Below are 72,089 nucleotides of genomic sequence, written 5' to 3'. Positions count from 1 at the left end.
CATTGGAGTTTCAGCTTCAACATCAGTCCTTCCAACGAACACACAGGACTGATCTTTAGGATGAACCAGGTGGATCTTATTGCAGTCCAAGGGACTCTCAAGAGTCTTCTCCAACACCACCGCTCAAAAGCATTAATTCTTTGGTGCTCAGCTTTCTCCACCATCCAACTCTCACATTCGTACATGACTACTGGAAAAACCTACTACCCTGTTCAAAATCTGTCTTCTTTTTAATATTCAGATTGAGTAACAAATCCAAGAAATTGTTAATATAAATGAAGCAAAATGTCTCTACCCGTTTATTTAAATGAGAAATAGAGCAGAATCATGGATTGGGCTTTTCCCCTCCACTCTAAGCATGGAGGAAAAGAAATAAATATTAGTAATCTCCTAGTTTAATAATAAAACATGACTTTATAGTTTCAGAAAATGGAAATGTCAATTTAGATATTACCAGGGCAACAGATTATTAGGTTACAACCAATCAGAATCACGGCTATTACTGGGGTTAAAGCTTAATTTCAGAGGACACATCAGAAATTTCTATAGCCTGAGATTCTTGCATGCTGTGTGCTAAGTTGCTTCAGCGGTATCTGACTCTTTGCAACCTTTTTGACTGTAGTCCACCAACCTCCTCTGTCCATGGGATTCTCCAGGCGAGAATACTGTAGTAAATTGCCATGTCCTCCTCCAGGGGATCTTCTTGACACAGGGATTGAACCTGCATCTCTTGTCTCCTGCACTGACAGGTGAGTTCTTTACTGCTAGTGCCACCTGACGTCTTACAATAACTCACAATATCAGTGTATTAAGCAGAATTGTATGTGTTTTCCTACAGTTGTAAGGGAGGAGGGAATATTTTCTCCTTATCTTACTGAGAGCACTTTCACTGTAGTTTGTAGTTTTCAAGACAAGGGCTAAAATTCCATTAATTAGAAAAGCAGAGTTAAGAAGCTCAGAACTCATATCATGTAGAGAAAATGCTACAGAACAAGACTATTAAAAAATAGAATATAGGCAAAGTCATGTTTTGCATCTAAAAGTCTTCCCTCCAATATTTTAGTTATACAACTTTTGTTCCTTTTTCTGATTATCTTGATTATACCTCCTTATGCCACTATTTAATATTTGATTTTATACTATCTACTAGTTCATTTTCCATGCTTCCTGCTGTAGGAATTACATGAGTTTTCTAGGCCAAGAGCCATGAGGACTATTACACAATGGCTTCTCACAGCATACATAATATTGCTCTGTAGGCATGATCTATCATATTATCTCTTTACACAGGAAAAAAAGAGTCAAATATTAAAAATAGGGTAATTTGATTAATAATAGTGGTTCAGGAAAAAATAATTCTTATAAAATACATCTAACTCTTGTGCTCTCTTTTAAAGGAAACTTCCTATTATTTGATAGGTAAGATGTGCCACTATTGGACCCAATAAAAATTATTATATATCCTATGACCTACTTCAGAGCTTTTTCAAAGTGCTTGAAAATGCAAAATTTTTCATCATGGAGGTTATCCCCTAAGAAACACTGTTTACACATGATATATATTAAAAATTGCCTATGTAATGAAAGAACAGGGACTGATTAATAAAAATATCAGCAATGAGATAATTCTGACTATTCCTTTTCTTTTAAACTGAGCTGTAATATATAGTCTTTCCAAAGAGACAGCAGAATGAAAAGAAAATCACCTCTGGATTGACACAAATTTGACTTCAAATATATATATATATATATATATATATATATAAATCTGCTTACTTGGTAACCTTTGGTAAGCCATAAGCCTTTTCAACTGTTAGACAGAGGGAAACATTTCTTGCTTTTCTTAGTCAAAATCAAAAATGTCTTCCAATAAGAGCTTTTAATCAGCATGAATAATTTTACAGATTTCAAGCTTGGTGCAAAGAAAATTCAGATTTATCAATTCTTGAAATCTTTCTATGGATAACTGTGCAAAACTTTATGAATTTTATAATAGTCAGGAGTACATCAAATAGTTCTGTGGTTTTATGGAACACGCATTGAGACAAAGAAAACTTTATACTATTAAAAATTTTGCTGGACTAGACTTGATATACAATGCTGCGTTATTAATACTTTCAGGTCTACCGCAAAGTGAATCAGTTAGACTTACACGTGCATCCACTCTTTTTTAGTTTCCCATATAGGCCATTACAAAGTATTGAGTAGAGTTCTCTGCGCTCTACAGTAGGGTCTTGTGTGTGTGTGCTCAGTCACTCAGTTGTATTCTGTTCTTTGTGACCCCAAGGACTGCAGCCTACCAGGTTCCTCTTTCCATGGGAATTTTCTCAGCAAGAATACTGGAGTAGATTGCCATTTCCTACTCCAGGAGATCTTCCCAATTCAGGGATCGAACTTGCATCTCCTACATTCCCAGGTAGATTCTTTGCCACTAAGGCACTGTGGAAGCCCACAGTATGTTCTTATTAGTTACCTATTTTTAGATATCATAGTATGGAGACAAAACTAGGTCAACTAAAAGGATATTACATGACACTAAAGATAGGCAAGAACTTTTATTGAAAAACAAAAGTTTAGCCCAAACAGATATATTACAAAGATCAGACTAATAAAAATCAAATTTAGTTTCTTCTTTCTTTTTCCTCATCCTCTTCCTTACCCATATCTTCCTTCCCTCCTCCTCCATCACCTCTTCCTCCTCCTTCTTCTTCTCTATCATCAAGTGACAGAAGCTGGGTTGCAGGGCCCGACCTTAGATATGAAGGCCTATTTTTCTCTTGGCAGTGAATCCCAGAATAAGAAAGAATTGCCCACTTTGAAGGACTCACCATTGTTAAAATAAAATGGAGACCAGGCTGAAAAATGCTGCAGGCAGACAAAATCCTTTAAGCCACGTCAGGGGGAAAAAAAAAAATCTAGCTTTTTTTATAAACATTAACAAATCTTAGGTTATTTCTTGTGACTACCTCTGATAATCATAAAAGAAATTTAAGTAATCTTTCTACAGTGTTTTAAGATAATCACTTTTTTGAATTCCCTGCCATTTGGAAACTCCCACTATATTAACTAGTCATTGTAAAGGTTAAAAAAATTCTTCGTTTTCACTTTATAAGTCACCATGTAACAGCATGCTTCTGGACGTCATACCAGTTTGGGGTTTGCAGAATCCTTCTTTGCAGTTTGTTTGCTCAATTAAATATTCATATTGAGTAAAGTTCTCTGAATTTTCTGCTAACATCAAGTACAAAATAAACTATGCCAGCAGAAAGGAGTAGCTGAGGTAAGCATGTTTAATTTTCCCTTTCCAAAAAGAAAAGACCTTCCAACTTTCCTGCAAAAAGTGACCAAAGAGGTGAAAAGAGGAGAGGACCTACAATAATTGTGCACCATCTTCTTGAAAGCACACAGGGAGTGGGAAAACTATAATTGTCCATGTTATTTTTATTCAAATGAATATTCTCTTCTATATGTGTAATGATGGACAAACCACAAGACAGAAAGACTTTTATGACACTATTGTGCTATTACTAATGCAAAATTATCTCTAACTACATTTATAGAAATGGAAATAATCTTTATAACCTGAGAATTGACATGACTTAATTCAGTTTTGTTTAACATTCTCTTTATTTTGAAATTTGTTAATGTATTAAGAAATATGCTTAGGATGGATTCAATTTCCTTACAGTTATTCACTTCTATTTCAACTAAATAAATTTTTTAAAGTGGAAGCTTTACTCAAGTACTATAATAAGTCTGCCTGAATTTTAATTGTAGGGTAAATATGCACATTATTTCATAAGAATTGATTTCCTTCAAAGTAATACAACTCGAGAAACAAAGTTGGGGCATTTTGTGAACCAAAAACAATCGATTATTCAGAATATTTATAGGATTAAGTTATTTTTCTCTTTGCATTTTGGTTTACTAAATCTTATGAATTAATAAATAAAATACAAATGAATAAAATATGAATACATTTATGACATGTTAGAATAAAATAAAATTCACTTGACACAAAATATTGCTGAATATAGGTTAAAAATCATTAAATGATTCCAGGTGAATTTAAAATATGTGTTTTGTCTTTTACAACCACATTTAATGTCATTTTTCATTTTACTGGTAAAAGAGAAAGTTTAAGTAGCATAAAATGTGTTAATTCAGTGCTACATAAAAGAATTTATTGGGTTTTTTAAAAAACTTTACTGGAAAAGAAATGGAAACAAATTAAGTAATTAAGTAAATCTTTATAAAACTGAAGTCAGAGCTGAGAATGGATTTGAATTTACCTTATATATTTTTAGTATATGATTTCAGTGAAACATGCAGCATTCATTATCTTTAAAATAATATAATTGAGGACAACGGTGCAAAAAACTGGGACTGACCATGGGACTGGCAGAATGAAAAACAAAGTCTTGAGAAACTTTTATTGTTGTTTAGTTGCTAGCTCATGTCAGATTCTTCTGGGATGCCATGGAATGTAGCTTTCCATGCTCCTCTGTCCATGAGATTTCCCAGGCAAGAATACTGGAGTGGGTTGCCATCCAGGGGATCTTCCCAACCTAGAGACTGAATCCAGGTCTCATGCATTGGCAGGCAGGAATCTTTACCTCTGAGCCACCAGGGAAGGTTTTGGGTGCTTATAAAGAGATGATCAGTAATTTTAAATTAAAATGTATTTCAAAAGGGTCCTATCCATTTTTTTTTTTTTTCAAAGTTCTTACATAAAAGCTAGTAACACACATTCTCTTTCTGGCACTGATCAATTATTCAAGCTTTATTCATGTCCAGAACATTTCTGTAAAACAACAACAATAAAAAGGGAAATCTTTTTCCCAGTTTAATTCACTCCATCCATATTGGTTATCAACACCAACTATAAAGTCTCAGTCAGATCACCTCTACTTCCATGAATACATGAGGAGTTTGAGTTTTCTGTAAAGAATAAACAGGAAATCAAGAATGTTGGCTTTCATTTTCACTCCCAGTATGCCTGGAAGATTATGAAGGTCAGAATACTACAATTGTTTTCATGTAAAGTCAAAAAGTGCATGACACCAGAAGAATAAGTTTCTGGGCAAATGTATTTTCTGGGCAGAGAACGCAGTGGGTAGAAGAAGTTTGCAGTCTGTATACACTCCTGTAGGAATTATGCACCAAATTGAATCATGAGGGGAACAGATCTTGAACAATCTAAACCCCTGTAGACTCAAAACACATTTTCTTAAATACATAACTCAAATGCTTATTCTCTTATGATTTTATAGTTTACCTGGGGAAAAAATCTTGGAGAAACTCCCCATTCTTTTTTCCAAATTAAAACTAGATAATCTATATAACTCCACCTACAATTACATCTTTTTCTGCAAGTGATTTTTATCAATGTGAAATGATTAACAAGGTCAGATGACAATGATTCAGCTTTAATCAAAATGTGTTTATATTTGATCAAACTCTCACTTTGCTCTTGATTTGCCTCAGGTTCACAACCTTTGGTAGTTTAGTCGCTAAGTTGTATCTAACCCTTGTGACCCAATGGTCTGTAGCCTACCAGGCTCTTCTCTCCGTAGGACTCCCCAGGCAAGATTACTGGAGTGGGTTGCTATTCCCTTCTCAGGGGATCTTCCTGACCCTAGGATCGAACCCACATCTCCTGCATTGGCAGGCAGATTCTTTACCAACTGAGCCATCACGGGAGCTCACTGCAACCCTAACTATGCACAGTACTCTATATTTCTCTTACCTTTCATATTTTTCCTTCTACTTACATAAGACCCAAATAGCTTCTACATTTTATTTTTATACTTCAGTAATTTAATTCACTGCTACTAACCTCAACTTTCCTTCGGTCAATATACCCAACTATGGATGAGCCTTACTACTTGTTCTCCTGATGATGATCCTGAACCTGATACGGGCCCAGTGGTGCAGCCGTGTGTTCTCTGGAGACCCCATGTACACAAGAGTGGCTACACTTCTGGTGTTCATCATTAGGATCACAGCCATCATTTGGAGGCAGCCCCAGAGCTCCACTTCTCATCATTTCAAGGTCCTTGCTTTCCTGACCTCCTACTAGTGAGCATCTTTGTGAAAGTTTATGATGCAAATGACCTAGGCCAAATTTGGTATCTGGAATGCAATTGAATTTATCTTATACTTTGAACATGGGATCTGAAACAACTTGGTGGAGAAAAATGACCAACAGTCACCAACATCCACCAACCAGATTTTGGACAAAAACCACCCTAGTGCTAAATCATCTTAATAGATGCTGTGTGGAATTCCTCCATGCACTGGATATATCTTTTGGTCAAGTGGCACTTTAAAGCTCTATGGATTGTGAGATGGTATGCATTTACAGCCCTGGATACTCATTGCTAGTGGACCAAATGACTTATGTGCTATATAATTTGTAAGTAAACTTGATTTCAAAGATTGATAAATATATACAGAAAAGTGCATACTTCATACCTGGGTATCAATATGCATTTTCAGAGAGTACAAGGTAACCAGAAACCAGAGAACAAAGGAAATACTAACCCGCATGTTAAAAAAAAAAAAAGAAAGAAAGAAAGAAAGAAAGAAAGAAACAGAGGCATTTGGAGCTGTGTGACTTTAATAAGACATGCTGCCTCTCTGAGATTCACTTTCTTAACTTTCAAGATGTGAAAACAGACCTACATGTTTTTCAATATCTCATCTAGATCTTAAAGCTATGAAACCAAAGAATGTGTGGAAATGGAGGAGGGATATGCAAGCATTTGCAGAGAAAATGTAATATGGAAAATATACACTAGACACCAGCAATAAACAAAATAATAACACTTTCTCTGGTGTTTTAAAATGTTTGCTTAAAGCACAGGGGGCTTTTTTTAAAGTTGGATTATGTTTTTATTTACAAGTTGAGATAATGAAAGCATTAGACTGAAAGAGCAAAAGGGCAGCTACATGAACGAACTTAGAAGATATTATGTTTAGTGAAATAAGTCAGACCGAGAAAGATATACACTGTATGATATCACTTATATGCAGACTCTGAAAAATAATACAAATAAAGCTGTATGCAAAGCAGAAACAGACTCACAGATATAGAAAACAAATTTGCAGTTACCAAAGAGGAGAGGGAATAGAAGGGGAGAGGGGACAGTTAGGGGTATGGGATTAACAATCTACTACATAAAAAACAGTGACAGACTTTATTTGTGTTTTGGGCTCCAAAATCACTGCAGATGGTGACTGCAGCCATGAGATTAAAATATGCTTGCTTCTTGAAAGAAAAGTTATGACCAACCTGGACAGCAAATTAAAAAGCAGAGACATTACTTTGCCAGCAAAGGTCCATCTAGTCAAAGCTATGGTTTTTCCAGTGGTCATGTATGAATGTGAGAGTTGGAATGTAAAGAAGGCTGAGTGCCAAAGAATTGATGCTTTTGAACTGTGGAGTTGGAGAAGACTCTTGAGAGTCCCTTGGACTGCAAAGAGATCCAACCAGTACATCCTAAAGGAATCCATCCTGAATATTCATTGGAAGGGCTGATGCTGAAGCTGAAACTCCAATACTTTGGCTACCTGATGTGAAAAACTGACTCATTGGAGAAGACCCTGATGCTGGGAAAGATTGAAGGCGGGAGGAGAAGGGGACAACAGAGGATGAGACGGTTGGATGGCATCACCAACTCAATGGACATGAGTTTGAGTAAGCTCCGGGAGTTGGTGATGGACAGGGAGATTGGGCATGCTGCAGTCCATGGGGTTGCAAAGAGTCGGACATGACTGAGCAACTGAACTGAACTGGCATAAAAAATAAATAAGCAGCAAGGATACATATCGTATAGCATGGGGAATTATACCTATTTTCTTGTAATAACCTATAATGAACTATAATTTGTAAAAACACTGAATCACTGTTGTACACCAAAAACAAAGGCAGTATTATAAGACAAATGTACTTGAATTTTAAAAGGAAGAACAAAAGAGAAATTATAAGTATTCTCCTCTGATATATTAAATTGGACAATAAAATACACACCATGTTACTATGATTATAATAACTACCATCTTCCTCTCTCTTTATTAGAAAATAAAAAAGAAAACCAAATTGTAGTAACACTTGTAACTGAAATAGGGCTTGACACCTTTAAAAAATAAGCCTTTCCACCAAATGTCAAGGATGTTGTGATGAAATGATTCTTACTTGAAATGAAATAGCAAAAGCTTTGTATTTCTCAAGAGACTGGAACATTTCTAGGAGAGGCTGACTTACATAAAAATGAAAAAAAAAAAAAAAAACCACAAAATCATTAATCAGGAGTGTTTGAACCTCTAAATACTAGGTGTTAGTTTCTAAAATACTTCAGCTGCACATTTCCATGTTCAGATAATTCTATATGTTATTTAGTCCTTATAGAAATAAAGAAATAACTTATGAAAAACAAAGTCAGGCTGGAGAGGGGAAATGTCTGGACTCTTCTTCTAAAATGCTAATTGTTCCATACTAGGTCAAAGCTCATCTGGATACTTCAGTGAATTAATATTCACTCCCATTAATCTTTTTGAGAATTGTTTTACTTCCTGAAATAAAATTTTTTACGTAAACTTCCTCTTAAGGTTTTCTTCATGACTTTGGGAAAATCACTGAACAGCTACCTGCCTGTATCATCATTTATAGCATTAATCTTCATTCATTTGTTTCCTTAAAAAGTATCTACTGCTTGCCTTCTACATACAAGCAAATGGCTTACTGGTGTGTCAGATAGGGTGACAAATTTAGACATAAGCCTCATTGAAATTATTATCTTCAGAGAGAGAGGAAAATGACATGTATATAAATAATGTGTTCTCAGTGTTATATAAAGAACTATTATACAAGGTTGAAAGTGAAAAATGTCATAAAGAAGTTCAGATAAAGTGCAATGTAAGTTCAGAGCAAGGCAATATTATTTAACCTAGAGATAAATGGAAGGATTTTGGATAACTTGAAATTTCATCTGGGCAGAAGAGCACAGGCTGAATTTGAAAATACAGAAATAAGAAAGAAGCATATACCAGGCAGAGGTAGACATCCATCAAGGAATTCAGTTTTCCTGGAACCTAAGATGAAAACATATCAACCCCAAAAATATAGAAATAATGAAATTTGGACCAAAATTGCAAGAGGTGTTGATTGTCAGTGTTAGCCGTTCAGATTTAATAAGATTCTGAAATTTTTTGAGGCAGAGACAGAAGAAATTACTCTTTTAGAGAGATTAAATTCATTATCATATACATAATATTTACATATTTGTACATATATTGATTTTTATATGTGACAGATTATATCTGTATATTTTATAGTTCAGTCACTAAGTCATGTTTGACTCTCTTGCTACCCCATGGACAGTAAGCCCTCCAGGCTCCTCCTCTGTCCATGGGATTTCTCAGGCAAGAAAGAATGGGCTGCCATTTCCTTCTCCAGGGAAACTTCCTGATCCAGGCATTGAACCTTCTTCTCTTGCATTGCAGGCAGAATCTTTACCACTTAGCTACCTGAGAAGCCCATATATGTATGCATAAATACATATGTGTATACACACACACACACACATATGTAAATAACAGATTTAATCTTTCTAAAAATGCATCTGTATGGAATTATATATGTACATATATATATTTCTGTGTTTGTGCACATATATATATACATATATATGGTCACTTCAGTTCAGTTCAACCAATCAATCGTGTCCAAATCTTTGTGATCCCATGGATTGCAACACACCAGGGTTCCCCGTCCATCACAAACTTCCAGACTTTATTCAAACTCATGTCCTTGTGTCATGTATCATGTACATGTGTCAACCACATGTCCATTGATGCCATCCAACCTCTCATCCTCTGTCATCCCCTTCTTCCCCCTCCTTCAATCTTTCCCAGCATCACAGTCTTATCCAACGAGTCAGTGCTTCACATCAGGTGGCCAAAGTATTGGAGTTTCAGTTTCAACATCAGTCCTTCCAATGAATATTCAGACTGATTTCCTTTAGGATGGACTGGTTGGATCTCCTTGCAGTCCAAGGGACTCTCAAGGGTCTTCTCCAACACCACAGTTCAAAAGCATCAATTCTCCAGCGCTCAGCTTTCTTTATAGCCCAACTCTCACATCCATACATGACCACTGGAAAAACCATAGCCTTGACTTGACAGACCTTTGTTGGCAAAGTAATGTCTCTGCTTTTTGATATGCTATCTAGGTTGGTCATAACTTTCCTTCCAAAGAGTAAGTGTCTTTTCATTTCACGGCTGCAGTTACCATATGCAGACCAGATGCCATGATCTTAGTTTTCTGAATGTTGAGCTTTAAGCCAACTTTTTCACTCTCCTCTTTCACTTTCATCAAGAGGCTCTTTAGTTCTTCTTCACTTCTGCCATACATGTGGTCTCAACTGCATATCTGAGTTTATTGATATTTCTCCCAGCAATCTTGATTCCAGCTTGTGCTTCATTCAGCCCAGCATTTCTCATGATATACTCTGCATATAAGTTAAATAAGCAGGGCAACAACATATGGCCTTGACATACTCCTTTTCCTATTTGAAACCAGTCTGTTGTTCCATGTCCAGTTCTAACTGTTGCTTCCTGACCTGCATATAGGTTTCTCAAGAGGCAGGTCAGGTGGTCTGGTATTCCCACCCCTTTAAGAATTTTTCCACAGTTTGCGGTGATCCACACAGTCAAAGGCTTTGACATAGTCTATAAAGCAAAAATAGATGTTTTTCTGAAACTCTCTTGCTTTTCCAATAATCCAACAGATGTTTGCAATTTGATCTCTGGTTCCTCTGCCTTTTCTAAAACGCACTTGAACATTTGGATGTTCACAGTTCACAAATTGCTGAAGCCTGGCTTGGAGAATTTTGAGCATTACTTTACTAGCATATGAGATGAGTGCAACTGTACAGTAGTTTGAGAATTCTTTCACATTGCCTTTCTTTGGGATTGAAATGAAAACTGACTTTTTCCAATCCTGTGGCCACTGCTGAGCTTTCCAAATTTGCTAGCATATATTCACTAACTGGATGTAGAAAGGAATTCCCAGAACATTCATTGCAAAGACTTGGAGAGAATCATCTCACTTTTTTCATCAGCAAACTTATGTGCACTGTTCACCTTAGCAGTAATAAAAGATAATAAACATAATGAGTTCTATCATAGCTGATTTACCTGAACATCTAAGCAATGCTTGCTTTAATAAACTAGTTTATCCATTTGTCTGCTGATGGGCATCTAGGAAGCTGTGGTACATATACACCATGGAATATTACTCAGCCATTAAAAAGAATTCATTTGAATCAGTTCTAATGAGATGGATGAAACTGGAGCCCATTATACAGAGTGAAGTAAGCCAGAAAGATAAAGAACATTACAGCATACTAACACATATATATGGAATTTAGAAAGATGGTAATGATAACCCTATATGCAAAACAGAAAAAGAGACACATATGTACAGAACAGACTTTTGGACTCTGTGGGAGAAGGCGAGGGTGGGATGTTTCATGAGAACAGCATCAAAACATGTATACTATCAAGGGTGAAACAGATCACCAGCCCAGGTTGGATGCATCAGACAAGTGCTCGGGCCTGGTGCACTGGGAAGACCCAGAGGAATCGGGTGGAGAGGGAGGTGGGAGAGGGGATCGGGATGGGGAATACATGTAAATTCATGGCTGATTCATGTCAATGTATGACAAAAACCACTAAAATATTGTAAAGTAATTAGCCTCCAACTAATAAAAATAAATGAAAAAAAGAACAACTAGTTTACTGAGAAGGACAGGGACAGAAAATAGGTGACAATAGATTTTTCTCAAGTATAGTTACTAAATATATTAATATTAGAAGAAAATTTAATTTTTAAGATTTGAAGTATTGTATCACATGAGAATAATGATACTAGATTAGAGGAAAACCGAATGGCATAGAGCCCATCTGGGAGTGAGCATTGTTATGTGATTCTCAAGGAGAAAATATATATAAGTACAAACCAGACCAATTTATCCAAATTCACATTAGCAGATTCCTCCTTCGCATTGTCAGTTGTGCTCCCATTCAATGTAATGTATTCACATCTTCCTGTTCATTTCACCTATGCTTAAATTCCTTCATGCAAGCATCACAAATCTGAAAGGTGGCTTGTCAAAATGTTTTTTTGTGACTTTTCTATAAATTTTCTTTTCTCTAGAAAAACTCACAGAGGCATTTCAGCACAGGTGTTGACGCTACCTAATTCCATACCCAGCCCATTATCTATGGTCCATGTTTGCTGCTTCAAATAGCATCTCACCATGATGAAATAGCATCTCTCATCTCCCTGTAATCAGATCTGCCCATCTTTGCCTTACTTTGTTTTGTGGTCTGGGACCATGCGTTAAAATATTTGTGCTTATCTTAACTGTTTTACACATGGTACACATTGAAAAAATTAAAAAATAAGTGAGTAAATAAATAAATGGCCCATTTGAAAATAAATACAACCTGAGGAAAAAATGCTATTTTCCGGTCCTTTCCCAGACGTATTTTGAAATCACACCATCTTCTTATTTTACTTTGGAACAAAAACATTTCCAGTCCTTCATGTGGTTAGAAATCTAAATACTGCCAAAGATACATCTCTCATTTCACACTTCAGAAATGATGCAAAAGATCATTTTATCCCCCCAGGGCTTAAAATAATGGGTAGTCTTTGCATGTGCTCCCGTTGGAAAAGACTACAGATTACCTACTGTTCCTTTTACCCATACTTATCCGGACACCAAATCATCACCACTAAAAGCTTCATTTTTTAAACAAGAAGAAAAAAAAAAAAAAAGTGAGAGCAAAACACTTGTAATGTGTTAACTGCTAAGTAAATGTTAATTATCCATTCAAAGTGGCAGTCGGTCTCTTTTGCATTTACCAAGTGCTTGGAATATGTTGTGTGAGGTTATTCACCTCCAAAGCCAGGCAGATTTTGTAAAGTTCTCTTTCAAAGCATATCACGTGCAAGATTTTATACCAGTTCTTCAGAAAGAAGGTATAATATCAATCCAGCAGGTAAATAAATAAATAAATAATGCAGACAGGGCTCCAGGTCATTTCCTTTTATCTCCTTTTGTTTTTGTTTGAGGTTTAGATATTAGTTGATTTCCCTCTTTTGCATACTTTATTAGCACTGATGAATTTAGATGTGATTTTCTTTTTCAAATGCAAAAGGTACAATTTTCTGAGTAATGCAATTATCAGTTTACTTACAGAAATTATAATAGTTGAGTCACTAATACAAGTATTGAATGAACTACTTTTAACAGTTTTTGGTGAAATGGAATCTCAAGGGATTATGTAAGTACTATGTTTGCAGACTTAGAAACCATTTACTTGCTTCAATGGCTTTGGGCTGGTTCCTTCCATTATCTAAGCTTTCATGTCTTGTCTATAAAATTGTGATGACAAACCCTAATGCACAGGGATGTCATGAGGATATAACTAAGCTTCCTGTTACATAGTAGTACTCTTCAACTGTTTTATTTTAGCCTAATCTAAATCAAACAGTTTAATGCAAATTAATCAGGTTCACTGTTACAGGGATCCAAATATGCTTTCAGTTCAGTTGATTTTTGTTAAGCAAGTCTCATTATGAAGCCAATAGTGAATTCTATAATTCTATATGGGCTCAATATAATTAGTATATCTTAAAATTAATTTTCACTGAGCATTATAAATGAACATAATTAGTATTAAGAGAAAATTGTTGATAGTCTGTGTTCACTCATTAAATGAAAGTACATATTTAGGTCTTTTCTCCCCCTTAACTGTCAAGCATTCTCTAAGTTAATGACTCACTTCCTTTGCTGCTGTATCCAGAACACATGCTCTAACATAGCTACCAACAAATATGTATTTAATTTCCACAAAGTGTAAAGATGTTACACACAAGACACATCCCACAGCCACAAAGGGCTCTGTATGGTGATGCTTACCTGACAATATAACTGAAAGGTTTAGGCAAGAAGGTTGCTCAAATTTCATTGTATGTTCTTTTCTACATTTTAATTTTTAAAGCATATTCATGTGTAATATTTAAAATAACTAAAGAAAAAATATTATAACAGAGATGTTAAACTGAAGTGAGAAAGATAGTATGCACGTAGGAAGGACCTTATATTTGGCCTACTGCTCTGTTACAGTCATTTTGAATGTTTTAATAACTGTTGGATTATGGGTTCTGAATTTCTATTTTTCACTGAGCCTGCCTATTATATAGATGGACCTTCACATATATAAAGGTGGTATTATAAGGTAGAATGTGTTAAAAAAAAAAAAAAAAAGTGAGCAGTACTCACAAGCGCTGATAGGATGAAAAGAAAACCGAATATTGTGTCTAATAGGCTAAAGTAGATGAAACAAGCTAACAGGAATTGTTTTTGTAAGGCATGTTCTTACTGCTGCAAATGGTCCAGTCTCTAATGTGCCTTTACTCATTTTCAAATAGACCAAGCCCTCTATTCCAACCAAAAGATGATTAGAATTCTATGGTTATGAGGTTTTCCAACTTTGGAGCGCTAACATTTTGAAGTAGCATCTGTTCACTCAGATAGAAGAGGTTCCGAAGTGCAAACTAATACCTTTTAGTAATCAAGAGTGCGGATGTGTGATTAACTTTGTGAAAGTTAATTCCCCTCTCCTTTAAATTTAAATGTTCTACCCTTCTAATATGTGGCTGACATTGCCCTTTGGAAAGACCCCTTTGGGAACTGATCATGTCTATAATTTATGAAATAGCAACAACTTGTTGTCAACTGACCGACAAGATACGGTCAGGTGGGTCACTTTGTGACACTTCTGAACTTAATTGGTACAAATTGTCCAAATCTTCGAGATGCACAAGGTTATAGATCCAAGCCATCAAACTAAGTTACATCAAGAAGAGATGCACCATAAAGTCTAACTTCTTGAAAATCATTATAGACTCATGAATGGACTCTTGTAAAACTGGAGAGATTGTTCAGCCCCAATGCACCCTTTGTTCATATCCCTTTTCTAAATTACACACATACACATACTGATTTGAGCATGTGGACATGATGCGTTGTGACTAGCTTCTCTTAAGAGAGAGACTGAAATTTGGGCCAACTGACTTAGGAAGCCAAGGTATGGCAGCTGACTGCTTCAGCAAACAGATACGTAGAGATGCCACAATGGCAAATGGCGCTGAAAGGCACGAGAAAAGCGGGACAGGAAAAGTGCTGGGCAACCCACGGGATGATTGATGGCGTGCCTCTTTTGCTGGGTGCCATCTGTTGAAGAGTACAAGGAAATAAATGAATAGAGTGTAATCTTTAAATAGCTTGTTACTTTTATGAAATCAATCAATGTAATAGAACTTAAAAAGTACATGTCTACTTGCCCTCCCAGATTCCAGCCCTTTTCTTCTCCTGTCAAAAATATTTTTTGTAAGTGAAAAGAGGTCTGTTGCCATATGTGCTTTAATATGATAATTTTTAAAGCTTATATTTTCTTTTCCTTACCAAGTCAAGAAGGAGAAAAAAATTCAATTGCATAGATTCTATTTCAAAAATCACTTGAGAAAAGATTTCCAGAAGTTATTTCCCATTTTGCAGTTGATTATTTCAATCACTCACACTCCCTGTTATTCAAAGTTGTAGCTTTAATTTATAGTAGAAAATGAATAGTCAAAATAGACTAATATCACTGTGCATTTTAGACACCAGGATTGTAAAAAACATTGCTATACCTGTTGTTCATGGGTCCTTAATGTGAGTAAGATTTCTTAATAACTTATATGTTTATTAAAACCTGCTTTAATTCCCAACACTTGCAACCCATCTCGTCTCTCTCCCTAACTCTCCTAGAGAAAATTAAAGGATTTTATATGTACATCAACATCTATTGTTTTAAAGTCCTAAAGTCATTTGAATTGAGAGTATTTTTCAGTGAAATGTCACCAATTCTTTCTTTTTTTTTTTTTTTTCTTTTTCTTTTTTTCCAATTCTTTCTATACTGAGTACAGTGGAGAAGTCTCATATATTGATGGTGAGGTCCAGCTTATATTTCACAGAAAAATATGCATCATTATTGATGAAGGGAAACTTGTACCTACATTTCCATAAAGAATTTGCATAAATCTCCAGAGCAATAGGACTTTAAAATTGCCTATGAATTTTTTTTCTCTTGCAAGTCAAGCTCCTACAATGAATTTAAAATAAGATAGGTTAGGTCTGTGCTATAAAATGAAAACTCACATATTTTCAATTGCATGTGTTAGAAAACAGATGGGAAGATAACATTCTATTCTTTCATTCATTCATACATTTCTTGAGGCTATTTACACTGATTTCAAATGTTATTACATATCAACATCAGCATTAAGCCAGGATTTAAGCAATTAATGTGTTAAGATGAGCTCAGTCTTATCAAAAGAAAATAATTTATTAAATTCAGTACAACAATTTATGGTGATTATAGGTCTTTGTTATAAGGCAAAATTTCATTAACCAGATATTTATTTCGAGAAAAAAGTTGCTGTAACATCTTTAATGAAGTTTTAAAGGTACTGCTTTGGACCTTGAAATAATCAGACAGTAACTTCTGTGAATCTGGTCTTAAAACGAAATCTAGGACCTCTTTGCTTCCTATCTCCAGTATCTCACCAATGAAATGGAGCTTCTTTTAGCTCAGTCCTAATGCTCTTATATAGCACAGAGAAAAAAAAAATGAAACCATCTGAAATAAGAACTTAGTTATTCCTCCTTCTCTGTCTGATTTACTTAGTATGACACTCTCTAGGTCCATCCATGTTGCTGCAAATGACACTATTTCACTCTTTTTAATGGCTGAGTAATATTCTATTACTTATATGTATCACATCTTCTTCATCCATTCCTCTCTTGACGCATGAGTTTATTGATCCAAGCCGTCAAACTAAGTTAAATCAAGAAGAGATGCACCATAAAATCTAACTTCTTGAAAATCACTATAGACTCTATAGACATATAGACATTCAGGTTGCTTCTGTGTCTTGACTGTTGCAGACAGTGCTGCAATGAACATTGGGGTGCATATATCTTCAGATCACATATTTCTCCAAATATATGCCTAGGAGTGGAATTGTAGTGTCATATGGTAACTTTATTTTTAGTTTTTTTTTTAAGAAACCTCCATAGTGTTCTCCATAGTGGCCTTGCCAATTTACACACCCAGTGACAGTGTAGGACGGTTCCATTTTCTCTGCATCCTCTCCATCATTTATTGTTTGTGGATTTTTTGATGATAGCCATTCTGGCTCATTTGAGGTGACATCTCATTGTGGTTTTGATTTGCATTTCTCACATAATTAGTGATGTTAAACATCTCTTCATGTGCCTATTGGCCAACTGTGTGTATTCTTCGGAGAAATGTCTATTTAGGTTTACTGCCCATTTTTTGAGTGGCTTATTTGTTTTGATGCTGTTTAGCATCATGAGCTGTTTGTAAATTTTAGCGGCTAATCCCTTATTGCTCACATCATTTGCAAATATTTTTCCAGTTTGTGGGTTGTCTTTTCATTTTGTTTATTGTTTCCTTTGTTGTGCAGAACCTTTTGAGTTTAAGTAGATCACATTTATTTTTGCTTTTATTTCCAATATTCTGGGAGATAGATCAAAAATATTTTGCTGTGATTTATGTCAGAGTGCTCTGCCTATGTTTTCTGGAATTTTATAGTGTTAGGTTTCACATTTAGGTCTTTAATCCATTTTGAGCTTATTTTTGGATGATATCTTTTATATGTGCAATCTAAAAAGAAATGATACAAGTGAACTTACTTACAAAAAAGAAACATACTCACACATTTTGAGAATGAATTTAGGTTTCTTGAGGGATGGGATAGTTAGGGAGTTTGGGAAGGACACGTACACACAGCTACACTTAAAAAGAATAACAGACAATGATCTACTGTATAACACATGGAAGTCTACTCAATGCTGTATGGCAGCCTGGATGGGAGGGGAGTTTGAATGAGAATGGACACAGGTACAAGTATGGCTGAGTCTCTAGACAGTTCACCTGAAAGTATCACAACACTGTTAACCAGCCATATCCCAATACAAAATACAAAGTTAAAGAGAAATAAGAACTTAGTAAAAATTTTAAAGTTAACTGGATACCCCCAATATGAACAGTCAAAAAATATTTTTTTCCTAAAAACTCAGTAATTAAAGTCAGAAAGATTTTTTAAAAGAAATTTAGCATGTGAACGGAAATCAAGTTCAAAGCTAGTTCCTTCTCCTTCTAATGTCAGCTAGAGACTTCCAGAACATGATCCTGCTTTGATTTACTCCAGCATGTTGGGCTGTGCTGAAATTAAGTTTTATCAAGGCAGTTAATAATACATTAATCCAGGCCTCTCCATCAATTCATTAAATATTTAATATTTATTGAGATCTTACTAGATTCTCTGCTAGGCAATGTGTTAGTATTTGGGCTTAGAGACATAAAATATACAGTCCATATATATCATTGGAAAGAATTTAAAAAGTAAAGAAAGAAATTAAAAAATAAAATGTCATTCCAAACACCTGAAAAACATTTCCTAATCTCTACCATACTGGCTTGTTACTATTATTGTAAATATACATGTAAGTAAATAATTGTTATTCAAGTGAGAAGTGGGATGACAGCCTCATATAGAAAACAAACAAATGTGAGATCAGTTCCAGGGATGTACATGTGTTTGTGGTTTCACAGCAGGAGTGTTGCTTGAAAGATTTCATTCATGTGTTCCAAATTGCTGAAGTGTGTCTGCTTTTTGCTCTAGCCAAAGGAACATGCTGCATTGGGGCAGGGGTACTAAATGATAGTGGTTGAACTGGAGAAAGCAGTTGAAAAAAAGGAGGAAGTAAGAACAGAGCATAGGAGAAAGAAAATAGTACAGCTTTCTTACCAAAGTTCAAAGGTGTGGTGGGGGAAGAGTATAAAATACATACGGAATTATCCAGAACCTGCCTGCAATGCAAGAGCTGCAGAAAATAGAGGTTTGATCCCTGGATCAGGAAGATCCCTGGAGGAGGGCATGGCAACCCACTCCAGTACTCTTGCCTGGAGAATTCCATGGACAGACAAACCTGGTGGGTACAGTCCACAGTGTCTTAAAGGATAAGACATGACTGAAGAGACTTGGCCCACACAGGGATATTCACACTGCTACAAACTAACAATGAACACACCTATTAGGCGCAGACAACCACCTGGAACAGGAAAGTTGGAAGAACAGGAGGGTTTTTCTCTTGCTCTCATCTTGTTCCCTTCTTTAGTGCTTGTGGTGTGCATATATATTCTTACACACATATGTTATTAATCAAACTTTCCTCCACAACCTAATTTTAAGAAAGCATATAGGTAGGACGAATTGGTCTGTCCAGTATCATATCATTTGTAAGTGTATTGAGCAGCCACGCCACGATTGTGATATTGTGCTATCAATTCAGACTGACATTATAGAACAAGGAGGTCAGGAGTGTAAAACAGTTATAAGAACAGACAAGGATCAGAAGAGAATCACTGATGAGAAGAGAGAAAAGAAGAACTTCTTTAACAAGATGAGGTGAAATTATGGTAATAAATTAAAAAAAAAAGAAAAAGAAAAAACACATAAATACTGTGAGATCCCTCCAAACACCTAGTAGAATATCTTATGCTTGGTAAATGCTCCATAAATATTTATATTTGCTATCATGTGGGTCTCAGTGTTGGTCATAGTTCTTCTACTTGACCTCAATATGCCAACCACATTCTCCACCCAGTTCCCATTGAACATAGGGCCCTGGAACTTTACACAGCCATAGAGGAAGGGATGTTAATTAGCAAGTGGACATATTTCATTGTGTTTTTAATTAACTGATTCTATACTTTGAATAAACGCTGCATTATATTTTGAAAATATATGAGTAGAAGTCAATAATTTTGCAAGTATATTAGTAAAATATTTTGAGAGCAAAGTTGTGATTTTAAGGAAATTGAGATTTTTATTTACAGGCAAAATATTTATGTATCAATAAAAATAACATTTAAAGTTTTGTGTTAGAAATGAACTTAGATGATAGTCTGCATAGACTACATGAAGAAACAAAGCATGCTTTAAAATATTTGACAGGATCCAAAGGCAAAGTAAGTTCTTTCCAAAAAGTAAAGGGGAGACATTTCAACAATGTGTCCAAAAAAGAAAAGGCAACCATAAAAGTGTTTGATATGTGTAACTACAAGGTTTTAAAAAGTAGAGACATCACTTTGCAGACAAAGGCCCATCTAGTTAAAGCTATGATATTTCCAGTAGTCATGTACAGATGTGAGAGCTGGACCATAAAGAAGGTTGAGCGCTGAACATTGGTGCTGGAGAAGTCTCTAGAAAAATCCCTTGGACAATCAAGGGACAATCTAAGAGATCAAACCAATCAATCCTAAAGGAAATCAACCCTGAATATTCACTAGAAGGACTGATGTTGAAGCTGAAGCTCCAATACTTTGGCCACCTGATTGAGAGAGCCAACTCACTGGAAAAGACCCTGATGCCCTGATGCTGGGAAAGATTTAGGGCAGGAGGAGAAGGGAGCAACAGAGGATGAGATAGTTGGATGGCATCAGTGACTCAATGGATTTGAGTTTGAGCAAACTCTGGGAGATAGTGAAGGATAGGGAAGCCTTGGATGCCACAGTCCTTGGGGTCACAAAGAGTGGTACACAATTTAGCAACTGAACAATAAAAACAAGGTTTTATGAATAGATGATATCTGCAAACACAGAAAACATTTATTTAAAGGAGCCCAATAACTCAATCTTAAGACCCATCATTAAGCAAAATGGAGACTAAAGAAGTGCTCTCAAAATGCAAATAGACTTGACTAGTTTAAGGTCCCTGTCTGGAGTCCTATCCTTTAAGACATTAAGAACTGAACTGGAAATAAGATTACTGATTACATTCAGTTCAGTTCAGTCACTCAGTCGTGTCTGACTCTTTGCGACCCCACAAATCGCAGCGTGCCAGGCTTCCCTGTCCATCACCAACTCCCGGAGTTTACCCAAACTCATGTTCATTGAGTTGGCAATGCCATCAAACCATCTCATCCTCTGCCATCCCCTTCTCCTCCCACCCTCAATCTTTCCCAGCATCAGGATCTTTTCAAATGAGTCAGCTCTTCACATCAGGTGGCCAAGGTATTGGAGTTTCAGCTTCAACATTGGTCCTTCCAATGAACACCCAAGACTGATCTTTAGGATGGACTGGTTGGATCTCCTTGCAGTACAAGGGACTCTCAATATTACCCGTTTAAAAAATATGTATCACTAAATAAGTAAGTCCAGATGACCCAAATTAAATCAATCTAATTTCTATGACACATCCATTTTCTTTTCAGATGTCTCAATTTCCAACTGAATAATTTCTGGCAAGGTAACTGAACTACTGGTGTTATTTATTTATTTGTTAATTCATTCCTTTGTATGTCTAATCATTAGTATTTTTGCTATATATTTGAATAATGAATTTTAACAATAACTTTTGGCAAGTTAAGTAAAAACACTATGGCATATATATTTGTAAATATATATCATCAGATGCTATTGTAGGACTAATTTGGAATTGACTAAGAAACTGTGAGTTCATTGTGCCAGCTGAAGCTAAGAGGACAGGTTTTTATTTCAATTTAAATAAAACCTGAAGGTATTGCTGTGGAAAGCTGGCTCAAGCTGTCTGGCATTCTGCCTAGAAGAGAATCTTTAACAATATTCTTCTTTAGGCTATATAAGCTTCACCAGTTTTTCTTAGTTAACATTAAACATTTAATTCTCCATACAGTGTAATTGACCAGGATCTTGCAATTGTTTCATCTGCTTCCCTCTTTCCTATCTTTCCTAAAAGTTCATTTAAATCTAGATCCTGACAAAGTTGCAAAATGGGTCATCTACACTTTGCTGACAGTTCTTTTTGAATTCAATATGGTGTTGTCATTCACAACCGGGAAGCACCACGTGATTACAGGTTACTACAGAACTCAAAACTCAGGGTAGTAAATATTCTTAAACCTAGTGGGGACAATTAATAAAATGTGTTTCTTAACTTTATTTTCATGTAAGTTTTCACTGGCTGGGGATTATCAGTCAAAGTGAAAGGTGGATTAAGAAGCATTTGTAGGTTCTGATCTGCTTATAATAAAAACAGTCTGCTTTACATCTGCTTTATAGGAAGAAAGTACTCCCTCCATAAAAATGCTTGTAACATATCAAGGGAAAAAAATCACAATCTCAAATGGACTAGCTTTTCACTTCTTGTTTGCTTGGGGCTCTTGGCTTTTCCTGTCTTGATATTTAATAAAATAATTTTCCCACACCCCATAGTTTTACAATTTCTTGGGAGTTGCTGCGTGTCTTCTTACTGCGTTCAGCAGCCACCACTTCTACAGTGACTTTAGAGAGGGTCACTCACAGATTATAACACATTACAAAAGCAAAATTGTTGTATTATTCAATCACTTATCTATGAATGTCTTTTGATAATTTCATGAGGTCTTGTGAGTTTCTTAAACAGTCCTTCAGTTATTCAAAACCATCTCAGGTCTTATTTTTAATATCTGTTCAATTCCCCTTGGCTTGAGTTTAAGACAACTCTGTCACTTCTTCTTCTTTTTTTAAAAGTGTGTTGGGGATAAAAACCAAGAGAGTTCATCAAATATTTTATGTTTACTATGTACTTTGGGATCTCTTCTAGTTTTGAAAGGAAAATTTCAGTTAAAAATGTAAAATAACCTTTGATTTCTCACCTTTTATCTGAGAGCCTTTGTTTCTGCCCTAAGATTTAGCTTCTTCACCTTTCTTTAACAGAGTAAGCTTTCGATTAAAAAAAAATTGCTGATTTATTTCATATTCCACAATTATTTTTTCCTCTAAGTATCACATTGCTCAGATTCCTTTTCCTCATTCAATTTACCTGGCTTCTTTGAAATTTTTTCAAGATTTCTGAAGCAAAAGTTTAACTATGGTTTGCTGTGTGCAAGATATTATGCTGTGATAGAGGCACTTTTAGTGACTATGTTTTTGTTTTTGCTTTCATGTGAAATAATAACAATGTGAGAGAAGTCAAAGGTTTTCATGTGTTGCTTCACCATTTTCTTTTGTTTTTTTCCTGAAAATGAGAGACCCTTCATCTCCTCCTAGTCTGAATGGTCAAGGCTATATATCTTCTTTCCAAACAAAAACTTTTTCTTACAAGAAGACAAGCCTTATAGGTTACAGGTGAAGTATGAAATTTTCTTGTAGGTTATAAATATGGGTAACAAATATAACATAGATTTTACTCTCATTTGGCATAAATAAATAGAGTTGTAATTCAGAGTTTAACAAATTGAATGAAGCAAAATGCTGCAACTGAATTAAAATAAAGGAAGATACTGAAATTCTAATAGAATACTATTTTCATCATCATTTTTAATAAGCCTCATGAGATTACCTATCAAATTTTTAAATGGTAAATATCATAGAGGGGAAGGAAATGGCAACCCACTCCAGTACTCTTCCCTGGAGAATCCCATGGACGAAGAAGCCTGGTAGGTTGCTGTCCATGGGGTTGGGAAAAGTCGGACGCGACTGAACGATTTCACTTTCACTTTTCACCTTCATGCATTGAAGAAGGAAATGGCAACCCGCTCCAGTATTCTTGCCTGGAGAATCCCAGGGACAGAGGAATCTGGTGGGCTGCCATCTATGGGGTCACACAGAGTCGGACACGACTGAAGTGACTTAACAGCAGCAGTGGCAAATATCATAGATTGATTCCTTCAAAAGCATTACTGAAGAAAAGGATTTCAGTGGAAGCATGCCTAAGGAATAAGGGAATGGCAAAACCTTATAATCTATTAATGATACCATCAAGAAAATGAAAAGACAATTTACTGCATAGAATAAAATATTTACCAATCACACATCTAATAAATGACTTTTATCTGGAATATACAAAGAACACATAACTCAATAATAAAAAGACAAGTAACTAAAAAATGGAAAAAAGTATTTTAACAGATACTGCCCCAAAGATATACAAATTATCAATAAGCACATGAAAAGTGCTCAACATTATTAGTCTTCAGGGAAAAGCAATCAAAACCACAATGAGACACCACTTCATATATACTAGAATTGCTGTAACCAAAAGAACAGAAAATAAGAAATTTTGGCAAAGATATAGAGGTATTGACACTCATATGTTGCTACTGTGCTAAGTCGCTTCAGTCGTGTCTGACTCTCTGTGACCTCATGGACTGTAGCCTGCCAGGCTCCTCTGCCCATGGGGTCTCCAGGCAAGAGCACTGGAGTGGGTTGCCATTTCCTTCTCCACATAAGTTGCTGAGGGGCATACAAAACAGTGCAGCTGCTTTAGCTGGGCCATTCCTCAAAATGTCCATCATAAAGTTGCCAAGTGTACTATGCTTAGTTGCTCAGTCATTCCTGATGCTTTGTGACCCCTTCAACTGTAGCCCGCCAGGCTTCTCTGGCCATGAAGATTCTCCAGGAAAGAATACTGGGGTAGGTTGTCATGCCCTCCTCCAGGGGATCTTTCCAACCCACTGATCAAACCCAGGTCTCCTGCATTGCAGACAGATTCTTTACGATCTGAACCACCAGAGAAGCCCAAGAATACTGGAATGGGTAGCCTATCTGTTCTACAGGGTAACTTCCCAAAAGTTGCATAAGACAAAGCAATTCTACTCCTATGTATACACCAATGAGCAGTGAAAACAGAAATCCACATAAAATCCGGTACATAAATAGTCACATAAGCCCTATTAGCAATAGCCAATAACTAGAAACAACTCAAATGTCCATCTACTAATGACTGTATAAACAAAATGTATAGGTATATCTACATAATGAAATATTATTTCGCAATAAAAGGAATGAAGTTATAATGAATACTACAAAATGGTGGAATCTTTAAGATATCATGCTCAGTCAGAAAAAGCCAGTCTTGAAAGGATTGCATACTATGTCTTTCCATTTTTATAAATTGTTAGAAATCTATAGAAACAGAAAGTTGATCAGTATTTGCCAAGTGCTGGGAACTGAGGGAAAATGGATAGTGGCTACACTTTGTGTCAGAAAATATCTCAGAACTAGATTTTATTGATGGTTGCTCAACTCTAACAATATACTATCAAAATTTTAAAAACAACAAGTACAAAAACAAACAAAACAATTGCACTGTATCCTTTAATTGGATAAACTGTAATGTACAAAAATTATATCTCAAGAGGCTGTTTTTTAAAGTAATTGTGAGTATGTAATAGTAATTACTATTCTCAAGTGTAATTAAACCCAAAATAAAAACATTAGATATTAATATAAGGAAAAATTGTCATTGATGCATACTAAGTCGCTTCAGTCATGTCCAACTCCTTGAGACCCTATGGGCTATAGCCCGCCAAGCTCCTCTGTCCATCGGATTCTCCAGGCAAAATACTGGGGTGGGTTGCCATGCCCTCCTCCAGGGAATCTTCCTGACCCAAGAATGGAACCACATCTCTTGTATTTCCTGCATTGTCAGGCAGGCTCTCTACATTAGCGCCACCTGGGAAACCCCTTGTTCTTGGCAACTTGTGATTTAGGTATTTTACATTTAGTTTCTCTGAGTATAAAACTGGGCTCTAAAACAACATTAAGTACATTTCTCAATATTCAACAATTTCACGTAGAAGCCCCATAACTTATAACTGTACCCTTTATTAAACTATCCTACCCAATTTCAATAATAGAAATCCCAGTGCCGTCTAGGAAACTGTCAAGGACAGTAGATTGCTGGCTTCTCTATCCTTTTTTAACTAACTTATGGCAGAACAAGTAGACCAAAGTACAATCACACATTGTCATAATCTGCCCTCCACATACACAAGGGCGGGGGAACATCAAAAGCAGCTCTGTATCTTACTTTAACAGTACATTCCCAGGGTGTCTTTATGCAGTCTTCTCATATATTAGAGCCTAGGAAAAGTAACAAGATTAATTATCTATGGATTACTACATGACTGTGCTTCTTTACTGAAGATCATATGCACGTCTAAAATACACCACAAGAAATTAAGTATAAAACTCTGGTAAATCTAACATTCTATCATTGTCTTTAAAAGCATTCTCCTTCAGGCAGATGCCACTAATTTGGTCTGCCTCTAAATTTAGACTTAATTTTGACATCTAAGACCTTAAGACTTGAAGCTAAAACCCAAGGCTGCCTAATTTATCTCTAATCTGAAGCCAAGTGCAGAAGATTATGTTATGAACACTTGTAGAAGAAAAAACTCAATTAAATCTCCTTCAAAATTTTTTTTTCTCTCCGTTTTTTCCAGGGACTTTCACAATCTTACTCAACAATAAATATACGTGAGTTGATGAATAAACATCATATGCAAGTTTGGAATTTCCCTTTTAGAAATTAAAAACTTTCAAAAAAATAGCAGACTGCATTACAAAAATTTTGTTTCAATTTTTTAAATTCTTTTGCAATAGTAAGCAAAGCTATTTACATCATTAAATCAAGTTCTTGCATTAAAGTCAAAATAAACTCACAATGACTGACTTTTTTTAAAGTTACTTTTAATTACAGACTGGAATTTAATTGATTCTCTGTAATAATTAATTTATGGTTTTGTCAAGTAATCACAGTGTGCCTGCTTAGTAAACAAAAGAAAAGAAAAGAAAAGAAAGAAAGAAACTATGTTCAATAGAACAGTTGATTCTAATATGGAAATAGCCTGAACTATTCTGTAACATTATGTCCAATAGCATATATAAGACCATTCTTCTTAACCAATATAATAGAATGACAGGGGAGAAATTAGAGAGTGAATAACCTTATTCATGTATATATTTACTTATATCTGCTGCATTCCCTAAAAAGTATTTGTGCCTACTATAAAAAGCTTGTGAGTAGGCAGGGAAGGTTTGTAAAGAGATGTGAACACTTTAAATTCAGAAAGAGAAAAGAGATAAAATAATGATGCACTATTCAGAGCAGGTTGGCTACTGAACACAGATCTTATTTTTACTGGAATCTTACTCGAATATTATCCATGCCAGGAGGTAAATAATCATGAAAGATCCATTAGACAAATCAGGTGTCAGTGAAAGCTTTTAGCAACACCTTGGCAATCTTAGAAATTATTTTTACATCAGCTGTCACCACTTACCTTCAGCTCCCTAACTGAAACACTGTGCTGCTGGGAAGAAACTTCAGTTGGCCCTGTTGCTTGAAATGTAATATCAACAAAACTTTCCTATCTAAAAGTGCCATCTCTTGACCTTGAATTTCACAAAATTGCCTTAACTTCCAGCTATGCTTCAAAGTGGTTGAATAACTTTCTGATGTTTCAGCTTTCTGTCCTAAAAATGGTGACAATATCTGTTCCATCATTAACACAGCACAGTAGCATGAATTAAAAAAAGTGTAACAGACTTCTGGTGTAGGCTATTAAAATAATTTATGTTTATATGACCATTTACTTTCTACAAATTGATTTTATGTATTTGCTTGAAGTAACTACAAGAGATCTAAAGAGGAGACCCATAGATCAGAAAATTTGCTATAGCCCACATAATACAGGAGTACAATAGAGATAGAGGGTCCCTATTGAGAGTTACTTAATTATAAATTAATATTTGCATCACTTTAGAGTCTACATAAAGTTCTACATGCATATCATCTCATTTAATTACCTCATAGCTCTGAGAGAACTTTAGCATATCATTTGTAGATAGTAATATTTGCTAACATGTAAGTACTTAAAACATGACATTGTTCTAAACACTATACATATGCAAATATTGTGTATTTTACTATCACAGCAATCCTATGAAGTAGATATTTTAATTCCTCCTATTTACAGATGAGGAACCTAAGTAGAGAACTACTAACTAGCCTGATCAGATTTATCAATTAAATAAAAGGTATATGTCAAAGCAAAGGCCCATGCCCTTAAGTACTGGACTGCTGTTTTGCTGTCTAGATGAAACTAAGATTCAAGCTACAACTTGGATAGGCTTCTTAGCTGGTCTACATTTAAAGTCTATAATCTTAACTTTGAATCATTTTCCCTTTCTTGAAAGCAAAGTATTTGTCATTAAAATAAGAATTAATAGTCAGGGGAAATGGCACCATAGATATGATTATAATAAAAATGATATAAAGCATTTACATTTCCAGCCGGTACACAAGCTGACTTTCTCGGATCTTTTGTGAGAGTATATATTTCCTCTAATGTAATATTAAAAGTAATGTAAAATACCTAAAAATCTTTATCTTCCAGAAAATGTAATCATGTTTAGTTTATGCTCCTTGACTGTTTCTTTTTTACATCAAAAAATTTTACTGGCAAATTGTGCCATTTTTCTTGCTTCTAGCTACTGGTTTAGTAGAAGTTGTCTTTTTGGTTATATAGTTATATTCAATGTTTAATTATTTCTGAAAAAGTGTAAAATAATCTTTAAAAAACTGCCAAAAATCCTATCAAATTCTCAACATTCATATTAAAGCAACTGTTTTAAATGTTCAACAAGTACTTGATCAAAATACTACAAAGACATACAAATACGAGAATATGATGATATTCATTTAAAAAAATATATAGTCATTCTTGTTGTAGCAATATTAGTATATCACTTGAAGAATGTTCCACTTAAAATTCTGTTTTACCAAGTTGGTTGATTTAACCCTGTTTTATATTCAGATAAACTAGGCTGTTATTTACTATCTGCATACTAGTTCGTCTACAAGCAAATACAATTCACTTTTCTTTTAACTTTTTCCTTACTTTGGTTAGTTCAAAATCATTGAAAAATCAGAAATGGAAATAAAGCCATCTAAATAGGGATAATATAGTTGAACTAAAATTTGTAAATTACTTCAGAAAGCAAAGGACAAAAATATCTTCTGAGAAGACATTTGTTTTCTGCTCAGAGGTTCTCTGCCTTACACACAAAGTCTGACTTTGTTCATGCCATTTTCCTCTGGTGGGATAAATGATACAGTTATCAGAGGCTACTTTACCCATAAATGTGTCATCAATTTGCAGGAAGAAGGCAGTAAGAAAAGTAGTATTGTTTTTCCAGAAAAGTGTGTGTGGTATCTTGTTGTGCTCAACAATTTAGGTTAAAGTAGCAGAAAAACTCATTAATCCCAAGTAAATCTTTGGAGGAAGCCCTTATGGTCATAGAGTGTTTTTTTTGTTTTTGTTTTTTTTTTTCAGTAGACCCAGTGAGTCATATTATGTAAGCCTTGGTCTCCAGTGTTGCTGAAATTGAAAAACAAACCTCTAATCTGGCACTTTTCTAGAAATAGGAGAGAAAAGAGTATTAATTTCTGCTGAAAAGATTGAGTAGAAGGAAAAGCAACTGAAGCTCACAAGCTTTTTTTCTATCATTTTTTTTAATAGACACTGCAGATCTTCATTCACCTTTGTCAACTTGTGTCTTTACTTCCTTTATGATAAATGCTGTTGTAAAAGGTGTAAAAAGCAAATTGGCATGAATTTTGCTATTTCTTCTTATGAAAGGCACAGACACAAACAGATTAGATGAAGTTATAGAAAAACAAACAAACAAACCCTCTGCCTGCTAAACCAAAGCCAGCTGTCTTCTATCCTGGAGAGAAATTAAAACCACTATCTTAGCTTCTATAAGGAAGGACCCATGAATCTAAAAGACAAAATTATTCTCCTAGACCAGTGATATTTAAATGTTCAAAGGAGTATTGGTATCCACACTAGACCTAACCTCCTGTTTCCAGAGTAGATGGGCATGCCTGGAGATCCAGGAGCTCCAAAAGATAGATAGTAATCTCAAGAAATAGACGGGGAAATAATGGTAAAAGTGACAGACATTATTTTCTTGAGCTCCAAGATCATTGCAGATCATGACTGGAGCCATTAAATCAAAAGACTCTTGCTACTTGGAAGAAAAGCTATAACAAATATAGACAGTATATTAAAAAGCAGAGACATTACTTTGTTGACAAAGATCCATCTAGTCAAGGATATAGTTTCTCCAGTAGTCATGTATAGATGTGAGCTGGGCTATAAAGAAAGCTGAGGGTCAAAGAATTGATGCTTTTGAACTGTGGTGTTGGAGAAAACTCTTGAGAGTCCCTTGGACTGCAAGGAGATCCAACCAGTCAATCCTGAAGGAAATCAGTCCTGAATATTCTTTGAAAGGACTGATGCTGAAGATGAAACTCCAATATTTTGGCCACCTGATGCGAAAAACTGACTCATTGGAAAAGACCCTGATGCTGGGGTAGATTGAAGGCAGGAGGAGAAGGGGGAGACAGAGGATGTGATGATTGGATGGCATCACCGACTTGATGGACATAAGTTTGAGCTAGATCCAAGAGTTAGTGATGGACAGGGAAGCCTGGAGTGCTGCAGTCCATGGGGTCACAAACTGGGATGGTGAGGGGCATTGAACCTCCTCCTCTTGCTAGTGAAGCCTCAGAATACTTATGGTGGTTTCCATCTAAGGGTGAATGATATTTTCCATAGTTGACTGTAGTTTTATATATCCTTCTTGAACTGGCACTGCATTTTGTAGCTTGTTGACCTGAGCAGAGACAAGACAATTGATAATACATGGAGCAATCATAAGCAGCATCAATATGTGATAACAAGGATTAGTAGGTGCATTAGCCAACTCCAAATTCCCCTTCACCAGGAGAATGATCCCCAAAGAGAGATTGTAACCACCCCAAGAACTCTCCAGCTCATTCTTTGAGGTCCTGTAGGATCTGGATATTTTTCATTCAAGACGTCTCATTCAAGATGGCTCAAGTCCCTCCTAGTTCAGGGATCAGGAGATCTATCTCCTGTGTATTTTGGAGTACAAATCCTGTCAAGCTGTGTTGGCTCTTTAGAGTTGTCCTGAGAAATCTTACCCCCACAAACTTGATTTAGAGGGTGTTCATTAGAATGGCACTCATTTGTAGTTCTGAATAGGTATCTGAGCTCTCCCAGGGGCTCATAGGTATATTGAATGTCCTCTTCTGGTATCTTCCATGGCTTGACTTGTGAGTAGTGAATCCAGGAGTCGTGTCCTGGTACCTTGACTGCTTTGGAGGTAGAAAGCATTCCAGGGTAGAGGCCCTTCCATGTGGGCTGGAGTTGAGCCTTTGGGAACCCATCTTTCCAGACTTTAATTAGGACTCAAGTCCCTGGACCATATAGTGGTGGTTTTTTAGAATCTTTTGGGTCCTGGTTGACACCCAATAAGCATATATGTTGTTGGAATTGCCCAATGGCCATGGTACAAGACCGGAGAGTCTGAGTCTCTGGATCTAGGAAGAAGTCATTGACATAAACAAAAGGTCTCCCATATAGCATCTCATAAGGACTAACACAAGCCTGTTCCTTAGGGGCAATATTGGTGCAGAGGAGAGCTATTGGTAAAGCCTACTTTCATCCCAGGGAGTTCTCCTGAGTTACCTTTTTTATCACTGATTTTAAGAATTAGTTGGCTCTTTCTACTATTCCTGAAGACTGAGGCCTTCAGGCACAATGCAGATAATAAATAATGTCCAATGCTTTAGAGACCCCTTGGGTGACCTTAGAAGTAAATGATGCCCCATTGTCACTTTGTAATTACCTGGGCAGACCAAATCTCAGATTGATTTCATGGAACAGGTTTTTTTTTTTTTTTTCTCTTCTTTTTACCACCTCCTCACCCTTCTCAGTCCCGGTGGAAAATACTTCAATCCATCCTGTGAATGTATTTATGACTAGTAGATATTTATACCCTTGAGAAACTGGCATCTGCATGAAGTCCATCTGCCTGTCTTCTCCTGGGTAGGTCCCATGCCATTGGATGACCCAGGCCAGCTGGGCTCTTCAAGCTCCTTGGGGGTTGTTTAATTGGCAAGTGGGACAAGAGGAGACAACTTGCCTTATAGTCGTTTGGAGGCTTCTTCCTCTGAAGGACCTATTTAGCAATCTTTGGAGGGCCTTATCCCCTAAATGAGTGGTGGTATGTAAGGAGTTAACCAACTTCCATTGGAGGTTCTCAAAGAGAAAAAGGAGCCCCTCCTTTTTGAACCACCCCATATAATCTTCTTGAAAGCCCTCACTCTTAGCTTTAAGAGTCTCACCTTTATTATATGAGGGAGTTACTGGCAAATTAGTCTGTGGAACTAAGATAGCACCCCTTATTAGGTTATTGCTCTGTAAAGCTGCTCTCTTAGCTGCCTGGTTGGCTGCTTGATTCCTTCAGGTCACTTCTGTGCTCTCTTTTTGGTGTCCTTTACAATGGGAAACTGAAATCTCAGCAGACAGATGGACTGCCTCCAAGAACCTAAGGATTGGATCACCATATTTGATTGGGGACACTTGGGTGGTCAAGTGGCTTCTTTATTTCCAAATAGCTGCATGTGCATGTAGCACCAGAACAGCATACTTGGAGTCAGTGTAAATGGCTACTCTTTTTCTTTTTTCTAGATCTAGAGCTTGAGTCAGGGCTACAAGCTCAGTCAACTGGGCTCAAGTACCTGGTGGCAAAGGTTTAGCCTCTATGGTCTCAAAATTGGAGACTACTATATATTCAACACTTCTTTTCCCATCCAAGACAAAGCTCCTTCCATCAGTGTACCAGATTTCCTCAGGATTGGTCAGAGGATTTTCTGACAATTCTCTCAGATTTTTATTCTTTAAAATCACCTGTCCCTTTTAAAAGTCCAAGTCCAGATTGGTAAACTTTTGGAGGGCCTCTTTTAGACTTTTCAGAAAGGCAATCAGTTCTCATTGGGCTCCTGAGTTATTGCTGAGACTTGACTCAGACAGAGCTGATTACTTTTTGCTGAGCTATTAGGCCGTTAGAATAACAAAAAGGAGTCCAGAATGGTAGTAGTTAAAAGACAAAGAAGGGAAAAGCCAGAAAAAAATAGAACAAAGGAAGGTCCAAGGACTGGAGTGAAAAAATCAGGCAAAACAAACAGCCCTCCTGGCTAGCCCAATTTACATAGGACAGGCTCAGTGGGAGGAGAAAAAAGCATATAAAAAAAGAAGCCAAAATTGAACTGGGGGACTTCTCTTCTCTTTTCATGGGTGGGCTTCCTTAGGGGTGAGTCTTTCTGAAGCTTATCCTACCCAGTACTGTTGCAACCTGAGAGCCGGGCATCCCTGCATCAGGGTACAGATCCCCAGGCAGGCTGAGATGTGACAGCCTCCTGGAGACCAAGTCCCTGGGCAGGTTGAGGCAGGTTGGCCTCAGGAGAATTGGGTCCCTGGACAGGTGGAGGCATGTTGACCTTCTGGGATCCCTGGACTGGTGGATTCCCAAGTAGGTTGAGGTGTGACAACCTTTCAAGGATGAGATCCCTAGGCAGGTTGAGGCAGGTCAACCTCCTGGGACCCCCGTACTGGAGTTGGGTATCCCCAAGGTCTCCAGCATAACCAGTGCTGGGTAGAATTAAGGGGTTGTAATCTTAACTCATTGATGGTTTGTCCATCATGGATGGAAAGAGATGTCATGATGTAAAGAAATCCAAGCCTGTGCCCTCAAGGTGGGGCTTGGTGCAACAGCCATAAGCCTTATCCTCTTATTTCTCTGAGGGATTATAGGTCACTTATTTCCTCCCCTAGTCCTCCTAGTAAGGGCAATTTAGGGTGTTTTCAACAGTAAACACTTCATTGTCATAGATACACTTTAGGTAATAACAGAAGTTGTGAGGCTGCCAGGGTTAATTCCATGACAGGCAGCCTGGACCTAAGTTTTAGCTTTCCCCGAAATGGTAAGATTCCCCACCCCCATCAGGTAACCTGAAGCCAGCCAATCAATATGCGCCCAGTAAGAGACAAAGGGGAAAGCTGAAAAGCCCGCGAAAGCCCAGGTCTGAGAAAGCCCGCGAAAGCCCAGGTTTGAAAAAGCCCGCGAAAGTCTGTACCAATAGAATTGCTTTGTAAACATGTAACCAATCCGCTTAAGCCAGCTACTAATTGATTATGCATGTCTTATAAATTTCTGTAACAGCTTGGGCTCAGGGCTTTTCTGACCCTGCACCACTGTGATGGCGGAGGCAGAAGGCCCTGGCTCGAGTCAGTAATAAACTTCCCTTTTTTTGCGAGTTGCATTGCCTTGGAAGCCTTCTCTCTTCCCGCTCGGGGATTCGGACATCGGGCATAACATTTGGGGGCTCGTCCGGGATCCCTTGACCGGGAGAAGAGAACGCTTCCAGGACAAAGGGGGAAGGATAAATAATAACACCGGTGCTCAGGAAAGACCACAGTAAATTCAGGGCCCTGTTGGGGAGCAGGAGGGTGCGTATCTGGCACAGAAGGAAGGCTTTCTGTAACGGGGGACTAGCCGGCGTAAGGCCAAGGCCAGCGGACGCGCTGGGAGGCAGCCGACTCTGCAGGGAAGGCTTTCTAGAAAGGGGGGGGACCAGCCGGCGTAAGGCCAAGGCCAGCGGACGCGCTGGGAGGCAGCCGACTCCGCGCGGAAGAAAGTTCCTCTCCCGACCCCGAGTCTGGTGAACAGCGGACGCCATTCGGTAAGGTAAAATTCAGGGGGCCCGAAAATCCAGCGCTGTGTCGTCGGCCGACGTTTGTTTGTCCGTGTGTTTGTCTTCGGCTCTCCGTGTTTTTGTGTGTGCCGGCATTGTCTCTATTCTCGTTCTCTTCTGGGGCATCGTTCTTTTCTCTTCTGACTTATTCTCCTTCTCTTCTTCTCCGATCTCCCCTCCACTCCTTTTCTTTTCGGGAGTTTCAGTGAACAGGCGAACGGTTGTGGGGCAATTGATGAATCCTGGCCAGGGCTACACTCTGGCGGACTCTGAAGGCCCTACAATAAGTGAGCCTCAGTAACTAGAGCCCGACCGGGTGAAACTCTCCTTTAACATCCCTAACTGAGGACGTGGCCTAAAATTCTTCTTGTGGGCACGGGTCAGGCACTTAAAGGCCATTAGGGCGCCTGCCACTTGAAGACTCCCGTGAGAGGATAAGGGGGTCACGGAACGGGCTAGAAACCCCTAGGGTGCCCGCCCCCAGCAAGAAAACTTCCGTGCAACGACGTAGGCACATAAACAGTTCCAAAAGCATACCATAAGCCCAACCTCTTGGCCGCCACCACTCCCGGTAGGATTTTTGGTGGTCGTTCTCAGTGACTTTCTCTCTTTCCATTACCATTTATTTTCTCTTTCTCTCTCTCCTTACCATTTATTTTAACCATGGGTCAGAGAGAATCTACCCCACTTTCTCTCATGACTGACCATTTTTCGGATGTCAGGGCCAGGGCCCATAACTTGTCTTTACTAGTCAAGAAAAGTAAATTAATAACTTTTTGTTCTGCAGAGTGGCCCGCCTTTTGGGTAGGATGGCCTCCGGAAGGCACCTTTCAACCGTCCATCATACAGGCTGTGAAGGAGAAGATTATGGCTCCTGATCCCTGGGGCCATCCGAATCAGGTCCCCTATGTCATGGTCTGGCAGGATTTAGTGGAAAATCCACCTAAATGGTTAAAACCTTTTGTTTATACACTTCCTAGTTCCTCCAATTCACAGGTCCTGGTGATGGAGATCCCCCCGGAGGAAACCAAAAAGAAAGAAGACCCAAAACCAGTCCTTCAGGAATCATCTTATCCAAACCTGATAGATCTAGAAACGGAGATAAGGCCTCCGCCATATGTGCCCTCCTCGCAACCCCCTCCGAGGAGAGAAGCTCCCACGGGTGAACCGAGAGGTTTAAAAGGGCCAACGGGAACTGACCATGAGGGGGGACCGGCACTGGGGACCCGGGGGAGAACTAGGGGAGATAGAGGTGGACAAGACCCTGGGGACCCAGAGTTACCTTCATCCACTGTTCAGGCGCTCCCCGTCCGAGTGGGACCAGCTAACCCGGACGGAGAGCGAACCTATCAGTACTGGCCCTTTTCCACGAGTGACCTGTACAATTGGAGAACCCAGAACCCTCCTTTCTCAGAGAAACCCCAAGGCCTCATTGACCTCTTAGATTCCATTTTGTTCACTCATAACCCCACCTGGGACGATTGTCAACAGCTGTTGCAGGTGCTCTTCACCACGGAAGAACGGGAGCGAATCCTGGCAGAGGCACGGAAACGGGTCCCGGGGGCCGACGGGAGACCAACCGCCCAGCCTCATCTCGTGGACGAGGGGTTTCCTCTGTTGCGGCCTAACTGGGATTTTGAGCGGGTGGAGGGTAGGGAGCATCTCCGAGTGTACCGCCAGACTCTAATGGCTGGCCTGCGGGCTGCAGCAAGAAAGCCGACGAATCTGGCAAAGGTAAATCTAGTAAGGCAAGAGCCCACTGAGAGCCCAGCAGCCTTCCTAGAGAGGCTGATGGAAGCTTTCAGGCAATATACACCTATGGACCCCCAGGCTGAGGAGTCACGCGCTGCAGTTCTGTTAGCGTTTGTAAATCAGGCAGCCCCAGATATTAGGAAGAAATTACAAAAGGTAGAGGGATTGGGAGAACAGACAATACAGGATTTACTGAAAGTAGCTGAAAAGGTATTTAATAATAGGGAGACCCCAGAAGAAAGGGAAGAACGAATTCGACGGGAGGAAAGGGAATTAGCTGAGAAGATCAGGAAAGAAGATAGGGAACATAGGGCGAGGGAAAACCGGAAGAACCAGAGGGAGCTAGCCCAGATCCTTTTTGCTGGGATAAAGGCCGGAACAGAATTGAGGGAACCTCGAGACCCCCGGATGGGAGAAAAAGAAAAACCAAAAAGGCAGGCCCTAAAGAAGGATCAGTGCGCCTACTGCAAAGAACAGGGGCACTGGAAAAACGAGTGCCCTAAGAGGGACTCAAAGAGAGGAATGACCCAGAGAGAGAAAATTTCCCCTGGAACTCGAGTTCTATATGCGGGGGAAGACAGTGACTAGGGGAGTCAAGACTCGGTGCCCCTCCCCGAGTCCTGGGTAACCATATATGTGGAGGGGAAACCCGTTGGCTTCATGGTAGATACTGGCGCCCAACACTCTGTTTTAAATAAAAAACTGGGACCAATGTCTAAAAAAACCAGCTTAGTGCAAGGAGCCACGGGGACAAAAAGATATTGTTGGACCACAGAACGGAAAGTAAATCTGGGGACCCACCAGGTGTCCCATTCGTTTTTGGTGATACCAGAATGCCCAGCCCCTCTACTTGGACGGGACTTGTTGACTAAAGTTAATGCTCAGATCCATTTTGACCCTGGGGGAATGTCAGTCACGGATGGACTTGGACAACCGATACATGTCTTGTCCCTAGCCTTAAGAGATGAATACAGACTTTTTGTGCCTAAGCCCTCAGAGACCATAGCACTAGATGTACAACCGTGGGTCCATAAATACCCATTGGCCTGGGCAGAAACGGCAGGGATGGGACTAGCCAAACAGAGACATCCGGTCGTCATCGAGCTAAAGGCAGAGGCAGTTCCTGTGAGGGTGAAACAGTACCCCATGAGCCAGGAAGCTCGGCGGGGGATCACTCCCCACATTCGACGTCTCATGGATGCCGGAATTCTCAGGCGATGCCAATCCCCTTGGAACACCCCCTTACTGCCGGTGAAGAAGCCAGGGGGGACAGATTACAGACCTGTCCAAGACCTGCGAGAAGTCAACAAGCGGGTGAGTGACATACACCCCACTGTCCCTAACCCATATACCCTCCTGAGCAGTTTACTGCCTGAGTACACTTGGTATACTGTGTTGGACTTGAAGGATGCCTTTTTCAGCCTACCCCTGGCGGCCCAGAGCCAGGAGATATTTGCCTTTGAGTGGACTGAGGGGGAGGGCCAACCGGTAGTACAATTAACTTGGACCCGTCTCCCACAGGGGTTCAAGAATTCCCCTACCTTGTTTAATGAGGCTCTGAGTGAGGACCTCTGCGAATATCGGGCTTGCCACCCAGAGGTCATTCTGCTACAATATGTAGATGACCTCATGTTGGCTGGAACCACAGAGGAGGCATGCAGCCGTGCCACCGGGGACCTCTTACAGACCCTAGGCATCTTGGGGTATCGTGCTAGCGCAAAGAAGGCACAAATAGCCCGGCAAGAGGTCACCTATTTGGGGTATAAGATCCGGCAGGGACAAAGGTGGCTAACTCAGGCCATGAAAGAAACAATATTGCAGATACCAGAGCCCAAAACCCCTCGCCAGGTGAGAGAGTTTCTGGGGACTGTTGGATATTGCAGACTGTGGATTATGGGGTTTACTGAGAAGGCCCGGCCCTTGTATGAGGGAAGTAAAGAGACCCCAAACTGGACTTGGACTGAGCCAATGAAAAAGGCTTTCCAGACGCTTAGACAGGCCCTACTAGAAGCCCCAGCCCTTGCCCTGCCTAACCCAAATAAGCCATTCCAGCTGTTTGTAGATGAGAAGCAAGGAATAGGAAAGGGGGTCTTGACGCAACAATGGGGACCATGGAAGCGGCCGGTAGCATACCTTTCGAAGCGATTAGACCCGGTGGCCGCTGGGTGGCCCCCTTGCCTTCGCATCATTGCAGCTACAGCCCTCCTCGTCCGCGACGCCGACAAGTTGACGTATGGACAGCAACTCTCGGTGTACACCCCCCACGCCATCGAAGGGGTTTTAAAGCAGCCGCCGGGTAAGTGGATCTCCAATGCCCGCTTGACACACTACCAGGCCTTGCTGCTCGATGCCCCACGGGTGCGTTTTCAGACCCCTTGCTTCCTAAATCCGGCCACGCTCCTACCTAACCCAGAGAAGGACCGCCCTCTCCATGACTGCAATGAGATACTGGCTGAGGCCCTGGCGGCACGAAAAGACTTAACTGATGTTCCCTTAAGCAACAGTGAGCTAGTATGGTTCACCGATGGGAGCAGCTATGTAAAAGATGGGCAAAGGAAGGCGGGAGCCGCCATAGTTGATGATTCAGGGCAGACGATATGGGCTGAGACACTTCCCCCAAACACTTCTGCGCAAAAAGCAGAATTGATTGCCCTAATACAGGCTCTAGAGCAAGCCAAAGGGAAGAGAGTCACCATTTATACTGACAGCCGATATGCTTTCAGCACTGCCCATATTCAAGGTCCCATATACCAAGAAAGGGGATTTCGGACAGCTGAGGGAAAAGAGGTCAAAAATCTGCCCGAGATTCGCAGGCTCCTGGAGGCTGTCCAACTGCCCCGGGCAGTAGCAATAGTACATGTCCCCGGTCACCAGAAAGGAGAAGACCTTAAGGCGCGGGGCAATCGTGCCGCTGATGCGGCCGCTCGAGAAGCGGCTAGCCGGGACTACGCCGCCCCCATATTAGCTGTGGGACTTCCACCTCCTGGTATGGGGACTCTGCCGCCAGTCCCCGACTATTCCCTCCCTGATCTCGCTTGGATCAACAAGGATGCCACCCTCCAGAAGGATGACCAAGATGGATGGTACCGGGACCAAAACAACAACCTGATATTGCCTGCCACCCTGGGTCGTCACCTGTGTGAACACCTGCACACAACTACCCACTTGGGAGAAAAAAAGACCCTAACACTTCTCCAGACGGCCTGCCTGAGGTTCCCTCGACAAAATGCAGCTGTACGAGAGATAATTCAAGCCTGCGAAGCGTGCCAGCTGATGAGGGCAGAGAAGAAGCAGCACTCGGGAATGAGGTACCGGGGGGAGGAGCCAGGGCAACACTGGGAGATAGATTTCACTGAGGTAAGGCCAGGCAAGTACGGGTATCGCTATCTGTTGGTTCTGGTAGATACCTTCTCGGGGTGGGTAGAAGCTTTCCCCACTAAGGGAGAGACAGCAATAGTGGTTGCTAAGAAGATCTTAGAGGAGATAGTGCCTAGGTATGGGCTGCCGGTGACTATGGGCTCTGATAACGTACCTGCCTTTGTGAGCCAGATTGTACAAGGGCTGGCCCAAGCTCTGGGGACGAAATGGAAGTTACATTGCGAATATAATCCCCAGAGCTCAGGACAGGTTGAGAGAATGAATCGGACCCTAAAAGAAACTTTGACAAAGTTGGCAATAGAGACTGGCGGGGACTGGGTGACCCTCCTTCCCTTTGCACTCTTTCGGGCGCGTAACACCCCTTATAAGCTGAATCTTACTCCTTTTGAGATTTTATATGGGAGACCCCCTCCTGTGTATCCTATTTTCGAAGGAAAATGCCTGCCACCCCCTACTTTGGGACAATTCCAGCAAACTCTGATGGCATTAAGTAAGGTGCATAACCATGTTTGGAAATTGATTCGAGAGATACACGAGGGCCAAAACAGGAGGGCTCTTCCCTCACATAATATTGGCCCAGGTGATTGGGTTTGGGTAAAACGACACCAATCTAGAGTATTAGAACCTAGATGGAAAGGCCCTTATGTTGTTCTCCTTACCACTCCTACTGCTGTCAAGGTCGACGGAATTGGACCCTGGGTTCACTGCAATCACGTGCGGCAAGCCACGCCGGAAGAACAGGAAAAAGCACGAGCAGAATGGAAGGCGAGTCCTCACCCGTCAAATCCTTTGAAACTGAAACTCGCCCGCCGGGAGGCCTCCTAATTCTCCTGCTGATGGCAGCTCTCATCGACCCAGGAGCGACCAGTCATAACCCCCATCAACCTGCTAAGATCACCTGGAAACTCAGCGACGGGCAAACTCATGAGCTGCTCAATGAGACATCAGGAATCCACCCTCCGAACACCTGGTGGCCGGACCTGAACTTCGACCTCTCAAGCCTCTTCGCAAAGCAGGACGGTCTCTATGATAAGTATTATAGGGATGGGATAAAAAACCATAGGTTGGGGTTCTGGGCTTGCCCGGGCTATGTAAGAAATAACTGGAAAACCTGTGGTGGCATAGAAAGCTATTATTGCAGGAGCTGGAGTTGTGTGACCTCTTGTGATGGACCCCAGAGGTGGGATGTCGGAAACAGAGATCTAGTTAGCTTCACCTTCAAGGACCGTAGACACCATGGCCCTCAGGTACGAGTACAATTTAACCAGGAACGGGCGAAAAAAGAAAACCGCTGGACCTCAGGACTGACTTGGGGTTTTCAGCTTCATGTAAATTGGCCCGGCCCCTACCCAGGCGAGCTTTTGATCATTAAACAGGTTATTGAGCCAGTGCAGGTACATAGTTTAGGTCCCAATCTGATCAAAACGTTACAGGGGCACAAGGCGACCCCCAAGCCAACTACCTTCAGACCAAGCTCGCCGGGAACATTTAACATCTCCTCTACTCCGAGCCTTAGAGGCAAATTGACAGAGACCCCTGGCCCTCTGGCTGTTACCATTAGCTCAACAATTCAGGACCCCCTATGGGCCTTAGTGAATGCAGCCTTTACGGTCTTAAACCATACCAACCCTAACGCGACCCAGTCCTGTTGGCTTTGTTATAATCTTCACCCACCCTTTTATGAGGCTATAGGCCTCAATGTCTCTTACCACTTGTCTTCAGGCCAGAACCCGCCCCAATGCCGATGGGAAGAACGCAAGGTTGGCCTCACAATGAATGAAGTTTGGGGACAGGGACTCTGTTTGGGCACAGTGCCACGTGATAAAACTCCCCTCTGTGCCCGGACTATCAGTAACCTACGCTTACATGGCAAAAATTGGATTGTGCCAGAGGCTGGGGGTTGGTGGATTTGTTCACATACTGGGCTAACCCCATGTTTAAATGTGAAGGTTTTTAACCAGAATCAAGAATTCTGTGTCCTGGTTGCTGTAATGCCAAAAATCTCATACCACTCTGAAGAGGTTATGTACTCACATTGGGACCGGGAATTGCTAAGACAAAAGAGAGAGCCAATCAGTGCGATTACCATGGCAGCCTTGTTCAGTCTTGGGCTGGCAGGAGCAGGGACAGGAATAGCTTCACTGTCTCTGCAAGGCCAAGGGTTTTCCTCCCTACGAGCCGCCATAGATGAAGATATAGCTCGCATAGAAAAATCAATCAGCCACTTAGAGAAGTCTCTGACTTCATTGTCTGAAGTGGTCTTGCAGAATAGGAGAGGATTAGACTTAATTTTTCTCCAACAGGGTGGGGTCTGCGCGGCTCTGGGAGAAGAATGTTGTTTCTATGCAGACCATACAGGAGTGGTAAGAGAATCTATGGCAAAAGTGAGAGAAGGGCTGGCGCAACGTAAGAGGGAACGAGAGGCCCAACAGGGATGGTTTGAGTCTTGGTTTCAACGCTCCCCCTGGCTGACCACCTTAGTTTCCACCCTCCTGGGGCCACTTATAGTGCTATTATTAACACTTACATTTGGCCCTTGTATTTTAAACCGGCTAATGTCATTTATTAAAGAACGTCTCAATACAATTCAGATTATGGTATTAAGGCAGCAATATCAGATGGTAGCCCAGGATGAAGAGAAAGATTCCTCTATAGGAACAAGAAGACAGGGGGGAATGTGAGGCTGCCAGGGTTAATTCCATGACAGGCAGCCTGGACCTAAGTTTTAGCTTTCCCCGAAATGGTAAGATTCCCCACCCCCATCAGGTAACCTGAAGCCAGCCAATCAATATGCGCCCAGTAAGAGACAAAGGGGAAAGCTGAAAAGCCCGCGAAAGCCCAGGTCTGAGAAAGCCCGCGAAAGCCCAGGTTTGAAAAAGCCCGCGAAAGTCTGTACCAATAGAATTGCTTTGTAAACATGTAACCAATCCGCTTAAGCCAGCTACTAATTGATTATGCATGTCTTATAAATTTCTGTAACAGCTTGGGCTCAGGGCTTTTCTGACCCTGCACCACTGTGATGGCGGAGGCAGAAGGCCCTGGCTCGAGTCAGTAATAAACTTCCCTTTTTTTGCGAGTTGCATTGCCTTGGAAGCCTTCTCTCTTCCCGCTCGGGGATTCGGACATCGGGCATAACAAAGTAATGACAAAGGAGCAGGTTATCTGTTCCTGTTAGGGGCATTAAGAGTATTTTGGTAATAATCAGTGTGGAGCAATGTTGCCTATTAGGGGGTAGGGTCCTGGTTGTAGGAGTTAGTAAGTGGCTTAAGAACAAATTGATAAGAGGCAACAGACTAGATGTTCCATAAAAGTGGAATGGAGATTTGATCCAGAGGTATGTTTATAACTTTAGGAGAAGTGTGGTAAGGGTTTGGGCCCAAATGGCCTGCAGAGCTTAACTCCTAAAGTGGCAAACTTTACCCGAGGAAGCCCAATTTCCTTTGAAGGGATGCCACCGACAGATGGATTTCTAGCAGGCATTGCATGCCTGTCACCCTCCCTATTGGGTTCACTGAGAGATGCTGTTGTTGAGCGTGTTGTAGGAACACGGAAGATGAAGGCCTGAATCTCTAGAGGGACTGGATATTATACAGTATTTCTCTCCCAAGGGCCAGCTATTTTCTGGTTGTCCCTCCAGAAGATTGTAGAGGCAACATTGTGGGTCTAGAAGGGGCTCAGGAAAAGAGTATGAAACGGGAAGGAAGGGGGCAGGGTACAACTTTTGAAAGAATGACATAGCCCAAGGACATAACATAAACCGATTAAAATCAGGTGACAAGTCAAATTCAACTAAACCTTGATCCTCAATATGCAAGCTAAATGACACAACCAGAAAGTGCCTGGACAGTTCCAAGGCACTGTCAAAAGACCAAGGAGTGGTTGGTTCCCCAATTGTTGGAATGATTCTCCCACTTATTAGCATGTGAAATCACCCTGCCCTTGAAAACTAACCACATCACATTCCATAGCCACTGCACTAGCCCTCTGCAATGGGCCACACCCTGTGGACTGTGCTTCTCTCTGAATCCAAACAAACCCACCTCTTACCTACCGCTCTGTCTCTCACTGAATTTTTTGCAATGAGACATCAAGAGCCTGACCTTCATTGGGTCCTGAAACCAGGCACTGTGGGTTTTAGTTGGGCTCAAGTCCCAGGAGAGAGGAGCTGAAGGACAGGAAGAAAAAGCAGTGGGGAAAACGTGCCAAGGAATCCCCTTCATAATCTGTGCTCACAGTTTTCATTTGCCTGAACCTTGGCACAAAGAAGATTAAGGACAGAAGAACCCCCACCCACTTGGGCAATAGCTACGAGGAGACAGTAAAGCCTTGCGGCACCCTGGGGCACCCACTGCCACTTGCTTGTTCGCAGGAGGTTCAAGAAAACAAGAAACTAGAGATTGTAAAGGAATTAAGATTTTGTTAGCCATATGTCCTTCCAGTCATAGGAGTGAGGACCTCCTATCTTAACAGGAGGTCTTATGGAATCTGAGACTGAGCCGCCTGAGCTTTCTGCTGTTTGTTTTTGCTGTCCCAGTTTCTAGCATGCTGGGCTTCTTGTCACTTCCCCTGAGCTGGGTTTTCTTCGTACACAGCTTCCACTGTAGGAGCTTTTGCCAAGTTGGGCTTCTGCTGTGCTTGGCCTCCATCTTATGGGGGCTGAGCCAAGGTTGTTTCAGTCAGGTTAAATCTGGGTCATGGCACCCTATATGTTGAAGAAGTTTGTAATGTCCTTGGTTCTGTCTCGCTGCAGCAAAAATTTCAAGTGATGGGTGGATCAGTGTTACAGCTCTGTGTCACAGCTCAGTTTTACTTGGCAAGAAAAGGAAAAATACATCCTCAAGTCATGAGGGCAGGCTGAACCAAAAGATGCAAAAAGAGAAGCCTCTGGGTCAATTTTGGCTCCTCTTTTTATATGTTTTTTTCTCCTTCTCGTGAGCCTGCCCTATGTAAATTGGTCTAGCTAGGAGGGCTGTTTGTTTTACCTGAGGGTCTCATTCAGGTCCTGGCACCTTCCTTTGTTCTATTTTCATGGGCTTTTCCCTTATTTGTCTTTTAACCCCCACCATTCTGAACTCCTTTTTCCTATTGTAGCTACATAACATCTCCACTGAGATTAGCATTATCTTACTTAATTAATAGTAAACTTCATCATCATCTGTTCAGTTCTGTTCAGTTGCTCAGTTGTGTCTGACTGTTTGCAACCTATGGACTGCAGCATGCCAGGCCTCCCTGTCCATCACCAGCTCCCGGAGTTTATTCAAACTCATGTCTATTGAGTCGATGATGCCATCCATCACATCCTCTGTTGTCCTCTTCTCCCACCTTCAATCTTTCCCAGCATCAGGGTCTTTTCAAATGAGTCAGCTCTTTGCATCAGATGGCCTAAGTATTGGAGTTTCAGCTTCAACATCAGTCCTTCCAATGAACACCCAGGACTGATTTTCTTTAGGATGAACTGGTTGGATCTCCTTGCATCATCATCTGTATGCCACAAAAATTTTTCAAACTAGGTGCTGAGAATTCTATAAACCAAGCAGACATGATCCCTGCCTTCAGAACAATCTAAACCTGGATTAAAAAGGGGGAAAAAAAAAATCAAACCTCAGAGAAATGAAGCAGTTTGTCCTTTAGATTCAAACTAAGGTCAGAAGAATTACAAAACTTTTCCTTTTAACTACTTGAAAATCATGTCCTTCCCCAAGAAAAGGCAAACCTTTCTATGTAAATTTTCATCATGTCAGGAAAGAGGTTGCCAGTATTAACTGATGAGTACTGGTAGTTGGTTTCGTATATGGCTAAACTTTAATTATATGGTGACTCTGACTCTCAAATTGCGGTCTGTATGATAATCACCAGAGATTCTTTGGACCCACAAGAAAGAAGTCTGGATTGAAATTCAAAGATGCATATTTTTAACACTCTTATTGGTAATTTTGATTTCAGCTATGTCTTTAAGAAACATAAAGCTCCTGGAATTCTAGAGACACTCTTAAAGAAGCTTGTGATTTTTGTTTCTATATATCTATCTGTTTATCTATCTATATTTCTTTGTTCCATTACTATACCATGGAATGTGCTATCAATTTTTCTTTACCAGTACTAAAAGTTTTTCAAATTCATATTCAAGCCTCAAAGAAATTTTAGCCATGTCAACATCACCTAATCATTTCTACTCTGACTGCATAGCACTTATACAATTTCAATTTTGTTCTATTTTTACTATTTTTCCTCCTTTCAAATGACCAAACACATTTTGATGCACATAACTGATATTAAACACCTTACTTTAAATAAAAGTATGTTCAAACTAATTTTGAAGAACCACAGATAAATAAATTCAGTACGTTAAATATTTCTTGATAATCAACTACCTAGGAATATTTTCTTTTGTATCAACTTAGTGATACTAGTTTATAGAAAACTTTCTAACAAATATTGTAGAAATTATAAAGATTATAATTAGTATTGTGCCTGATTCCAAAATTTTCTTTAATAATTTAATATTCATATATAATATTCTTTTGCCTGAGGAGGCTATTAAGCCCAAGTAATAAAACTGCATGTGCTAAGAGTGTTTCCAAATGCAGGTATATAACCAAAGACCATAGTAACAGAAGGTTTCATTAGTTATTATTGATGTTATAGGTGAAAAAAAGTGAGTGCTTAAAAAAATCTTGGCGAGAGTGATTTTTTTTTTTTTTTAAACAACCTGGAAATTTTAATAGTATAGAATATATTGAATATTGTAACCAGACTGAATTTTTAAATGTGGGTTTCATTGACATTAGTGAGCGGCAGTGGTGGAAAAGCTTTTCTAATCCAAAAATTTATACTTTTCTTTATATATCTACCATTCCATCAGTCAGCCCTCCTGAACCTTGGTTTAAAAAATTGATTTTGCTTTTGCACTCTTAAATACAAATAATGACCTCCTTTTGCTTTCCACCCACAGCTGCAGGATCCCACCTGGATTAATCTAGTGATTTATTGAAAATGAGCACATTGATCTTCTTTTGCCCTTCCCTCCTTGGCTCTATAGAGGTACTTACTGGACCCAACTCCAGCAGCAGTATCTGATATTTAAAACCCTATAGAGACTGAGTCTCCCTGGTTGAAAATAAATTGCTGCTCATTTTGGTCAAGCTCAATTGGTTTTCTAGAACAGGACTAAACTTGGTGGTGATGTCATGACTGCTCAGTTCCTGGTGGAAGAAATTGATTGATTGATCTTGCTCAAAAAGTCAGAGAAGCAATGCACAGTGTAAGACATGAGCCACAGTGGGATTCTTGTGTGGACTTTGTGGTGAGATTTAAAATCCCTAGCAAAAATAAAAACATGACAGTTGTGATGATAGGTGCCTCTGCAGGATGGGTTCTTCAATTGTAGCAGGTTGTGCCATAGAAACACTCTAAATAGCATATATCAGGTAAAATAATTGCTGCTAGGTCACTTACAGAAAATTTTGAAAAGATACTTCTTCAAAAGGCATATCACCTTTCTTAAATGCCATGCACACCTAATTTTTAAAGGAAACTGTCTAACTTTATAATTTCTTGCACATCACCCAATTATTAAACATGTATAAATGACAATATTTTTAAATAAAATGGCTCACAACCGACAAACACTTTCCCAAATTATTTTGACATTGAAAATTTTAGATGTAGAACTGAAAAAAAGCATTTTGGATTACTCCCTCCCATATGGAGAGCAAAGAATATCAGAGCTAAACCCTAAGGCTGATCTAATGTTTCACTCTGTTACTATTGATTTGTTCATCAGCTCTCAAGTGAAAGACATGGATTAGAGCTTGGGGCTACAATGGTGAATAAAATATTCCCCACCATCAAGAGTTATTCAGCTGTATACTAAGGTATACTTAATGCAGTTTGATAAATATTATAATATGTAGAGAGACAAATTGCTATGGGCACAAATGAAGAAAGTTCCAGTATTATCACCACTGGGTAGAAACCTGTATGAGAAACACCTCATAAAGGCTGGAGTAGGTAGTGGGGTCAGAGAAAGCTTTTTTTTTAGGAAAAGAAAAATGGCTGTTTCATAATCATCATTCAGTTTACTATAAAACATTGTACCTTTACCAGATCAAATAATGTTAAATTAGGCTTTTTATAATCTTCTAAAAATTGTATTTCAGTTAGACATCAACAGAACATTTTCTTTGCAGTTTCCTTCTTTAATAAAGCTAAAATTATTATTCTGTGTTAAAACATAAGACCTGACTTGAACAGATAATAGTAATTTTTAAATTTTATTTAAAATATCACTTTTTAATGTATTTAACATTTACTTCTCACAAGATACTGAGATAATATCATCAGACTTTATTCATGCTTTGTATACATTTATAACATGATCATGGCTTTTCATCATAGAAAATATTCCAAATGACAAAGGTGAACATTAAGATCCTTCATTATATGGCTTTGATTATACTCTTCAGACTTCTAAATTTTCTAACATGAACTTTAGAATCAAGAATCATCAAGCTACTATATTTCTTGAGTGCATCACAAAGTCTCATGTTATCACAATCTTAATATATGTTCTTTGACTGATGTGGCCTTTTGCCTACATGAAAGAAGCCAATAAACACTATCTCATTCAGCATTTGTCCTACAGAATGTTCTTCAGCATTAACTTTTTTCCTCCTCTGTGTTTAATTTTCCTTTGGAATGATGGAACGGTTTTCCCCTTTTGTTCACGTACAGTTGATCATCATTATTTATGATTCTGTATTTGTAAATTTCAGTTCAGTTCAGTCTCTCAGTCCTGTTTGACTCATTGGACGGCAACACCCCACAAACTGCAGCATGTCAGGCTTCCCTGTCCATCACCAACTCCTGGAACTTGCTCAAACCATGTCCATCAAGTTGGTGAAGCCATCCAACCATCTCATCCTCTGTCGTCCCCTTCTCCTCCTGCCTTCAATTTTTCCCAGCATTAGGGGTTTTTTTCTCATGAATCAGTTTACCTACTCATTGAAATTTCTTTGCAATCCCAAATTCATGACACTCTTATAGTCATTTGCTGACATGCTCAGAGTGGCTGACATGTACAGAATGGCAAAAACAATGCAAGTGTTCCCACCTGAGGTAAACACAGCATTCTGCCTTTTTATTTCAGCTCTCCTACTGTAAATGTGTCCTTTTTGTAACATATTTGGTGCACTTTTTTACATATTTGTGCTTTCTGTAGGTGATTTTGCTCTTTAAAATAAAGTGCTGTTAACTATTCCTAAGTGCAAGAAGCCTCTGATTTTCCTTAAGGAGAAAATTCATGAATTAGAAAGCTTCTTTCAAGCATGACTCTTGGAGCTGTTGGCCATGGACATGAAAGTGAAAGGCAGTCTGTGGTGTCCAACTCTTTTTGACCCCAAGAAATTCTTTAGGCCAGAATATTGGAGTTGGTAGCCATTCCATTCTCCAGGGGATCTCCCCAACCCAGGGATCAAACCCAGGTCTCCTGCATTGCAGGCAGATTCTTTACCAGTTGAGACACAAGGGAAGCCCAAGAGTACTGGAGTGGGTAGCCTATCCCTTCTCCAGTGGATCTTCCTGACCCAGGAATCCACTGGGGGTCTCCTGCATTGCACGCAGATTCTTTACCAGCTGAGCTATCATGGAAGCCAAATGTGAAGAGGGCTCCAGACGCCACAGGCTGAGGAGGATGGGATTCTCCTCATTGAATGGCTGTGAGTTCAATATTAATCAAGCAACACATATTTAATGTGGTTTCTTTAGTTAAAATAAATTAATAAATAAAATACAACAAATCCAGTTTATGTGTTGTTCATTTGGGCAAAATGTGACCAGAGGCTCATAGGATCCTAACCCTTTTTGTGATTGGGGTTCATGGTAACTTTGTAGAATATAACCCTTGGAGATAAAGGTAACTGACCATTGTTTTGACTAGGAACCTAACCCTATTTGTGTTAATTGGGGTTCATTGTAACTTTGTAACACAGCCTTTGGAATTAAAGATAACTGACCATTGTCTTGACTAGTCTGTCAACTCTTGAAGTTTGTACCCTATTTTCTTCACCTTGGTATTTCTGGGATGGACTATCAGTGTTAATACTAGAAGCTAAGAATTATTTTTAATCAAATGCTTGTTTAATAGTGAAAGTGAAAGTCACTCAGTTGTGTCTGACTCTTTGTGACCCCATGGAATATATAGTCCATGGAATTCTCCAGGTGAGAATACTATAGTGGGTAGTCTTTCCTTTTCCAGGTGATCTTCCCAAACCCAGAAATTGAACCCAGGTCTCCCACATTGCAGGCAGATTCTTTACCAGCTAAGCCACAAGGGAAGCCCAAGCATATTGGAGTGGGTAGCCTCTCCCTTCTGCAGCAGATCTTCCCAATCCAGGAATTGAACTGGGGTCTTCTGCAATGCAGGCAGTTTCTTTACCAACTGAGTTATCTGGAAGGGTGGATATATGTGCTCATTACTCAAAAAATAACTATAGAAACATTTTTAGCAGACTAAAGGGAAATAATTACAAATTTTTGAACTAATTGTTTTCATGAAAAAAATAAATAAATCCCACTTCAAGAAAATCAAATCAGTTTGGAGGAGGAAAAAATAAAAATAAAAACATGTATTCTAATTAGAAGAGATTTCTAAGAGGCCAGATAGAAATGATGTACACTTAGCATGAAAAAAAAGTAGAGACACTGGATGAAATGTGATTCTAGTAATAGGAAATTTTTAAATATCCATAACGTCTATATTTTGTATACATCCATCCCATCTCATTGGATACCAGGAGGCAGAACCAGGAGAGAAACCTAAGCTTCCTGCCCAGTAGTCCAGTTTGCATTTAAAATCTTTTGGACTGTCATGAACCATAAAATTAAAAAATACCATAGTTCCAGCTCTGCATAGTATCTTTTTCTCTCTAAATATAGACTAGGGTCCCTTGGTGATAAGTAGAATAAAGGTAAAATTACGTCTGCAGGGAGGCCTAGTTTCTTCTTTATATCCACATCCTTCTGGTTTTCATCATGCTTACACAGTAGTGGCAGAAGTCAGGAAAGGAGTTCCAAGTGGACTCCGATTTCCAGATACCAACCCTTAGACAGAGCAGATAGTAACCAGCCCTCCTTTGTTCTCTCAGGGAGGGCAAGAGAGGAGAACTCACTTCCAAGAAAACTGTGAATATTGTTGCATTTCAATGGGGACAGAATCTTCTTTGTAAGGGCTTAGTCTGCCCAGTCTAGACTAGAAAGCTTCCTTTTGATCACTCCTAAATAGAAATACTGATGACCCAGAATACAGTGGCACTTAAGGTAATTTTTCTGCTGTATTTCCCCAGGATTAGATTGTTTTAGGAATATAGTTCAGTTGAATTTTGAATGACAGAAGTTGTTTGAAGATATAATTTGGCAACTGGCATTTGTCATTTGTCACAAAAATCAATCAACTAATCTGTCATTCAAACAAATGGAATGCTATTCTGGGTCTTGCCCTATGTACCCAGGAAAGTATGTGGAGTAGTAGCAAGAATATTAACTCCCATATATGTTTCATTCTCTGTTGAGCTCAAACTGGATTTATTTAACAGAGATAGACCTGTCTGGAAGCTGCATAAAAGAGACAAGACTTGGTGCCTTGTAAAGGTGATATTTGTATAATTAGTCTATTGATATTTATTTGTTCATCTATTCCTCAAAATATATTGTCACTCTGTTAAGAGCTGAAGACAAATTTTAACAAGGTATTATCCCTTGTTTTCAGGAGGTCCTTGTCTAATATGTGAGCAAATCATTTCAGTATGTGTAATATATTTTGAAGATGTAAAATTACATTATAATGGCTGTGTCATTCGTAAAGCATGCAGTTGTTTAATAATACATAGAAGAGATTTTTTTTTTTTTCAAAACAGGAGAGTAGATATTTCTGTATCATTTAAAGGTATCAACTGAAGAAAGTGCAATGGAACTGAAAGCTAGTTGTGGGGAGATGGGATGAATGGAATTGTCATCTCCTCAGACCTTGACCTGAGGCATTTTTGACTGAGAAAATGTTACTGTCTCTCCCTGTCCTGTCAGATTTGTTTATAAGGCAATCTCCCTATCATAGACTGTAGGTTTCTTGAGGGCCAACTGCTTATGCAGATACATTTTTGTGTTAATTTTCTAGGGCTGCCATAACAGACTACCAGAAACTGTCCCATGCCCCTTTTTAGCTTCTGGTAGTATACTAGTAGTCTTGTTCTTCTTGGGGTGGTAGGCGATTCACACCAGTGTCTCCTTCATCTTCACATGGTGTTCTCCCCATTCACCTGTCTGATTCTATGCCCAAATTACCCCGGTTTACAAAGATACAGTCATGTTGGATTAGGCTACCCTAATGACCTCATATTAATCTTATAATCGGCAAAGACCCTATTTTCAAATAAGCTTACATTCACAGATACTGAGAATTAGAATTTCAACATTCTCTGGAGAGTTGGGAATGCAATTCAAGCTATACCCATATTCTAAATGTTCAGTGAGTGAACATTAGAAATAGATACACAATGGGAGTGTTTTCTAGAAATAATTAAAAATCATAATTCAAAAACTCAGATTCTAAGGAGGGAATAGTACATTTAAAACCTAAAATTATTATACATAGAAGAGGATTGAAAGTCATCTATCTTATGTGTTTATTTTTAAATTTGTGACCCTTCTATTCTGAGCTTATTATAAGCTGATTATTGGCAGTCAATAATGGATGCTTGCTTACTGGATACCTGTCCCCATTCTACTTGTCTACAAAATGCCTATCCTCTACTCAAATTCATAGGTACAAAACCAGTGTCCTGGAAACTGTGATTGTTAAGCATTATCTTGTACCTCCAGCCATACAATAGTTATTTGTACCAAGGGTGGCCCATTGTTATATACTGAGCTAATCACCTACTTCTTTGGAAAAGTTCAAATTGAGGTTATGTGATTTTAAATAGAGGTGATATATATGCATTATTTGAAAGGAAAATGTGTATGTCTTACCCCTTTCAATTATTATGAGTAGTTTATAGAACAGCATATACAAGAGAATTAGTCTGTAGTTAGAAAAGAAAATAGAGCAGTTGCCAGAGGGGCCCAAAGACAAGAGCTAGTTATGTTCACTTTCTGAATCCATTCACTCCCTAAGAATACCTCTTGTTCCATAAAAATTCCTTTGTTTTCCTTTTGCTTATGCTAGCTTTAGAGAATTCCTTAAGAAGTAATATTAATAGCATAGTCTTCTGAGCCACAATTCTTGGAGTCTGAATTCTGCCATACAACAACTTGGGTAAAAATTTTTGAACACCTCTATTCTTCAGTCTCTAAAATAAAAGGAAAATAGTAAAAAAAAAAAAAAAAAAAAGAACAGAACAGAAAAACTTATAGTTGGTGGTAAAGTGAAGAAATAGAGGAAAACAATAGAATGGGAAAAACTAGAGATCTCTTCAAGAAAATTAGAGATACCAAGGGAAAATTTCATGCAAAGATGAGCACAATAAAGGACAGAAATGGTATGGACCTAACAGAAGCAGAAGATATTAAGAAGAGGTGGCAAGAATACACAGAAGGACTATACAAAAAAGATCTTCATCACCCAGATAATCACGATGATGTGGTCATTCACCTAGAGTCAGGCATCTGGAATGTGAAGTCAAGTGGGCCTTAGGAAGCATCACCTCGTACAAAGCTAGAGGAGGTGATGGAATTCCAGCTGAGTTATTTCAAATCCTGAAAGATGATGCTGTGAAAGTGCTGCACTCAATATGCCGGCAAACTTGGAAAATGCAGCAGTGGCCAAAGGACTGGAAAAGGTCAGTTTTCATTCCAATTCCAAAGAAAGGCAATGCCAAAGAATATTCAAACTACCGCACAATTGTACTCATCTCACATGCTAGCATTGTATTACTCAAAATTCTCCAGCCAGGCTTCAACAGTACATGAACCATGAACTTCCAGATGTTTAAGCTGGATTTAGAAAAGGCAGAGGAACCAAAGATCAAATTGCCAACATCTGCCAGATCATCGAAAAAGCAAGTGAGTTCCAATAAAACATCTACTTTTGCTTTATAGGCTACGCCAAAGTCTTTGAATGTGTGGATCACAATAACCTGTGGAAAATTCTGAAAGAGATGGGAATACCAGACAACCTGACCTGCCTCCAAGAAATCTGCATTCAGGTCAAGATGAAACAGTTAGAACTGAACTTGGGACAACAGACTTGTTCCAAATTGAGAAGGGAGTTATGTCAAGGCTGTATGTTGTCACCCTGCCTATTTAACTTATATACAGAGTATGTCATGTGAAATGCCAGGCTGGATGAAGCATAAGTTGGATCCAGATTGCCAGGAGAAATATCAATGACCTCAGCTATGCAGATGGCACCACCCTTATGGCAGAAAGTGAAGAAGAACTAGAGCCTCTTGGTGAATGTGAAAGAGGAGAGTGGAAAAAAAATGGCTTAAAGCTCAACATTCATAAAACTAAGATTATGGCATCCAGTTCCATCACTTCATGCAAACAGATGGGGAAACAATGGAAAAAGTGGCAAACTTTATTTTTTGAGCTTCAAAATCACTACCAATTGTGACTGCAGCCATGAAATTAAAAGATGCTTGCTCCTTGGAAGAAAAGCTGTGATCAATCTAGACAGCATATTAAAAAGCAGAGACATTACTTTATCAACAAAGGTCTGCCTAGTCAAAGCTATGGTTTTTCCAGTAGTCATGTATGGATGTGAGAGTTGGACTATAAGGAAAATTGAGGGCCAAGGAGTTGATGTTTTTTAACTGTGGTGTTGGGGAAGACTCTTGAGAGTCCCTTGTACTGCAAGCAGATCAAACCAGTCCATCCTAGAGGAAAGCAATCTTGAATATACATTGGAAGGACTGATGCTGAAGATGAAACTGCAATACTTTGGCCACCTGATGAGAAGAACTGACACATTGGAAAACACCTTTTTGCTGGGAAAGATTGAAGGCAGGAAGAGAAGGGGATGACAGAGGATGAGATTATTTGATGACATCACTGACATGAAGGACATGAGTTTGAATAAACTCTGGCATGCTAAGTCCATGGGGTTGCAAAGAGTTGGACACAACTGAGTGACTGAACTGACTGACTGAAAGTGATGAATATGCATTATACATATATGCACAATTTATAGTATATACTATATACAATTTGTATACACAATTTATACATATATACAACTCATGGTATATACTATAAAAATGTATTTTTGTACATAAATCATGTGTATATATTATATAAATGGTCTTTCCTGATGGCTCAGTTGGTAAAGAATGCAATGCAGGAGACCTGAGTTTGATCCATATGTCCGGAAGATCCCTTGGAGAAAGGAATGGCAACTCACTCCAGTAGTCAACCCAATTCTAATTTTCTCGACATTGTTAGGTCAACTGGGGTCTATCAATTAATTGATAGACTATCAATTGGGGTCTCCAGATAATTCCTCTAGAGACGTAGCACTAAGCTCAAAGTTTCACCAGTCAGATTCACCAGACCTTCCCCACACCCTCCAGGATTACATAGCAATTGGAAGTCTCTCTCCTGGAGCACCATGCTTGCTGCTGTTCTCCCTACTCTTTACAATTCTCTCCAAGGGTAGAGGGAAGAATAACAAAGTAGAGTTCCTCATTTTGCTGACTCCCTGTTTGAAATGTTTCCAACAAAGCCCACTTTAGGTTTCTAGGGTTGCTGTAACAAAATACCAGAAGTCCAGCATCTTAGGCACTACAAGTATATTGTCTCACAAATCTGAAGGCTAGAAATCTGAGATCAAGGTGATGGCGGGGCCGCACCCCCATGAAGATTCCACTTAAAGGTCTGATCCAAGACTGTTTCCTAACTTTTTGTAGGCTTTAGGCAGTATAATTCTCATCTTTATAAGACCTTCTCCCTATTTGCACATCAGTCTCTGTGTTCAAATTTTCCCTTTTCATCATGACACTTGTCATACTGGATTAGAACCCACCTTAATGTCATTTTATCTTAACCTGATCATATGCAAAGGGTCCATTTTCAAATAATGCCGCATTCACAGAAAAAAAGGAGGCAGGAGTTAGGACTTCAACGTCTTTGGTGCTGCAAATCAACTCTGTTTGTTTTGTTTGTTTTTGCCTTCAACCACCATTAGAAAGTATTAATCATGGAGGACAACACCAGGCTAGTCAGGATTTTGAAAGTCACTCAGTTGTGTCTGTCTCGTTGTGACCCCGTGGACTGACTATACATTCCATGGAATTTTCCAGGCCAAATACTGGATTGGGTAGCCTGTCCCTTCTCCAGGGGATCTTCTCAACCCTGGGGCTGAACCCAGGTCTCCCGCATTGCTAGTGGATTCTTTACCAGCTGAGCCACAAGGGAAGACCAAGAATATTGGAGTGATTAGCCTATCCCTTCTCTAGCAGATCTTCCCAACCCAGAAATCAAAATGGAGTTTCCTGCATTGCAGGTGGATTCTTTACCAGCTGAGCTATCAGGGTAGCCCCAGGATAATAGGCTTCAAATTTTGACTCTTCTTTTCCAAATTATTTCTTATTTTGACCTGGAAGAATTAATGACTGAAGAATAGAGAAATAACAGAGCCAAGACAATTTTCCAGAATTTGACTGTCTTCTGTTCTGTATGGAGCTATTATTAACGTCTAAAAGAAGCAGAATGTCACTTTTAGTTTCATAAGTATTTACATATTGAGAAAAATACATTTCAGTCTCTCTGAGTGCCTGAAGTACAAACATGAACAAAATACATAATACCTAATCTTGAGTCATTCTCATTCTGGCAAGGGAAACAGATAGTTACTACATAAATTACAATAATTGTGATTAGTTGTTTAATAGAGTCATAAAGAATTCTTGGAGTACAGAGAAGCAAAATAGTAAACCTATCTGGAATAGCAAGAAAAAGTTTTATGAATATGTAAGTATTATTCATAAATATTGAGATGAAGTAAAATGAATTTTGAGCATAGCTTAGAAAAATAAATTCTCAAGTGATACAAAAGAGGATAATAGTATTATAATTATACAGTTGAACATCAATTATATTAGAATTTGTGATTATTATATTTTTAATATTTAAGAAGTTATACAATATGTCACATCATTAAAAATAATAAACACACACACACACACAAAGAAAATAGGGCTCACCCATGGCTGACCACTTCTAATTCTCTTCCTGAGGGGAATTTACATATAATCATCACTATTCATAATGTGATTGGTGGTTATAGTCCTTAAATATGCCTTTTAATTTATCAACAGTAGATATTTCTCTTAATATTTTATCATGATAATTGTAAATAATTTACTCTTATTTAATTGCATTGACTAATACTTCCAGAACAAGGTCAAATAGCACAGTGTCATTTGCTATGACATTTAATGGTCTTCAGTTTGATATCTACAGTGTCTGATATTAGGATCACTATTCCTTCTCTCTTTTGATTTGCACTTGTGCAGTATGTTTTTATTCACTGTTGCCTGAATCACTTTGTTTTAGGTGTGCCTCTTATGCACAGAATTTAATTAGGTCTTGTTTTGTGAGCCAAAATGAAAATATCTTTTCTTTCCTAGGTAAATGAGTTCACATTTCAATATATAACGCAAATATATCTAATCTCAACTCTTTTATTATATTTTGCTAATGCTTATTTTGTTGTATTTGTTTGTATAGATATTAGCTATGTTTCATTAATTCATAAATGTTCTACAGGGACATCATTTATAGAAATACAATTTTTTTGGCCTGTCTTGAATTTATATTACTTGCTCTCAGTTTCTTTTTATCTTTCTTATATCTTTTCATCTTTTAATGTCATTTTTATTTTCTGGATTTTTTTTTTTTTTCTTTTTTGCCTTTCTCAACATAGTTAATAAATGTTTTATTTGTGTTCAGTCTCCTTTTAGCTTTGAAATATATTTTGAAATTTTAATATTTCTTTTCCGTTACTTTCCTTTCCAGAGTTCAATTCACTCCCTTTTTTATTTCACTCTGCTTTTTGCTCATCCTGTTTTATTTTTTTAATTTCTGATTCAAATGCTCATTTGAGTACATATACTTCTGTTTGGAATGTTCATTTACACATATCTTCTAGTTTGTTAATTGGGGGAGGAAGTGGTGTATTTTCTATGTGTTTCAAGTGATTTTTTTTCTAATTTTTTAATAGGTTTGTCAATATTTTACTTTTGTTCATTTTATGGTATTAGTGGGCTATATCAGGAATATTGTAAATTAATAGGCAATATTTTTAGTATAAGGTCACTCTTCTTTAGGTATAGTACAATCCAGGTACTTTAGAAGTGTTTGTTTTGATGGTTTGATTATAGGTTGGATTTTATGACCCTCTTAATCTTTCAGAACAGTAAACTTCCTCCCCTTTATATTTTATATTTTCCTTCATTAATCACTTGCCAAAAGACACATCTTTTTTTCGGGGAGGGGGAGGTTTGCTTTATTTATCTTCCCAACAGCTACATGTTTCAGAGAGTATCCCTTTCCATCTTGCCATTTGTACTGGACTGGTTTTTCCAGTAGTCATGTATGGATGTGAGAGTTGGACTACAGAGAAAGGTGAGCACCAAAGAATTAATGCTTTTGAACTGTGGTGCTGGAGAAGACTCTTGAGAGTCCCTTGGACTGCAAGGAGATCCAACCAGTCCATCCTAAAGCAGATCAGTCCTCGGTGTTCATTGGAAGGACTGATGTTGAAGCTGAAACTCCAATACTTTGACCACCTGATGCAAAGAGCTGACTCATTTGAAAAGACCCTGATGCTGGGAAAGATTGAGGGCAGGAGGAAAAGGGGATGACAGAGGATGAGATGGTTGGATGGCATCAATGACTCAATGGACATGGGTTTGCGTGGACTCCGGCAGTTGGTGATGGACAGGGAGGCCTGGCATGCTGCAGTTCATGGGGTTGCAAAGAGTCGGACATGACTGAGCAACTGAACTGAACTGAACTTTGAATCACTTGCTCTTGAAATCTCATCCTTGTAGTCTATACTTGGATTTGCTCAAACACTTTTTAAGAATTTTCAGATTTAAGGTGGTAATTTCTAGTCACACTAAGGCCTCTTTGCCTGCCATCCTCATCTGTTTTCTCTGTAGCTTTTCTTTTCTTTTTTTTTTTTTTTTTTTCCAGTCTGACTTTAGCCACTACAAAGCAGTGAATCTGGCTGGAGGTGAGGCAGAAGTATGAGAGATTGCAATTTGCTTTATATTTAAACCTTGACTCTCTCCTATGGTTTTATTGTCATTGTTACTTCTTCACTTTTTGGAAATCTTTAATTCTTACTTTTAAAAAAGAAACTGTTGAGAAAGAATTTCCTGTCTCTTGGCATCCTGTAATCAATTGAATCATTAGAATAGTCCGACCTGTAGCTGTCCTCCTAACTACTTTCTCCAGAAAGGAGGAGAACGTCTTGTCTAACAAGCAAATTTTAGCGAAGGAACTTAAGTCATGACTCTGTTCCTTCTCTCTTTTTTCTTCAAATTTTGTGTAGTATAAAGATGAAGCACCTAAGTAAAACATTTTAAAAGAGGGCATTAGAAAAGAAGAGATATTTAAGTTGTTGCTAGATCAGAAAGTGACTGAAGCCCAATGACATCTGACAGAAGAAGAGAGCAAAATCCAAGGTAAGAGACTTGAATACATCCACCAGAGGAAGCCAGGACAGAGGACACTATTGGAAAGAAGACTTTCAAAGCTACTGATGGAGACTTCTCTGTAATATCAATACAGGACACATCTTTTTGAATATCTAAACAGATAAAAGTGGAGGGACAGGGAAGGTCAGCATAAAATAATCAAATATTTTTAGGTGACATTTCAGGATGTTGTAGTTATTGTAGACAATATGCTTGACAAATCTATTATTCTCTAAGAAAAGCAAACTTTAGAGGATTTAAAGGATGCTACTGTTGTTCAGTTGCTAAGTCACGTCCAACTCTGCAATCGCATGGACTGCAGCACACCAGGCAGAACTATAAAAAGCAATCAAACCCTGGTTCTGATGTTGGTGAACAGAGAAAATAATTTTTCATTCAGTTCAGTCGCTCAGTCATGTCCGACCCTTTGCAACCCCATGAATCTCAGCACGCCAGGCCTCCCTGTCCATCACCAACTCCTGGAGTTTGCTCAGACTCATGTCTATCGAGTCAGTGATGCCATCTAGCCATCTCATCCTCTGTCATCCCCGTCTTCTCCTGTCCCCAATCCCTCCCAGCATCAGGGTCTTTTCCAATGAGTCAACTCTTTGCATGAGTTGGCCAAAGTATTGGAGTTTCAGTTTTAGTCTCAGTCCTTCCAATGAACACCCGGGAATGATTCACTTGAGGATGGACTGGTTGGATTTCCTTGCAGTCCAAGGAACTCTCAAGAGTCTTCTCCAGCACCACAGTTCAAAAGCAGCCACTTTTTGGCGCTCAGTTTTCTTCACAGACCAACTCTCACATCCATACATGACCACTGGAAAAATCATAGCCTGGACTAGACAGACCTTTGTTGGCAAAGCATTGTCTGTCTCTGCTTTTTAATATGCTATCCAGGTTGGTCATAACTTTCCTTCCAAGGAGTGTCTCTTAATTTCAAGGCGGCAATCACCATCTTCAGAGATTTCGGAGCCCCCAAAAATAAAGTCAGCCACTGTTTCCACTGTTTACCCATCTATTTGCCATGAAGTGATGGGACAAGACGCCATGATCTTAGTTTTCTGAATGTTGAGCTTTAAGCCATTTTTTTTCACTCTCCTCTTTCACTTTCATCAAGAGGCTTTTTAACTTCTCTTCACTTTCTACCATAAGGGTGGTGTCATCTGCATATCTGAGGTTATTGATATTTCTCCCAGCAAACTTGATTCCAGCTTGTGCTTCTTCCAGCCCAGCATTTGTCATGATGTACTCTGCTTATCAGTTAAATAAGTAGGGTAACAATATACAGATTTGACGTACTTCTTTTCCTATTTGGAACCGGTCTGTTGTTGCTTGTCTAGTTCTAACTGTTGCTTCCTGACCTGCATACAGGTTTCTCAAGAGGCAGGTCAGGTGGTTTGGTATTTCTATCTCTTTCAGAATTTTCCACAGTTTATTGTGATCCACACAGTCAAAGGCTCTGGCATAGTCAAGAAAGCAGAAATATATGTTTTTCTGGAACTCTCTTGCTTTTTCAATGATCCAGCAGATGTTGGCAATTTGATCTCTGGTTCCTCTGCCTTTTCTAAAACCAGATTGCACATCTGTAAATTTACGGTTCACGTATTGCTGAAGCCTGGTTGGAGAATTTTGAGCATTACTTTACTAGCATGTGAGATGAGTGCAATTGTGCGGTAGTTTGAGCATTCTTTGGCATTGCCTTTCTTTGGGATTAGAATGAAAACTGACCTTTTCCTGCCCTGTGGCCACTGCTGAGTTTTCCAAAGTTGCTGGCATATTGAGTGCAGCACTTCCACAGCATCATCTTTCAGGATTTGAAATAGCTCAACTGGAATTCCATCACCTCTGCTAGCTTTATTCATAGTGATACTTTCTAAGGTCCACTTGACTTCACATTCCAGGATGTTTGACTCTAGGTGAGTGATCACAGCATTGTGCTTATCTGGTTCATGAAGATCTTTTTTGTACAGTTCTTCTGTGTATTCTTGCCACCTCTTCTTAATATCTTCTGCTTCTGTTAGGTTGATACCATTTATATCCTTTATCAAATCCATTGCATGAAATATTCCCTTGGTTTCTCTAAATTTCTTGTTAGGTGTACCCAATTCTGGGTGATGAAAAAGGGTGTACTTTGGATGCTTTGAGAAAATCTGGTTTATGTTGATTCTATTTCATTTTGGAAAATTGTATATGAAAAAAATAAATACAGATGTTCTGTGTGAAAAAAAAAGGTACTGTGACAAGGCATGACAGAGATATTGTGTCTTTCCAGATGAGTAGAAGCATATGGTACAGAAACATTAGCAACAACATCCATTGAAAATTTTCCAAGGTTATCCTCCAGCTGAAGCAAATATGAATTATATATAGAAAATCATCTCATTTAAAAATTTTGGCAAAGAGCAACAATTTCTCAAAAATATCATTTCTGAAAGAGGAAATACTATGTTCTGGTTATCAACATAGGGTTTTAAAATATACATCTTGGGGGAGGAGCCAAGATGGCGGAGGAGTAGGACGGAGAGACCACTTTCTCTCCTAGAAATTCATCAAAAAAATAACTGAACGCAGAGCAAACTTCACAAAACAACTTCTGATCGCTAGCTGAGGTCATCAGGCGCCCAGAAAAGCAGCCCATTGTCTTCGAAAGGAGGTAGGACAAAATATAAAAGATAAAAAGCGAAACAAAAGAGCTAAGGACGGAGATCCGTCCCGGGAAGGGACTTAATAGAGGACGTTCCCAGACACCGGGAAACCCTCGCTCTGGCGGGCCTGGGGGAAGTGTTGGAATCTCAAGAGTTTGAATCTGACTGGGAGGGATACAATAAATAAAACCCACAGATTAAGAGCCTAAAAGCAACTCCCAGCAGAAAAGTACCCCAGACGCCCGCATCCGCCACCAGCAAGTGGGGACGGAACGGAGAGGAGCGGGCGGCATTACTTGGGGCTGGATCCGGGCCTGAGCACCCTGAGGACAATCAGAGGGAGCTTTTGTGAGTTGCCAACTTGAACTGTGGGACAGCAAAAGAGACAGAAAATTAACCGGCCCGAACACACTGCCGGCCGTTCGCAGAACAAAGGGACCGAGATTCTGGGCGGCCGAAGCCCGCCGGGAGGGTCGTGGCGAGACGGAGGGCGCGGGCGCCCGACCGGCGCGGGCGGGAACTGCGGCTGGGGACACGGAGGGCAGAGGGCGCGCGCTCCCGACTGGCGCCGGCGGGGACTGAGACTGGGACCGCGCGGGGCAGAGGACGCGCCGCACCCGGGGAGAGAGCGCCCGTCAAGCGCCTGGCTGCCTGGGCCGCTCGGGCGGCGTGGGGACGGAGCGCGGGCCCGGCTTTGTGTGCCGCGCTTTTGTGAATCGCCCGAGGGCTGGAGCCGCGCGCAGCGTGGCGCGCGCTTCAGACGGAGCAGCCCGGAGCCTGAGCAGCGCAGATCGAGAAAAGAGCGCAAGCCTCTCCCGGGAGCGCCGGTCCCTCCCCGCACAGCCCCTCGCCGCAGCGCGACGGAACTAGCTACCTGAATAAGAATCCACCTCCGCCCAGTGTGTCAGGGCGGAAATTAGGCGCGGAAGAGAGACCGGCAACAGAACCCAAATAAACAAAGGGACCGGTGTAACAGATTAAAATCCCTGAAGAAACCACGGACTGACTACACCGGAAGGGCCTGTAGATATCGAGAAGTGTAAGCTGGAACGAGGAGCTATCTGAAGCTGAGCCGAACCCACACTGACCGCAACAGCTCCAGGGAAACTCCTAGATATATTTTTTCTTTTTCTTTTCTTTTTTTTTTTTTTTTTTTAAGTAAGGAAAAAAAAAAATTTTTTTTTTCTTTCTTTTTTCTTGGTTCTCTTTTATTTTCCTTTAAAAATTCCTTATTACTCCCCCATTACTCCTTAACTTTCATTTTCATAGATTTTTACGATTTTTTTTAATTACGCAAAACAATTTTTTTTCTCATTCTCTTTTCTTTTTTTTTTTTTCTTCTTTTTTTCTTTTCTTTTTTCTTCTCTTCTATTTTCTTTTTCTTTTTCTCTTATTTCTTTTAAAGCCCTCTAGCACTCCTTTTACTACGCCTTAATTTTCATTTTCAATCCACTATAACCTTACAGAAGAAAGAGAAAGGGAAGAAAAAAAAAAAAAAAAGAAGAGAAGCCCTATTTTTATACCAAACTTCATATATATTTCTAAAATTTCTTTTGTGTGTTTTGGTTTTTGTTTTTAATATAGTATTTTTAAGAGTCTAACCTCTACTCTAGATTTTTAATTTTTGTTTTTCAGTATATGATATAAATTGTGAACATTTAAGAATCCAATATTCAGCTCCCATTTTTATTCACGAGTGTGTTGATTATTCTCTCCCAATCTTGACTCTGTTTTCTACCTCAGAACACCTCTATTTCCTCCTTCCCCCTTCTCTTCCCAATCCAATTCTGTGAATCTTTGTGGGTGTCTGGGCTACGGAGAACACTCTGGGAACAGACAACTTCGTAGATCTGTCTCTCTCCTCTTGAGTCCCCCTCTTTCTCCTCCTGCCCATCTCTATCTCCCTCCTCCCTCTCCTCTTCTCCATGTAACTCGGTGAACCTCTCTGGGTATCCCTAACGGGGGAGAAACTTTCCACCATTAACATAGAAGTTTTATTATCAGTGCTGTATAGTTGGAGAAGTCCTGAGACTATAGGAAGAATAAAACTGAAAGCCAGAAGCAGGAGACTTAAGCCCAAAACCTGAGAACACCAGAAAACTCCTGACTACATGAATCTTTAAGTAATAAGTGACCCTACAAAAGCCTCCATACATGCAACGAAACCAACCACCACCCAAGAGCCAATAAGTTCTAGAGCACGACATACCACGCAAATTCTCCAGCAACGCAGGAACATTACCCTGAACGTCAACATACAGACTGCCCAAGGTCACACCTAACACATAGACCCATCTCAAAACTCATTACTGGGCACTCCATTGCTATCCAAAGAGAAGAAATCAAGATCCGCACACCAGAATACTGACGCAAGCTTCGCTAATCAGGAAACCTTGACAAGCCAATCGTCTAACCCCACCCACTGGGTAAAACCTCCACAATAAAAAGGAACCACAGACCTCCAGAATACAGAAAGCCCACTCCAGACACAGCAATCTAAACAAGATGAAAAGGCAGAGAAATACCCAACAGGTAAAGGAACATGAAAAGGGCCCACCAAGTCAAACAAAAGAGGAGGAGATAGGGAATCTACCTGAAAAAGAATTTAGAATAATGATAATAAAAATGATCCAAAATCTTGAAAGCAAAATGGAGGTACAGATAAATAGCCTGGAGACAAAGATTGAAAAGATGCAAGAAATGTTTAATAAAGATCTAGAAGAAATAAAAAAGAGTCAATTGAAAATGAATAATGCAATGAATGAGATCAAAAACACTCTGGAGGGAACCAAGAGTAGAATAACGGAGACAGAAGATAGAATAAGTGAGGTAGAAGATAAAATGGTGGAAATAAATGAAGCAGAGAGGAAAAAAGAAAAAAGGATCAAAAGAAATGAGGACAACCTCAGGGACCTCTGGGACAATGTGAAACGCCCCAACATTCGAATCATAGGAGTTCCAGAAGAAGAAGACAAAAAGAAAGGCCATGAGAAAATACTCGAGGAGATAATAGCTGAAAACTTCCCTAAAATGGGGAAGGAAATAGCCACCCAAGTCCAAGAAACCCAGAGAGTCCCAAACAGGATAAACCCAAGGCGAAACACCCCAAGACACATATTAATCAAATTAACAAAGATCAAACACAAAGAACAAATACTAAAAGCAGCAAGGGAGAAACAACAAATAACACACAAAGGGATTCCTATAAGGATAACAGCTGATCTATCAATAGAAACCCTCCAGGCCAGAAGGGAATGGCAGGACATACTGAAAGTAATGAAAGAGAATAACCTACAACCTAGATTACTGTACCCAGCAAGGATCTCATTCAGATATGAAGGAGAATTCAAAAGCTTTACAGACAAGCAAAAGCTGAGAGAATTCAGCACCACCAAACCAGCTCTTCAACAAATGCTAAAGGATCTTCTCTAGACAGGAAATGCAGAAAGGTTGTATAAACGTGAACCCAAAACAACAAAGTAAATGACAACGGGACCACACCTATCAATAATTACCTTAAATGTAAATGGGTTGAATGCCCCAACCAAAAGACAAAGATTGGCTGAATGGATACAAAAACAAGACCCCTATATATGCTGTCTACAAGAGACCCACCTCAAAACAAGGGACACATACAGACTCAAAGTGAAGGGCTGGAAAAAAATATTTCACGCAAACGGAGACCAAAAGAAAGCAGGAGTCGCAATACTCATATCAGATAAAATAGACTTTCAAATAAAGGATGTGAAAAGAGACAAAGAAGGTCACTACATAATGATCAAAGGATCAATCCAAGAAGAAGATATAACAATTATAAATATATATGCACCCAACATAGGAGCACCGCAATATGTACGGCAAACACTAACGAGTATGAAAGAGGAAATTAATAGTAACACAATAATAGTGGGAGACTTTAATACCCCACTCACAACCATGGATAGATCAACTAAACAGAAAATCAACAAGGAAACACAAACCTTAAATGATACAATGGACCAGCTAGACCTAATTGATATCTATAGGACATTTCACCCCAAAACAATCAACTTCACCTTTTTCTCAAGTGCACACGGAACCTTCTCCAGAATAGATCACATCCTGGGCCATAAATCTGGTCTTGGAAAATTCAAAAAAATTGAAATCATTCCAGTCATCTTTTCTGACCACAGTGCAGTAAGATTAGATCTCAATTACAGGAAAAAAATTGTTAAAAATTCCAACATATGGAGGCTAAATAACACGCTTCTGAATAACCAACAAATCATAGAAGAAATCAAAAAAGAAATCAAAGTATGTATAGAAATAAATGAAAATGAAAACACAACAACCCAAAACCTATGGGACACTGTAAAAGCAGTGCTAAGGGGAAGGTTCATAGCATTACAGGCACACATCAAGAAACAAGAAAAAAGCCAAATAAATAACCTAACTCTACACCTAAAACAATTAGAGAAGGAAGAAATGAAGAACCCCAGGGTTAGCAGAAGGAAAGAAATCTTAAAAATTAGGGCAGAAATAAATGCAAAAGAAACTAAAGAGACCATAGCAAAAATCAACAAAGCTAAAAGCTGGTTTTTTGAAAAAATAAACAAAATTGACAAACCATTAGCAAGACTCATTAAGAAACAAAGAGAGAAGAACCAAATTAACAAAATAAGAAATGAAAAGGGTGAGATCACAACAGACAACACTGAAATACAAAGGATCATAAGAGACTACTACCAGCAGCTCTATGCCAATAAAATGGACAACTTGGATGAAATGGACAAATTCTTAGAAAAGTATAACTTTCCAAAACTGAACCAGGAAGAAATAGAAGATCTTAACAAAGCCATCACAAGCAAGGAAATCGAAACTGTAATCAGAAATCTTCCAGCAAACAAAAGCCCAGGACCAGATGGCTTCACAGCTGAATTCTACCAAAAATTTAGAGAAGAGCTAACACCTATCTTACTCAAACTCTTCCAGAAAATTGCAGAAGAAGGTAAACTTCCAAACTCATTCTATGAGGCCACCATCACCCTAATTCCAAAACCAGACAAAGATGCCACAAAAAAAGAAAACTACAGGCCAATATCACTGATGAACATAGATGCAAAAATCCTTAACAAAATTCTAGCAAACAGAATCCAACAACATATTAAAAAAATCATACACCATGACCAAGTGGGCTTTATCCCAGGAATGCAAGGATTCTTTAATATCCGCAAATCGATCAACGTAATACACCACATTAACAAATTGAAAGATAAAAAACATATGATTATCTCAATAGATGCAGAGAAAGCCTTTGACAAAATTCAACACTCATTTATGATTAAAACTCTCCAGAAAGCAGGAATAGAAGGAACATACCTCAACATAATAAAAGCTATATATGACAAACCCACAGCAAGCATCACCCTCAATGGTGAAAAATTGAAAGCATTTCCTCTGAAATCAGGAACAAGACAAGGATGCCCACTCTCACCACTACTATTCAACATAGTGTTGGAAGTTTTGGCCACAGCAATCAGAGCAGAAAAAGACATAAAAGGAATCCAGATAGGAAAAGAAGAAGTGAAACTCTCGCTGTTTGCAGATGACATGATCCTCTACATAGAAAACCCTAAAGACTCTACCAGAAAATTACTAGAGCTAATTAATGAATATAGTAAAGTTGCAGGATATAAAATTAACACACAGAAATCCCTTGCATTCCTATACACTAACAATGAAAAAACAGAAAGAGAAATTAAGGAAACAATACCATTCACCATTGCAACAAAAAGAATAAAATACTTAGGAGTATATCTACCTAAAGAAACAAAAGACCTATACATAGAAAACTATAAAACACTGATGAAAGAAATCAAAGAGGACACAAACAGTTGGAGAAACATACCGTGTTCATGGATTGGAAGAATCAATATTGTCAAAATGGCTATTCTACCCAAAGCAATCTATAGATTCAATGCAATCCCTATCAAGCTACCAACGGTATTTTTCACAGAATTAGAACAAATAATTTCACAATTTGTATGGAAATACAAAAAACCTCGAATAGCCAAAGTAATCTTGAGAAAGAAGAATGGAACTGGAGGAATCAACCTGCCTGACTTCAGACTCTACTACAAAGCCACAGTCATCAAGACAGTATGGTACTGGCACAAAGACAGAAATATAGATCAATGGAACAGAATAGAAAGCCCAGAGATAAATCCACGAACCTATGGACAGCTTATCTTTGACAAAGGAGGCAAGGATATACAATGGAAAAAAGACAATCTCTTTAACAAGTGGTGCTGGGAAAACTGGTTAACCACTTGTAAAAGAATGAAACTAGAACACTTCCTAACACCATACACAAAAATAAACTCAAAATGGATTAAAGATCTAAATGTAAGACCAGAAACTATAAAACTCCTAGAGGAGAACATAGGCAAAACACTCTCCGACATAAATCACAGCAAGATCTTCTATGACCCACCTCCCAGAATATTGGAAATAAAAGCAAAAATAAACAAATGGGACTTAATGAAAATTAAAAGCTTTTGCACAACAAAGGAAACTATAAGTAAGGTGAAAAGACAGCCCTCAGATTGGGAGAAAATAATAACAAATGAGGAAACAGACAAAGGATTAATCTCAAAAATATACAAGCAACTCCTGAAGCTCAATTCCAGAAAAATAAACGACCCAATCAAAAAATGGGCCAAAGAACTAAACAGACATTTCTCCAAAGAAGACATACAGATGGCTAACAAACACATGAAAAGATGCTCAACATCACTCATCATCAGAGAAATGCAAATCAAAACCACAATGAGGTACCATTACACGCCAGTCAGGATGGCTGCTATCCAAAAGTCTACAAGCAATAAATGCTGGAGAGGGTGTGGAGAAAAGGGAACCCTCTTACACTGTTGGTGGGAATGCAAACTAGTACAGCCACTATGGAAAACAGTGTGGAGATTTCTTAAAAAACTGGAAATAGAACTGCCATATGACCCAGCAATACCACTTCTGGGCATACACACTGAGGAATCCAGATCTGAAAGAGACACGTGCACCCCAATGTTCATCGCAGCACTGTTTATAATAGCCAGGACATGGAAGCAACCTAGATGCCCATCAGCAGATGAATGGATAAGGAAGCTGTGGTACATATACACCATGGAATATTACTCAGCCGTTAAAAAGAATTCATTTGAATCAGTTCTAATGAGATGGATGAAACTGGAGCCCATTATACAGAGTGAAGTAAGTCAGAAAGATAAAGAACATTACAGTATACTAACACATATATACGGAATTTAGATAGATGGTGGCGATAACCCTATATGCAAAACAGAAAAAGAGACACAGAAATACAGAACAGACTTTTGAACTCTGGGGGAGAACGTGAGGGTGGGATGTTTTGAAAGAACAGCATGTATATTATCTATGGTGAAACGGACCACCAGCCCAGGTGGGATACATGAGTCAGGTGCTCGGGCCTGGTGCACTGGGAGGACCCTGAGGAGTCGGGTGGGGAGGGAGGTGGGAGGGGGGATCGGGATGGGGAATACATGTAACTATATGGCTGATTCATGTCAATGTATGACAAAACCCACTGAAATGTTGTAAAGTGATTGGCCTCCAACTAATAAAATAATATTAAAAAAAAAAAAAAAAAAAAAAAAAAAAAAAATAAAATCCAAACATACCCTCAAAAAAAAAAAAAAAAAAAAAAAAAAAAAAAAAAAAAAATAAAATATACATCTTGGCAGAAGATGGTGTTTTTACCAAGTAAGTTTAGATTAACAGTGATAGCTTCTGGAAGATTAGCATAGATTACCTGGGAATCTACGGAGGGTGGCCCTGAAGACTTTTTTTTTTTTCCCCCCAAACTTGACTTCTTTTAATATAGTATCCATTAATTTCTGTCACCATTTCTATGGTCTTGGCAACTAAATTCCAGAATATAGAACCATAATTTTCCTTGTGCAAAACATTTCCAGGGACAGTGGATGGATTCATTTAAAAAATTTTGGGTGTGTGTGTTAGTGCTATGAATCAGCTGTGTATCCTTTCATTTTCAACATGAAACTTGGGATTAGCAATGTCATATAGTTTAGAAAAAAAGGAGAGACATTACGTTACCAATAAAAGCCCATCTAGTCATCTAGTCAAAACTATGGTTTTTCCTGTAGTCATGTATGGATATATGAGAGGTGGACTATAAAGAAAGCTGAACACCAAAAAATTGATGCTTTTGACCTGTGCTGTTGGAGAAGACTCTTCAGAGTCCCTTAGACTGCAAGGAGATCAAGCCAGACAATCCTAAAGGAAATCAATCCTGAATATTCTTTGGTAGAACTGATGCTGAAACTGAAGGTCCAATATTTTGGCCATCTGGTGTGAAGAACTGACTCATTGGAAAAGACCCTGACTTTGGGAAAGATTCAAGGGAGGAAGAGAAGAGGACAACAGAGGTTGAGATGGTTGGATGACATCACCAACTCTATGGACATGAATTTGAGTAAGCTCCAGGAGTTGGTGATGGACAGGAAAGCCTGGTGGGCTGCAGTCCATGGGGTTGCAATGAGTTAGACACGACTGAGCAACTCAACTGATAGTTTAGATAAGTAACTTCAGCAGTGCTAAAGGAACAGGTACAATAGAGCCTAGCCTGACTCCACCCAGGAACCTAGTTGGAAACCCTTGGAGTGAGAGTAGCAAAAAGAAAAAAAATCTTTGGGTGGTTTACTGTTGGATTCTTGCATTTCCAGACCTTGGACTTTCAACTTAGGAAGTCAAGGGAATCTGATTTTAGACTTTAAATCCTTTGAATTTATAAGCTTTGACATTAATATTTTGGAGTATTAATTTATCCTTAAGAATTTGATAATAGGATGGAATTATATAATAAATGTGAGTCATTTTTCATATAAAGACAATCAGTTGATGTTGTTATAGAATTTTTGATGAGACAATGTGTCTGGCTATAATTCGAGTTGCAAAACAGAACATAGAATGGGATTTCAGCCTTAAATATATAGGAACTTTGACATTTATTTATTTGCTCATTTAATACATTCTACATCCTCCTGGAGATTAAATTTTGAATTCCCACCAGTGGGAGTTTAGGATAGAAGTTATTAGAGCGGTAGACTGAAGGAATGTGGGAAAACTGACCTGAGAAACATTGACCTATCTGAGAAAGCATCACACTTCTGTTGAATCAGAGGCATCATAGTTAGATAAAATGCTTTGAGAACAGATCTGTGAAAATTTGGAATTGAGATTAGGAAATGTCCTATCCCCTGGCTTCCTGGTCCTTCAAATTAAAGCTGACCAAGCTCCACTAATTCTTGAGGTCTCAGGAATCCGCTTGTGTTGACTGAAGCTCTTTACTCAGAGGATTTTAGTTACAGATTAGAAAGTTCAACCCTATCAATGCAATTCTCAATTAAATATACACTAGGTCAGTAGTGCGATCCTGATATTTTTATATTTTCACATTCAAAAATAGTACTGTTAGTGATGATGGTATTTGGATGTCAAGATACAGCAGGAAAGACAGATTCATGGTTAAAAATTCTTCCTACTTTGCACACTGATATACTGTTGTTTGATCTATAATCTTATACCTTATTTACAGAGATATTCATGAACTTTTTGACTCTATGACTTGGGTTCTTAATCTACAAAAGCCCTTGACTAAGGCTTGCTTCTCCTTATTTGTGCACGTTAGGGTATTTACATGATGGTACTGCATAGTCGTTCACATTCATGTAATGATGTTTAAATCCCTATTATTTGTTCATTCACATGCTAGGATTAACTGAGTCAAACCATCTGCTCAAAGCTCAAAATCCAGTAAACAGACAGGAAGACCTTGCCCTTATGAGACAAAGGTTGACAATTATCTTGAATAAACAAGATACAGGGCATGAGAAGTGCAATGAACATCGGATTCATGTTTTGTGAGAGAGTGACTACCATACAGGAAGAAAAAAAAAATCTTGATGCAAAATAGAAAGGGAAAGAGACTTTAGA

The 72,089-nt window shown here is 39.0% G+C and overlaps 1 protein-coding gene across 1 annotated transcript; it reads left to right on the top strand.

Annotated features, from left to right (window-relative positions):
- Window positions 1-35,402: 35,402 nt before the first annotated feature.
- LOC136149807 (uncharacterized) lies at window positions 35,403-40,618 on the top strand. Its single transcript, XM_065910391.1, is given in 2 exon segments — window positions 35,403-39,648; window positions 40,397-40,618. Coding segments are annotated over 2 exon segments (4,308 nt in total). The 5' UTR covers window positions 35,403-35,455; the 3' UTR covers window positions 40,512-40,618.
- The last annotated feature ends 31,471 nt before the right edge of the window (window positions 40,619-72,089 follow it).

The sequence above is a fragment of the Muntiacus reevesi genome, chromosome 1 (genome assembly GCF_963930625.1).
Source record: "Muntiacus reevesi chromosome 1, mMunRee1.1, whole genome shotgun sequence".
In the NCBI taxonomy this organism is placed as follows: domain Eukaryota; kingdom Metazoa; phylum Chordata; class Mammalia; order Artiodactyla; family Cervidae; genus Muntiacus; species Muntiacus reevesi.
Note: the sequence above shows the minus strand (reverse complement) of the source record. Positions and strands in the feature narration are given on the sequence as shown.